This window comes from Gastrolobium bilobum, unplaced genomic scaffold (assembly GCF_033153095.1).
Source record: "Gastrolobium bilobum isolate Gb01-03AN ecotype WA unplaced genomic scaffold, APGP_CSIRO_Gbil_v1 utg81323, whole genome shotgun sequence".
Taxonomy (NCBI): Eukaryota; Viridiplantae; Streptophyta; class Magnoliopsida; order Fabales; family Fabaceae; genus Gastrolobium; species Gastrolobium bilobum.
Genome location: NW_026895711.1, coordinates 2,356 through 74,444, shown reverse-complemented (window position 1 = coordinate 74,444; position 72,089 = coordinate 2,356). Strand labels below are relative to the sequence as shown.

Sequence of the window (72,089 nt, the reverse complement as noted above, 5' to 3'; positions counted from 1 at the left end):
AACGGAGACCAGGTAATCTTAATCCCTATGTTCTATTAGGATATTTTATATATATGAAATTTTGTATGTGTAACCCTAATCCCTAGGTATTTTTAGATTATATTTTATGTGAAATTTGGTATATGTAATCCTAATTCTTAGAAGTCTTAGGTTAGTTTTATATGAATTTTGATAGGGTAATTATGATCCTAAATATATCATAGGGTTGTTTTATATGAAATATATTGTATGTAATCCTAAATAATTGTGTTGACCTGTATATATAATTACGTTTGTTATAAATTTGATTTTGTTGATAATTACTATCTACATATATATATATATATATATATATATATATATATATATATATTCGATTACAAAAGTTTTCTCAATTTGCTTTTTGCCGAACTCAGAACTGCATGTATACACTTCGGTGTAAATTTCTTTCCTTTTTCTCGATTTCTGTGCAATTCTTTAATTGAATTCAAATTGTAATTGTCGTTGCTTTTATATATGTATATATTGTTCACAAAACAAAAATCTTCTTTCTCGATTTTTGTGCGTCACTTTCAATTAAATTAGATGTTCTCTATCTGATTCGTTTCTTTCAATTTACTTATATTTGCAAATTAGTATGTTCTCGACTTTTGCTTATATGCATATGTTTGCAATTTTGTTTTTTTTTCGATTTACGTGATCAACCTATTTCAAATACACATTTTCAGTTATATGGATTTAGTTACATTGTTTTTTTTTTGAATTCTGTGCTTTACTCTATAAATTGAGGCACTAATATATATGTTATTTCTTTTATATATATATATATGTTTTGGTAAATTGAAAATTAATTGTTCGCTACAGAAAATAGATATTACATATATTTGAAATAAATTGGGAAAATTTGTTATATTTGTATTTAAAAAATAATTAATAGTGGGAGGATAGCTTTGGGGTGATTTCTCCCAAAGTGATGAACACAACTTTTGGGCTTTATGCCTCCGATGTGAAACTGATGTGAAAAAGATTGTATCCGTTCTTCCCAAAGTGGTGCCTGACAGGGTTTTTCGGGATACTGGTAGCAACTTTGGGAAGAGGTGTGCACACTATGAAGATGTGAATTGATTATGGCCAATGTGATTTGATTATTTGTGACTGACAGGGTTTCCCGAGTCACAGGGTAGACTGACAGGGTTTTCCGGGTCTACCATGATTCACTTCCTACTAAAGAAATTTAATAAAGATAATTTGATAACAATAGATTTAATTTTATATGATGAATATTGAATTATTATTTGAGTCCGTTGTTATTTGATTTCATCTTTTATATTAAGTTATATATATTTGTTTTTTATTAAGATTACCAGCTTTGCTGACTTTTATGTTTGTTTGACTGCAATGATCCTTCATGGGGGAGCAGACTTTCAGTGAAACAGGTTCTAAAGGATGAGGTTAGCAGTAGGCAGTGAAAATAACTACTCAGAGATTTTTGCTAATCCTAAATTTTATGTATAAGACATATCTCTGATTTTATTATATTATGAATGTAATAAAGAGCCTTGCACTTGTTACTGTACAGGTGCGACGGTGACATTTCCCCAAATTAGTTTTAGATTAGCTTCCGCAATAGATATAAGATCTTAATAAATAATTAATTGTTATTTTGTTTTAAATTTCTCTATTATAAGGAATATTTTATTGTTGTTAAAATTGTTAGAAATTTGGGGGTGTTACAAGTATATTTTGATATATTTGGGAAGAACGGATACAATTTTTTTCACATCAGTTTCACATCGGAGGCATAAAGCCCAAAAGTTGTGTTCATCAATTTGAGAGGTACCACCCCAAAAGCCAAAGCTATCCTCCCACTATTAATTTTTTTTTTAAATACAAACATAACAAAATTTCCCAATTTATTTCAAATATATGTAATATCTATTTTCTGCAATGAACAATTAATTTCCAATTTACCAAAACATATATATATATATATATATATATATATATATATATATATATATATATATAAGAAATAACATATATATTAGTGCCTCAAATTATAGAGTAAAGCACAAAATTCAAAAAGAACAATTGTAACTAAATTCATATAACTGAAAACATGTATTTGAAATAGGTTGATCACGTAAATCGAAAAAAAAACAAAATTGCAAATATATGCATATAAGCAAAAGTTGAGAACATACTAATTTGCAAATATAAGTAAATTGAAAAAAACGAATAAGATGGTGAACATCTAATTTAATTGAAAGTGACGCACAAAAATCGAGAAAGGAGATTTTTGTTTTGTGAACAATATATACATATATAAAAGCAACGACAATTACAATTTGAATTCAATTAAAGAATTGCACAGAAATAGAGGAAAAGGAAAGAAATTTGCAACGAAGTGTATACATGCAGTTCCGAGTTCGACAAAAGTAAATTGAAAAAACATTTGTAATCGAATATATATATATATATATATGGGGAAAATATTTCTACAGCCAGTTTAGATAAGATTGTCTACAGCTACCCCTTTTTAACTAAGTACGACCGGTCGTACATTAAAAGTGCATTTTCTCTCTCCACCACGTCAGCCGACAGTGTCTAAGGAGAGAGAAAAAAGAGCAACTTTATTGTTATAACTAAGTACGACCGGTCGTACTTAGTTAAAAAGGGTAGCTGTAGATAATCTTATCTAAAGTGGCTGTAGAAATACTTGTCCGTATATATATATATGTGTGTGTGTAGATAGTAATTATCAACAAAATCACATTTATAACAAACGTAATTATATATACAGGTCAACACAATTATTTAGGATTACATACAATATATTTCATATAAAACAACCCTATGATATATTTAGAATCATAATTACTGACGTGCCTTTGGCAAGTGTGGTTTTCCCATATTAAAATTGATAAGAATTGAGTCATTAAATATTTTTAGATAATAATTTATCCGAGTAATTATATGAATAAATATTGTGAATCAATCCAAAGTAAGAAGTGGGGATCATAAGGTGAGTGCGCTCTAGCTACAATATTTTTCTCATATTTTAAAAATCAAATCTCATCGTTATTGTTTTATTTCTCTTAAATAAAAATATAAAAACAAGTCTTTATTTTTATTTCATATTGTTACTCGAATTCAATTCACAATTTTTCAAACAACAAACCGAGTTTTCCAACTTAAGGGGACTGGTTATTGTAGTATTCACAATTCTATACCTCTCATCATTTGTGGAATATAGGTAGTATTTTTTGTCGCACATTGAAGATTGATAGGAACTCTATTAGGAAACGTGAATCTGGTGAAGGTGATATTACAGAGAGAGCAAAGTTTGCTAGAATTTGATCTTAAGAAAGGCTTTTTGTCCAAATTCCAGATTGCTGATCGTATCTTCCAAGTTGGATATGAGGGTCTCCACTTAGTTTGTTTTGCTTGTGGAAAGTATGGTCATAGAAGTGATCAATGTTCCCATAGTAATCTTCAACAAGATATTATGGCTTATTCTCCTGAAGTTTCTGACTCGGTGGTGCATAAGCAGCCGGAAAAAGATTCTGTTCCGGCGAAGGAGGAACCGTTTGGGAATTGGATGCTGGTGTAGCGTAATCGTCGATCAAGGAACATAGCACAATCAAAGGAGGAATTAATGAACATAGCACAATCAAAGGAGGAATCAAGGAGCATAGCACAATCAAAGGAGAAATCAAGGAGCATAGCACAATCAAAGGAGAAATCATTACCATCTTGTAGGAGACAAGTTGGCGTTGTTAATAATGCAGCGTTACGTAATAAGGCAGTTTCCAATTCTGATCCTAATCACAGACAGGTCATTCAATCAGGTTCAAGATTTCAAGCTATTGCTGAGTTGACTCAAAAGGATAATAATATCTTAATTATTTCTGATTCTCCAGTGATTGATTCAATCAGCATTGAATCTGGTCTGACACGAATTAATCATGGGGAATTAATTGCTCATAATGAAGAACCGTTGGTGAAAAAGGATATTCAAATGGAAACAGTTTCTCCATCTGCTAACCTATCCGCGGGCAAGTCGAGAAAAGAGGTCCAAAGTCAAGGAGTAAAATTCAAAGAGAACTAAAAGAAGAAAGCAACTGCATCATCTGCTAAAGTTCATCAGCTGGTCCAGAATGCTAATATTTGCAAAGGCAGATTAAATGCTTCAAAAGGTGCAGAATCTCAAAAGAATAATTTTAAACTTGATTCTCAGAAGAATATGTCGGAGGATTTCCAAGATAGACAAATTGTCTTGCACCCTTCTTTATCTAAATTCCAGAGGAAGACGTCTCATATGGTTAATGATCAGCAAGAGACTCTTCCTTCTTCTAGTGGCTTGGATAATGGAGGTAAACATGGAAGACCACCAGATGCTCTTACGTTAATGAGGAATTTTTATCAAACTCACAAGGATTCTATCCCTTTGGATAATTTGGACGTTTTGGGTGCGACTTCGGTCTATACCAATGCTCTTTCTTAGGGCCGATTTCTGTTCGGATAAATTTAAGATTGTTTTTATGAATATTTTGACCTGGAATTGTAGAGGGGCTGGGAAAAGGAGTTTTTCGCCTCTGATTCGGGATCTTTCTCATAGATACAGTATTAAAGTTATGGCTTTGTTAGAAACCAGATTGAGTGGTGTTATGACAGATAGAGCTATTCGGCGTCTTGGTTTTTCTGGTCACTTTCATCGTGATGCTGTTGGTTTTTCTGGCGGTATTTGGGTGCTTTGGAACACTGATGAAGTTTCAGTGGATGTTCTTTTTTTTCATCACCAACTTGTTCATACTAAAATTTGTTGGGTAAAAGAAAATAGAGAGGAGTCCATGACTTTTATTTATGCAAGTCTGAGAAGACAGAAACGTATTCAGCTATGGAAAATTATGTCTTCACTGTTTGATCAGTCCATGAGTAATGCGGCTTGGGGGATAGCAGGTGATTTTAACACTTATTTGTATGAGTATGAGAAGCTAGGTGGTAATGGGCATAACTAGAATAGCATGAGGGAATTTCGTGATTGTTTAGATGAATGTAGCTTGTCTAACATTGGCAATCAAGGTCCTATTTTCACTTGGCAAAGAAGAAATCTTCAGGAACGTCTTGATAGGGTTTGCGCTAATGATAATTGGAACTTGGTTTTCCCTAACCGTGTGGCTTTCAACTTGCCTTTCTTTGGCTCAGATCATCGACCAGTGTTATTATAGGAAGGTCAACCTGTTATTTATCCGAGAGGGGAACGTCCTTTCCGTTTTCTAGCGTTCTGGTTAACAGAGAGCACTTTTAATGAGGTGGTTAATGGATGTTGGTCAAACAATGTAAACTGGATGCATGCTATGGAGACATTTCAGATTAATGCTTCGGAATGGCATAGAAATGTTTATAGGATTGCTCTGAAAAGAATGAATGATTTGCATGAAAGGATTAGAGGTATTGATAGATGTCTTAGTTATCAATACAGTCATAGCCTTGAGATGTTGCAAAAGGATCTATGGAGGGAACTAGACAAGATTTATCTTCAAGAGGAAATCACTTGGTTTCAAAGATCGAAATTGAATTGGTTTGCTCTTGGAGATAGGAACTCATGTTTCTTTCATTCTGTGACAGTTGCCAAACGTAGGAGGAATCACATAGATACGTTGAAAAACTCGGAGGGAGTTTGGATTGGTGATCAGCAGGTTTTAATGGAAATGGTTGTTTCTTTCTTTGAAAATCTGTACACAAAAGATCCATTACCTAAACCGGCTTTTCCAGTTCGTGGCTTTTTTCTAGTTATTGAAGCGCATGCTTTAGACACGATGAGTATTATGCGAAATAGTAAGGAGATCAGAGATGTAGTCTTCTCTTTTGGTCCATACAAGTCGCCTGGGAAGGATGGGCTTAATGCTCTTTTCTTTCAATCTCAGTGGGTGAGTCAGTTATCTCTTTTGTGAAAGGTGTGTTCCTTCATCCGGATAATATCAAAGAGGTTAACCAAACTTTGATTTGTCTGATTCCTAAGATTGATGTGCCTGAATTACTTAAAGATTTCAGACCTATTAGCCTTTGTAATGTTATTTACAAGACTATAACTAAGATTGTGGCTAATAGGCTGGAATCTCATATGGCTCACTTGGTTATGCCTAATCAATGTGGTTTTATTAAGGGTAGACAAGGAGCGGATAATATCATTGTGGCTCAGGAAATCATCCATTCCATGAATAAAAAGAGAGGAGGTAAGGGTTGGATGACTGTCAAAGTTGATTTAGAAAAGGCTTATGACAAGATTTCTTGGGAGTTTCTGAAAGACACGCTTGTGGATGTTGGTTTTCCTGAGAATATTATTTCTTTGATCATGTGTTGTGTCTCGTCATGTACAATGAATTTGTTATGGAATGGATCAACTACGATAGAATTTTCTCCTAATCAAGGTCTTCGTCAGGGAGATCCTTTGTCTCCTTATCTTTTCATCCTTTGCATGGAAAGACTTGCTCATTTGATTAATGTAGCAGTTCAGGAGGATGTTTGGAAGCCAATCAGATTGAATAGAAGGGGACCACTGCTTTCCCATCTATTTTTTGTAGATGATCTTCTGCTCTTTACAGAAGCCACAGAAGGGCAAGCTGTTATTATTAATAAGATTCTTGATTGTTTTTGCAGGTGCTCTGGTGAGAAGGTTAGCAAGGAAAAAACAAAAGTCTTCTTCTTTAGAAACGTTAATCATACCCAAGTGCACAATCTAAGCCAGTTGATGGGCTACTCTCCTACAAATGACTTGGGTAAATACTTGGGTATTCCTCTTCGTCATAGCCGTGTTACAAAGAGTACGTTTGGCTATATCTTAAATCGGATGCAAGCTCGTTTAAATGCCTGGAATCAATGTACTCTTTCATTGGCAGGAAGATCAACTTTGGCTAGGTCAGTTCTTACTGCAATTCCTCAATATCCTATGCAAACTTGTATTATTCCTAGTGGTACGTGTGATCGTATTGAGAGTGTAACTAGGAATTTCATTTGGGGATCAACTTTTGAACGAAGAAAAGCTCACCTGGTTTCTTGGGAGACGATCTGTTTGCCGAAGAATGTAGGGGGGCTTGGTTTTCGTAAAATTAAAGAGAATAATATGGCTTTTACCATGAAGCTAGGTCACCGTATCATGACTGATCGTAATTCGTTATGGGTTCGGGTCCTTCGTAGCAAGTATAAGGTGGAGGAGAGGCTCATTCCAAGTATCTCGGCTTCAGCAAATAATTCTGGTTTATGGAAGGCTATTGTTAAGTATTGGCCTCAAACTCTAGAGAATTCTCGTATCATTTTAGGGGATGGGGTTCATACGTCTTTTTGGATGGATTCGTGGGTGCCAGGATGTCCTCAACTTGTTTCTCTGGTCGTCCAACCTATTCCTCCTATTATGACTCATTTGTCTACGTCTCAATTTGTAACTTGTTATGGTAATTGGGACTGGCCTTTATTCCAGCACCTTCTTCCTACTTCAGTATTAGACAAGATTCGTAGTGTGCTCTCTCCTACAGTGGATCCTTCTCCAGACCGTGTTATTTGGGCAGGTAGCCAAGATGGGGGTTTTTCAGTGAAATCAGCTTATAACTATCTCATGGGTACCTCGCATTATCATCAGGATAGGATTTGGAAGGTAATTTGGGCTTGGCCTGGTCCTGAACGTATTAGACAATTCTTATGGCTTCTCTACAGAGGTTCTCTTTTAACTAATGTTCGTATAGTGCATCGTCACATGGCTACAGATGCGGCGTGTCTGAGATGTCATTATAATCTTGAGGATAGTTTACATGCCATTAGAGATTGTCCTGGTGCCAGGGAATTATGGGAGAATTGGGTTCCTTCTGATAACTGTAGTGACTTTTTTCTCCATGGATCTTCACCTATGGATTCAGACAAATCTAGGATTAAAAGGCTTGTTTCAAACTGATCGAACTTGGCCTTTGTATTTTGGGGTGATAGCTTGGTGTTTGTGGGCGGAAAGAAATAAGGCGATCTTTGATCAAACTAGCACCTCGAAGTATGGTCTCATTAGGCGCATTACCTACACTTGTGGTAATATTCAATTGGCTAATGAAACCCTTATTAAGATTGGTCATTAGGAGCTTAGAAGAGAGGAACGTCTTATTCACTGGAATTTTCCCTCTGAGGGGTATGTTAAACTTAATGTGGATGGTTCCAGCATAGATAGTGGGCAAAGGACTGCATGTGGTGGAGTCATAAGGGATGCTGCTGGGAACTGGTTAACTGGTTTTACAAAATTCCTTCGGAGTGGTACTTCTACTTTAGCGGAAATTTGGGGGTTCTTGACAGGTATGGATCTGGCTTGGCATAAGGGATTTAGGAGAGTCTTTGTGGAGGGTGACTCCAAGGTGGCTTTGGAATTTATAAGAAAAGGGTGTGACGTAAGTCATCCTCTTTCTGCTTTAATCATCCGAGCTCGTAGCATGCTTCAAAGAGACTGGATTATTCAACTTAGTCATACTTATAGAGAAGACAATTTTGTTGCTGATTGGCTTGCTACTCATGCACCTCATCAGGATGGACAGATTGTGCTGGATGTCCCTCCAACGGCTTGTTTGGAATAGCTTCGTAATGACTTGAGAGGAGTTAGTCTCCCAAGATTGTGCCCAGTATAGGGCTTTTTTTTATGTTGCTTTAGTTTTCATTGTATTTCCAAAAAGAAGAGTGGAGGAGAAATGTTGAGAAGTGAATTGGTTTGGTTAGGCTAGACCTCTATTTATAGTTGAAGTTTTGGGCTCGGATATGAGTTTCGTGCATTTATTTCCTTATTCTTCATTGATGTATCTGGCTCAGATATTGGCTTTATACACTATTTCTTTCTCTCTCTTTTTCTTAATTTCTTATGGCTCAGAATATCTCTAACTCATTATTGATTCATTATGGACTAAATGCTAACTCATCATATTTAATCAAATTAAGATTGCTAACTCATCCTAATCCAATCACATTACTAATCAATCAATCAAACATTAATGGACAAATGATCAATCAATTAATAATTCAATCACAATTTATCTCACATTATAATTATTACTACTAATTTATAATTTATTACTATTATTAATTTATTATATTATAAATTAATATTATTTTCCTGGGATATTACAATAATGTAGGTTAACAAAATCTAGAACATGGTGTTACATTTTATGGTATCAGAGCAGTTTTTATGGACGAGCTTATTATGTAAGATATTGAGGAAGCTTTTGTTCGGTGATTCTCAGTGTTTGACTTAATTATGCATTGTTGAATACTAAGTATGGGTGACTAGGGGTGAAACTGGGCCGGGCCGGCCCACAGGGGCCTACGGCTCGGCCTACGTCAGGCCAGACCTGATCTAGTATATTTCGTAAAATAGGCCGAACTTGGGCTTTGAAAAAGCTTGTTTATTAAAAAGGCCGTAAGCCCACTTTCACAAGGCCTGGCCTATAAGCCTATATGTCGGCCTATATTGTACTATTTATTTTAAATAAAATAAAATAGAATAAGTATGGCTTAAAAAAAAAAACAAAAGATATAAATTTAATCAATTGTAATTATTTATATCTTAATTATATTCGATTATATTTTAATAGAAATCTAACTTTATTTCTTATATAGGAGGAACCAATATATCAACATGTTAAATTGTGTATATGAATATATTAAAAGGTTTTTTGAAAGAGATTATACTTACTACAAACATCATGATGTGTTGTTGGATTCATATAATTATTTTAATTTACATAGTATGGATTTGTTTGTTGGATCTGATGAAATATTTGTTATTTAGTTTGAGCATTTTGCTTTTGAAAATGACTTAAATGCAGCTTGTGTGAATTTTGTTGTGATTCATGATTCAGTTTGGACATTGAAATTATGATTTTTGGTTTAGCAACAGAATTTGAGTATTTTGTAAAGTTGATTCATGGTTCTGTTTGGAAGTTAAAAATTAACAGGCTAATGGGCTAGGCCAGGCTATTTGGTTTTTTATAAACGGGCCAACAGTTAGACTCGTAATAGGCTTAGGTCAGGCCAAATTGAAATTTTTTTGACGTAGACTTGAGCTTTTCGGGGCAAAGTTTGGCTCAGCCCAGCCCATTTTCAGCCCTATCGGTGACAACTATGAATCTCTCATTTGAAACACCTAGAAGCCTGTTGAGAAACATTTTTTCCCACCCTATACTCTTATTTACATCATACCTATGCTTAATTCTGTCATCCAAGTTGTAACAAAGGAATGCAGGAAAAACCAGAAACTCCTCAATCCCCTCTATAAAGTACTCCAGCTTCTTCTCCAAATAAATATGATTACAATGCAGTATCTCTGGCCGCTTTTTACTCATAGCAAGAATGTCTTCACATGAAAACCCATAACCCAAGAATAGATTGATCACCTTTGGCAAATTCTGACAGTTTTTCGTAGTAGCAGTAGACCCAATTGCCATTGCCAAGTCCTTCTTCCCATATTTGTAGCCAATCTTAAGCAGAAAAACAAGTTTATACACAATGTTGTTATGAAATGACTGGCCAGATATAAGGGTGCTTTAGTCAAGAACCTAAAAGATATGAGCTGAATCTAACCCACAGTGCTTGAGAAATTGTATTCTAGGACTTAGTTTCTTCTCTTTGCTAACCCCGTACTTTTCATTTGGGTTCATCTACCATTCATCCCAACTAGTTTGGGATAAATGTTATGTTGATGTTGATTTTAATTTGTTTATCATCAAGGCCAACAAAATACCTCATGAGCTATGTATGTCCCTCCACTAAGTTCAAGATTAGTGGAAGCTTATGCAGCAGCTTCCTTGTGCTATCTTCATTACCTCCACTAAGCTCTATTAGGAACTTGATTCTTGGAATAAGCTGATTAAGAATTGCAGGGTGTCTTACAATCAAATGAATACCATTAAACGATTTCAAGAAATCCATGATTCTTTCAATCTCATGAACAGATCTATGACATATTGCCTTGGGCAGATTAACAACAATCTTGTCACGCGAAACTCCGCGGCGAATCAACAAGCAATTGAATCTTGTGAAGAAAAACCCTCCAAAGAGTTTTGGTTTGGTGACACTGCACAGGATTTCTGGGAGCTTACGCAGGCACTATCCTAGTGATATTCTCATCTCCTCCAATGAGCCCTGTCAAGGTTTTAATTCTTGGGATGAGGTGATTGTCCAAATCATAATTGAGAATCACACGGGAATCAGATGAATACCACGTTTGGTACGCGAAGAATCCCGGGAAACTGAATTTTTCTAAATTTTAAATTTACGAATATTATCATAAATCGAGTATAAAAATCATATTTTTGAAAATTGAGATTCCCAGCTAAAAAAAATTTTCTCCTCTACCAAACGCCCCAATGGAATTCTAAGAAAGCTATGATTCCCTCAATTTCATGCATTGACCTAAGACACAGACACAGAGTGCATTTTCCAAAATCACCTTGTTAAGCACATAAGCAATCTTTTGAGTGTTCGTTTATACAGTTGGTTGTGCGGGAACTTGTATTTATATTAAAAAATATTCTTAAGACTATGTTAATTTAAATTTCAAAAAAAGTTTCTTCTTCATGTTAAGAATGAGTTCAGCAGTTAGTTTAAGAAGTTAATTAGCTTAAGTAATAAAGATGACTTTTGAAGTTTAAATGAAATTTTTTGCCTAATATTGAAAAACATGGTCTGAACTCTGAAGGAAGACGTGCATGTGTGTTTTTATCTCATTCTTTATTGGCCATGCGGTTAAATCCAGATTAAATCCCAAGACTCAAATATAATCTTCACAAGCATAGTGTTTGGAAACTCACTATTGCATGTTCTTGAGTCTTGAGTTACCAATAGTTTAATCTAAGAATTGGTTGAATGTGACTTGGAATCACATCCATTTTATACATCTAACGTTAACAACTTTCCAACTCTCGAATTAGTTTGGGACATGCTTAATAATTAGATGCAAGGATTTCCCATTTTTTATGAGAAACTATCCGAGCATTCTTCTTGGTTTGCTTTAATTTTTATGGCTCTTTGCATTTTGATTGCTTTCTTGTGCAACCATTCCAAACTTTTGTGTGTGTGTGTGTGTGTGTGTGTAAACCCTTTTAATAAATAATCTAAAAGCAACTCTTTAGGTGGAGTTTTATTTATCTTGAAGAAATCTCAAAGCATATACTTTGACCGGTGATAATATTATAATACCAAAAACTAAATTAATGATAAAGGAATCTTCACAAAATTGGAGAATTTCAATCGGACAATTCATTGCTTAACTCTGCAGCACTTAAGGAGCAAGGAAGCCTTGTTTAAGGCCAAAACAAACGATTAAAAAAATGCTGAGGAGCAAGTGAAGAAAGTGACCCACTTACAAAACTTTTAAATGGTTGACAGTTTTACAGAGAAAGAACTCGACTAGAAGTGGCAAAATGGAAGAAACAGGAATCAATTACAGTAAGAACCAATCACGAACAACCCAACCAAATTATCAGAATAACAGGTAGATGGGGAAAACAAGAAATCGTTAGGGTTTTAGAAAGAGTTCTTAATTCACGGAGAGAGATAGAACAGAACGGAAAGGAGCTAAAAACAACCTCAAATTTTTATTTTTTTTAAAAAAGTTGGCAACAAAACCTAAAATGGGAAGATGTCTTAGAGGAACAACTGAAACTCAACATGTAAAGGGGGGTAAAAAAGGCACAAAACTAGACTACCACCGTGAACGGCTTGAATAGACAAGGGAAATAACGTACATGCGGATTAAGGAAGTGTTAAATCAAACTACATGCAATTTAAGATATGATCTTCTGGCATTTCAAGTTCACTTTACACAGGTGACTTCTGAAATCAGTTAATATAAGCAAAGAACAAGAAATATTTTCCAAATCGCTTACGACAAGGTGAGTGTGAAAATTGTTGGAATTAACCCTTCACCTCAATTAAGTTTCCACCTTATTCCGCTACAAAATAAGTACCGCACCCTAAAGACAAAATCAGAGCTAAGATCAAGTGTACTCCCTCTGACACTCACAACCGATGCCGGTTACAAATGTTAAACATTTCACCTCTTCACATTTTTTAGTTTGAGACTTCGTGCTCTTTCCTCAGCTTATTACTGAAGCGCATACAATTTTATATGCCAAGAAGGTGCATTCATCCTGATTTACACGAGAAAGAGAGTGTGGGAGGGGGTTTTGACAACATGAAGTACAAATTCAAAAAGCATTCCCGTTTTAGAATTCGGCAAAGCAATTACAAATGTTCCAGATACAACTTTATTTCTGAGAGACTAGACTGAAGTACTGCAATGTAAACGACATGCAGGAAGCAGACCAGATCTTGACTGTGATAGTTGAAATAACATCACCAGACATCAGGACGCAACTCACCACTTGCTGGGGGCACCCATCTCCCAGAGTGATAGACACTTTCACCAACTTTCCAACCTGGCACATCCTTCATTACTTCTGCCTCATACTCAAGGTATTTATGCCACTCTTTAACGTATCTGGAAAAAGAAAAGAAAAAACAGACAAATGGAGATGTTAAATGGTTAGCACTTTTACAATGACATCAACAAGTTGCATGACGATACAAATTTGGTGAAAGCATCTCATATACCTCTCATCCTCTTCAGCTTGTAACACAGGCAGTATGGCCCGGCGGGCAGCATATTTTTCTTCCTTAAGTACCCTGTAGGAAATGAGCCATGTTGATACATCAGTTTTAATTTTTGAGTGGGACTGGGAACTGAAAACAAACCTACGTGGTCTGGTTTTTCCCTACCTATTAGTTTTTTCAAAGTAACAACCACCCATCCCCAAAACCAATCACTAAGGCAAGAAAGGAGAACAGTGACATCTCTGAGAATGTCATGGTGGGAAGTAAATAACCAAGAATATGCACTAATTTCAATTTCTTCTTATCTTTTTCCCACAAGCACAGAAGAGATGAACAAATTTACATTATCAAATTTTATCAAACTTAACTCGCAAATAGGCTGCTTTGTTTCTACTTTCTAGAAAAATTCAAAATTAATTCAACCTAGTTCATTATGGAAATAGGATTAATAAGAATAAACACTATTTTCCTGGTCAACTGATACAACCCATCGAAGGAAGGGGCATCGACTTTTCACTTGTTCCTGCATAATATGTTTTCACCTGTAAATATTTCTTGGGAAAGTATTTTATTTGAAAATTTTATTCAAGAAGCTACTATCTACTGAAAACATTTTCCATTATCAAGTTATTTTCTGTAATCACAAATGGAATATTGATCGTTTTCTGTTAACTGCTTTAATTAAGTAAAGTATCTTTGCATGAGTAGACTTTTTATAACCAGGTTATTATGAAAATACAAAGAGGAAATTAAGGAAACAACCAAGCCACGGTCATCAGCTAACAGAATATTCATTCAAATACAGTAAAGAAAATGCAAACTCTAAGGTAACCATTTTGAAATCGAAGATGTGGGTTCCCCAATAACAGTTTATCACCATAATTAAATTTGCAAATCACTGTAATAGTGAAAATTCTCCCCGCTTATGAATCACAGTCTTAATTCACAAATTTCACAAAATTAGTTGATAATGCTACATATTTAAGATCTAAAAATGCACATGGATGTGTTTGAATGAATAGATGTTGTTAAAGGATTATAGGTACAGGATGAAAAAGGAAAAGAGAGAAAGATAGGCAAACAATAATAACACTGAATAATGAATATATTATTGATTGGAATATTGGATGTAAAGTTATACAAGAACACTAAATCCTACTAGTCCTATTTACATTGATAATTAGATCAAGTATTAGTACTACAACTAGTACAAGCCCAAACCCACCAACAATAAACCTAATAATGCTAATTAAATATAGAAACAAATCAAGAATATAACAAGATCAGGAGCACTAAGATTGCTTCATCAATTAGATGACTAATTAAGAATGCTTCCTCAATTAGATGACTAATTGATTTCAGAAAAATATATTCTAGAATATTCTAAATATGCGCAACTCTTTATTAGCATAGCAGTAGCTTTGTTAGTAGCTTTCTGTTTCATACTTATTCTTAGTTTACACTGCTGTATTGTAGTCCTGAGTGCAGTAGATTATTGCATCCCTCTTTCTGTTAGTCAGTTGCTGATTGGTTAGCTTTCTGTTAGTTTGCTGGCTCGTCTCTGAGTCACTCTCAACACTATAAATAGAGCTTGTAATGCATTCTTCTGTAACTAAGATTTTCAGATCTGAATACAATGGGTTCAGTCCAGGTTCTATCTCATCTCATTTTCTCTCACTTTCTCAGAGTTTCTGTTACAATCCTATTCCAAGGAATGGGACTTGGAATCCCACATTGGTTATATGGATAACTAATATGGGGTTTATATGAACTTTGGGCTCTCCTGCTTCTTGAGCTAGCTTTTGGGATGAGATTCTACTGAGGTTCGTATCAATCGGTATCAGAGTCTTCCACTATATCTCTTAGTTGCAATCGAGCGGCGCGGGTGGTGACGCTGGCATTGCAGTGTTCGCCCAAGGCTAGTAAAAATACTAGCGCAAAGCCAGCCAGCATGGGCGCCGGGATTGCGAAGGGTGGTGGAATGTTAGGACCCATTTGTAAGGTATGGGACTTGGGGTCCCATATTGGTTATATGAGCAACTAATGTGGAGTTCATAAGGCCTTGTCACTCCCATCGTTTGAGCTAGCTTTCGGGTGGTGCATTACAAGGTTCTTATCAAATGGTATCAGAGCCATCTACTATGTCTCCCGGATGTAATCGAGCGGCGCGGGTGGTGACGCTGGCATTGCAGAGTTCGCCCAGGGCTAGTAAAAGACTAGCCCAAAAGCCAGCCCACGTGGTGGAATGTTACGATCCTACTCCAAGATATGGGACTTGGAGTCCCACATTGGTTATTTGGGTAATTAATATGGGATCTATATGGACTTTGGGCTCTCTTACCTCTTGAGCTAGTTTTTGGGGTGAAGTTCTCCCAGGGTTCGTATCAGTTTCTCACAGAATTTCATTACTCTTCAATACAAAATGCAATTCTTTTGAAGAAATAGACTATTTTGGTATATAAAATCTTCTAATTGAAGGAAAACTCAAGGAAATATGTGCATGGTTCACATAACAACTAGAACTTGCTGAAGTAAGCCCCATCCTCCACCTTCCCCAGAAAAAAATAGATAAATTAATCAGCAAAAGAAGACTTTAAAACAACTTATTTTTCTTAATAAAAGAAGAAATTTTATTAGAGAATGATAGAGATAGAAGTAGAAAAGGTTGGACGATAAGAAATCCTCAACAAAGACAACAAAAGAAAGAGCAAAAAACAGAGACAAAAAAAAAAGGAAACTGTAACCAAAAAAGAAGAAGAGGAAACTACAAAAAGCTAGTCAGTGTAGGAGAGCTGTTCAATCTCTTAGCATATCCAAATAACTGATACCCTTAAAAAGACCATGTGCAAAAATGCAAAGAGAAACCTGAACACAATTATATCCCCTAACAAATTCAGAGGTGAGGAAACACCCCTGAAGGAGCAGGCTTTCCTTTCCAACCACAAAATCCAATAAACAGAACATTGCCACAAGACTTTATTTTCCTTCTCCTTACCAACAAACTAGGACACACCCAATAATCACCAAAAATACCAAAAAGTTCATTCCAACAGTATCGCACAGCTGAGCAATGGAGAAATAAACAAAGGCACAGTTTCAGATTTAGATCTAAATACAACACACATATTAGAAGAGAGAGAGCTATGTGAGGCCACCTAACCTGTAAAAAGTCATTAGCATCAATCCCACTGAGTAAACAAAAACTTTGACCTTATAAGGAGCTTTAGAATTCCGAATTGGCAAAAAAGCACTTCTCATCCAATTATATTTTAAGTCCACCAGCTTTTGAATAGAAAAGGGTTTTCATTTTCAAATATTTTTTTTCCATTTAATCAAAACACGAAAACAATTCGTCATTTCTAGTCCATTCTTTTCATATTTTCTATATTCACAATGCAGGGGGGAAAAAATTGAATAAAATCGAAATCATCAACAAAACAGTGAAAAAAAAAAAAAAACATGATAGGTTGGTGATTTTCAGCACACAATGATTCGATTCAAGCACAGAGGCAATTGATTAAATAAATCGATTGAACCTTCGCTTCATGTTGCCTTGGCCGACCTGGTACATGCCCCAAGAGAAAGCGCCAAAGGCAGTGAGGAAAATGGCGAGGGCGCTTGGACCGGTGTTAGGGATGCGGCGAGCGAACCGGACCGGAGCGAACCCACCAGGAGGTGGACCGTCCTGGAGAACCGGCATGTCCTTCACGCTCGCCATCCCTGCCTTCTTCCTTATCATTGCCTCCGTCATCTTTCCTCGATTTCCTTAATGCTGAATGCTGAATGCTGAATGATTCTTATGCTATATGCGTATGTGATGTGCCTTCAACAACTGTGTGTCTCAGCTCAATATCGTGTGGGTTTCGAATCCGGGTCGGGGTCAAATGTTTGGAAAAAGTTCAAAAAGGGTCGGGTCGGGTCGAATATTCATGGAAAAGTTTAAAAGAAAAAACCCCAATTGTTTTAATTTTAATCACTTATCCCCTGTTCCTAGAGCCTGTTTGAATTCTATCTTTTTTTAAGTTATATGTTATTTTTGTTAAAGTTAAAGAAAAAGTTAAAAGTTATTTGATGATTACATAAAAATTTTAGCTTAAAAATTATTTAGAAGTATATATTTTAAGAAAAATTTCACTATGTGTATAGCTCTTCATTTCAAAAAAGAATAAACACATAATTCAAGAAAAGCTAATAAAAGCTTAAAAAAAAGCTACTTCTAGAAGCTTTTGGTTTTTGTTTTTGACTAATGCTCAACGCTTGCGTCGTCACTTTTCTGATAATAGTTTGTGTTCTCGGTGTATCTATGGTCACAATGATTGTATTCATGTGGTTAGAGATTGTTGGAAGGTTCGGGAAATATGGTGTCATCTGATTCCTCATCATAAGTGGAAATCCTTCTTTGCGCAAGATTTGGGTGAGTGGCTACATTTTAATCTCTCAACTGATTACATGGAGCAGGTGTCTGGGAATTGATCAACTCTTTTTGGTATTATGTGCTGGTTAATTTGGAAAGCAAGAAATGAATGGATTTTTAAGCATTTGGAGACTGATCCTTCTAGCATTATTCGTTCAGCTTTTCTTTTGAGAGATAATTACTTCCAAGCTCAATTGCTGCTGAATCAAGGCGGTCTTCGGTTGCAATCACGTAGGATTCAAAATTTCATTAATTGGAAGTTTCCTTTGGAAGGGTGGATAAAGATTAATACAGATGGTTCTTGTGCTCAAGGTGGACTACATTCTCGATGTGGAGGGGTTATAAGAGATTGTAGAGGTGATTGGTTAGTTGGTTTCTCAAAGAATTTGGGGCATAGTTCATCGGTTGCTGCTGAGATTTGGGGTTCTTATTTGGGTCTTCAAATAGCTTGGGAATGTGGTTATAGAAAGGTGTGGCTTGAAGGTGACTCTACAATTGCAATTAATTTATTTTTCAATCAAAATACTGAGATGCATCCTTTACATTGACTGATTTTACGTATCAAGGAATTATTGGGGAGAAGCTGGCAGGTTTATGTCTCTCATACTTATAGAGAAGCGAATGGTGTAGCTGATTGGTTAGCTACGCATGCTTTTTCTGCAAACTGGGATATTCAGTTTTTTAACACACCTCCTGTAGGTTGCAAAGATAGATTTCTTCAAGATTATAGGGGAGTAGCTTTCCCTCGTTTTGTTTTAGCCTAGTTTATTTTCTCTATGTATTACCAAAAAAAAAAAAAGCATCCAAACATACACTTAATGTTAGAAACTTAATTACTATATTTATTTTACAGAATAATATTTCTGCCATTACTGCAGATAAGTTATCTGCATTTACTCTCAAAACGATATCGTTTTGGGATTGAAAAATTAAATAATTATAATTATAAGGACTATAATAATCCTGAAATAAATTAAAATTACAAAAATACCATGATTTCTTCCCAAAATGACATCGTATTAGACTTACTGTAAATAACTTATCTACAATAACTCCAGAAAAAGCGAACCCTTTATTTTATCCTTTTTTGAAATAAGAAAATAGATTGCTGATAAAAAAAGAAGAAGAAAAAAATAAGATAAAATATGTTCAAAATATACAACACTTACTCATAAATTAAAAAAAAATAGAAGGAAAAAAAATGAAATATCTAAAAAAAAAAAAAAGAAAATAGATTGAAAAAAATGTCAAATATATTGAAAACTTACAGAAATGATAAAAAAATATTAAAAGTAAAAAAATTTGAAAGTAATCTTAATCAAAAGAATAAAATAGACTAAAGAAAAAATTAAAAGCAAAAAAAAAGACAAAAAAGAAATTAAAAAACAAATAATGTTGTAAGTTTTGACATATTTGGTGCCTTTTTTTTGTCTTCAGTCTATTTTCTTCTTTTTGACTTAGATATATTTGGTCTATTTTTTCCTTCTATTTTTAGTTTTTTCATCACTATTAAAATAAATAAGGAAAATGAAATCAGTTTAGTAAGTTTCTAACATATTTCTTCTTATTTTTTCATCTATTTTTTTTTCACAGTGTGTTTTCTTCTTTTTGATTTAGACATATTTGATCTTATTTTTACTTATTCTTTTTTTGTCGGTTTATTTTCTTATTTTTTATTTAGACTATTTTCATATTTTTACTTGTAGTATTTTCTGTTACTATTATAAGTTTTCAACAAATATGGTCTTACTTTTTTTAATTTTTTTCTTCATTCTATTTTCTTCTTTTTAATTTAAACATATTTGGTCCTTTTTTCTTATATTTTTATTTTTTATTTAACTTTTAGTACTTTCTGTAAGTGTAGTAAGTTTCTAACATAGGATTTATCGTTTCTCCTATTACATAAGATAAAAATATCTCTAGTAACCCTAAGGTGTGTTTGGTTGAGGTTTTCTTTTGGGATAGATGGGGAAGTGTGGGTAGGAATCCCAAAATGCTATGTTTGGTACAAGTGTATGAAAAAAAAGTCTAGGAAAGAAGTTTGCATAGGAAACCATATTTCAGTTGATTTTGTGCTCAAATTCACTGTTTAAGAATACCTCTTAAGATGTGGTATTTATGGAAAACTAGGGAAGTAGAAAACTGAGAGTGAAAATTGTGACCAAGGTGACCCTCCATTTTGTATTAGAAAACTAATTGTGAAGTTGTAGATTTATGTAAATAGGGACATTTTCGTAATTGCCACTTATTTCTCCATCTATATTTTACCTCAAACCAAACATAAACTTTATAAATCTTACCTAATTTGCCCGGTTAAATTTTTTCCAACCAAACAACTCTTTTTACATTTTCCTACCAAACTCACTTTCCAACCATTTCCCTATCAATTACATTTCCCTAGTATTCAAAAAAAAATTCCTCAACCAAACGCCCCCTAAAACTGTGTCATTTTGAGGGTTTGAGAAATTAATGAAGGGTGTTTTGATAAAATCTAGGGAAAACTTCATTTTCTCTCATTGTAATTTATCATTTGTCCCCGTGTGATTTTAAACTTATCATTTAGACCCATTGTGCTTAAATAATTTATCATTTAACCCCTCATGGTTTCAAACTTTCACTTAGATACCATGTGGTTAGAAATTTTTTTACTAAGACCCCTTGTGGTTACAAAAATAAAAAATATAAAAAATAAATATTTAAAATAAATGTTCTCTCTTTTTTATTTTATATCCTCATCTAATGCATTTAGGGTTTAAAAATTAAAAATTAAAAAATTCACTTTTTTTTTCAAGAAAATAATTTCAAATCAAATATTATTTTATTTTATCTATTTTTTACCGATGTCATTATAAAATTATCTAAAGAAAGTAAATATCTTATTTTGATAATACATATTTAATTTATCTTAAAAAATATTTTTTTAATTTCAAATATATTTAAAACAATTAAATAATTTATAAATTAATTTCAGAATAAATAACTTGAAATATTTTTTAAACCATAAATGCATTACATGAGGATATAAAATAATAAAGAGAGAAAATTTATTTAAAATATTTATTTTTTAAACCACAAAGTGTCTAAGTGAATATTTTTGTAATCACAAGGTATCTAAGTGAAAATTTTGGTAACCACAAGGGGTCTAAGTAAAATTTTGAAATTATAGGGGGTTAAATGACAAAATATCTTAGCACAGTGGGTCTAACTGATAAGTTTAAAACCACAGGGGTCAAATGATAAATCACAAAATCACAATGGGTGGAAATGAAGTTTTCCCTAAAATTTATATGATAAAGAAACAAACAAAATTCCTAAAATATCCTTTATTAATTATCCCAACTCTCACTTCTATTGTAGGATAAATACTTTTCCCTTTAACATATGTAACTTCCCGCCACTTGCAGGATCAATGATTGTCCTCACAAACTAGGGGTGTTCATCAACCGATCCAAATCGCAGTGACCGAATTGAAAAACAGATAACTGAATTAGCTTAAAACCGAAAAACAAAAAATCAAAAAAAAAACCAGCATATTTTAATTGGATTGGATCGATTTTCGGTTTGGTTGGTGAAAATTGATTCATTATATTATGTATTTATTATTTTTGAAAGATGGTGGCTTGGAATCTTGTTATATTTTAGACTTGGATCTTGGATGTTATTGATAGCAAACTATGTTGTTTTAGTTTTTTATTGTTTGAAAGACTTGAAATGTCCAATAGTATGTAACTTTTTATGACTTTATTTTGATATAACTAGTGATTTGTATGGCTGACATTTTAGACTTTTTGAAAATCGAAAACCAATCCAATCTAAAACGAATAAAATTGGATTGGATCAGATCGAATTTTAAAAAAAAATCCAAACTGAAGGGATTGGATCAAATGATTTTTGCTTCAAAAATGATGCAATCCAGACCGCAACCACCGCTATCACAAACAACACGAGACTTTTCAATGTGTTTTGTCCTCACTCACACACTTCTTGTTAAACTTCCTAGGAGGTCACTCATCTCAGAATTGCTCAAAGTCAAGCATGCTTCACTATGGAGTTCTTAAGTTATGAGCTACCAAAAAATATAAGCATCTTTTTAATATATGTAGTACATATTAATTTCTTAAGTTTCTAAGGATGATTTGGATGGAAAAAATCATAGGGGATAAGTGATTTTTCAAATAAATAATTAAATAAGATATATGGGGTAAGTGATTCAAAGCAAAAACATTAAGGTCGTGTTTGGTACTCGGATTTTTTGTAAAAGTCTGGGAAACTGAGTTTAGGTAAATTGTAATCTTATTTTTGATAGCCAAAAATTGAAAATTATTCCAATTATTTTTTTCTTAGATTTCATTCTGCAGTGTAAATGGAGGTACAGATACCAGCTCAATGATGCTTCCCAGCAAGTATACTGATCGCACAAGTAAAATAATGATAAGAAAAGTTCGTCTCCACAGGGATTGTGATCGTATATCAAATAATCGTCCTTTCAAGAATGGAGGAGTTCAAAAAGTTTGTGAAAAATATTGACGATTTGTGTAAAAGTGAGAACTGAAAATAAAGACTTGTTTTTGGCTTTCTGTTATAAGAAATAGAATAATAAAAATGAGAATTGATTTGTGAAAATATGAGAGGAGGCATTGTAGCTAGAGTGCACTCACCATATGATCCACACTTCTTACTTTGGATTGATTTAAAAATACTTATTTATATAAATGCTCAGATAATTATCATATAGAATTAATTAGTTAAATTCCAATCCCTTGGCAATTTAACCCTTTAACCTCAATTGGAATCCTAATCCCTCAGTAACCCCTCATGAAAATTAAGCAATGAACACGATAATTAAAGCATCTGCAATTAACATACGTCTATTCCTAGTACGCATATGAATTGTTATTTTACTCCCTTTCAAGATTAAAATCCCCAATATTCCTATCTAGGATTCGAATCCTCAAACTATTATCAACTATTAGATTGATCAAGTCTAACAAAGAGAATAGAAATTACGCACAGAGTAAGATAAAGAAATTTACATAAACGAATAGAATTAAACCAATCCGTCATAACAAGGGTTCACTTAAGGTTTGTGACCCTAACTACAATAAAAAGAAAACTAGCCAACCTTTATCATGGCTGAAAATTCAATATTCAATGTTACTTGGAATGTAAGAACGGAAGAATAAAGATGAAGATGAATTTCTCTTTGGAACTCTCCTTCTGAAGCAATCCTTGTTTCCTTTCTCTCTGCCATCAAAAGGTGTCCTCCTTTTGTCAGAAAACATTGTTTTTATAGTCTCTCTCTTCATCTTCCAAAATTACCCTTTTGAAAACACGGGGATGTGGTTTTCGCAATCTGGCGCTCTTAGCATCAATTTCACGCTAAGAGCGTGGCTGCCTCTGAATTCTGACGCCACTAGCGTGGGTTCCATGCTATGAGCGTGGGTGCAAGAAAAGTTTCACGCAACTAGCGTGAGTTCCACGCTATGAGCGTGGGAATCTCTGTTTCTTCACGCCATCAGCGTCACATCCACGCTATGAGCGTGGACATTAACTTTGGTCAATTCTTATTTGACTCCAATTTGTTCGCTTTTCCTACAAAATTAGCCTAAAATTAGTTGTACTATCCTTCATTTGGAATTTTAGCAAAGCAACAATAAATATTGCCTTTTTACTCAGGATTAACCACTAATCTTTCTCTTTTTGGCTTGAATTTACCCATATGCTGGAGGCATATCAAACAATTTCCATATTTGAACGTTGTTGTCCTCAGCAATGTAATCGACTAAAGTTAAAAGCAAAGATCAATTCTGTGAAGAAACACATGAACATGAACATCTTAAGAATTCAGACTGCTATGCATGTATAACTTCCTGGTAAAAACTTCACAACAATGCCCTTCAGTTGTATCAAGAACTCAGATCCTAACTTGACTATTCCTCACTAGATAAATACATTCTCATCACTCAGTGTCTGAGGTTTCCACACTCATTCCATCAGTGTAGCAGTAATTCCATGATATTGAACATATTCTCAAGTTCCTTAAAGTGAGGAACTCATTTGCCATGCGTAGACTGATCAAAAGTTCTTTGATAGGTTATAACTTGGCCTGGTTTGGGGGTAAGAATCTTTTGGTTAAAGGCTGATTAATTTCGAGAGACTGAAATCCTAAGATTTTTTTTTAAACATTACTTCTTTTTCAGCCTTTCAATTCTGCCATTTGACATTTTGGGATTCTTTTCCCTTTTTCACTACCTTTTCTTTCTTTTCTCTTCTGAGCAACATTTTAAATTTTTCAGACCATTCTTCTTTTTCATTTACTTAACTTTTTCTTCTGAGAAGTACCTTGATTCTATTTCTTGGAATCAGCATTTCAATCTCTCTCAAGGTGTGTCAATGGAAGATGGTTAAGTAACTTCCATAAGGTTTTTGAACAAATTGGTCTCAGGCTCAAAGGGGTTTAACAATGGAAATTATTTCTAGGTAGGCTATTTAGCTCTAAGCTAACAAGAATAAATGTGACCTTATCATATCAGTAATGCATGCAAGCCAGAGAAACAGTTCAAGTTCTAGAAAACTACTACAGTGAGGCCGCTCTGAAAGAAATTTTTTTGTTTAGGCTCAATCCTCACAGCTATAATTCCAGCTAGAATCTAATTTCTAGAATTCACATAAAGCATTATCTAAGAATAATTCACCAAAGAACAGTTATACAAAGAGCAGGCATCATTCTCAGATTATATAAAACAAATGAATGCTTTACAGATATCAGGCTTCTTATGATTCAATCCACAGTATTATTGAGAGAGCTTCGCCAAATCTGAGAAAGCTTGTTCAGTAATTCAATATTTTTTTATTTTTTTTTTAAGATAAAGAAATTTATATAATTCAACAGCAATTTTTTTTTTAAAAAATGAAGGTTAAAAATATCTCCCCTTTTTTCCAGAAAAATTTCTGTTTAGACATCCTTTCTGTTGTGTAGTTCCGCAGTTAGCAGGTCTCGCATATAGCAGCATGCAACCAATTCCCAGATTTAGGATATTATTGTCCCCATCAACAAACTATACTAGTCGAAGAAGCTAATTCTGCCAGGTGGAACACACACACACGTTAAACAGTAAAACAGATTAAACATCAAAGAGTGCTGCATAAAGGGAAATAATCCAACCATAATATCCACCAAACTACTCAAAACAGCAAAAGAAAATGCTAATGTATATGTAATGATGAAATGAGTGATATGTGAAATAATGCATAATCATCAAGAGTCATCAATATCAACATCAGCATCATCATCAACATCAGCTGGAACTGCATGCGGTGTAGCCTCCGCTGGAGGTGGGGAAGGTGGAAACTGTGGCCTGAAACTCGCAGTATCAATCCCGCGATCACTACATAGTCTTTCCATCATGCTTATGATATATTGTTGCTCGATCCTCATCTGCTATGTCCGGTGGTCCAAAGTCTGGAGAAGAAGGGAATCTGCAGAAGGCGCAGCTACTGGCTCATCCTCAGGCTCTGGAGCTGGTGGTGGTACTGAAGGTGCTCCATCTGCGGCACGAGATGCCTTCCAAAGAGCATGGCGGCTGGACTCAGTCTTCATAAGTGTAAAGTGTGGCTGAGTTATCTCCAGCTTGATCTTTACATCACGGGGCTCGTCATCATGAATCTCCACCCCAGCCTGTAGACATAGCTGCCCAATCAAAGAACTGTGTGCAAGGTGAATTTCTTCCTTCTTTTGAATGATGATATGCACTATCCTTTCAGATAGAATAACGCCAATGTTGAGATTTTCTTCTCCCATAAAGGTATATAACAATATCGCTCGCTCAACATTTACATCACTCAAATTAGTGGATGTGTTGGCAGTAGAATTAATGAATGTATGCCAGAACATAGCTTCTGGATTAAGATCCAGTCTATCCAACTTTTCTGGCACATCTGGCTGCCCACTCTTTGGCTTCTATGTAGAATAAGGATGAGTAATGGCACTACGGATTTTCTTAGATATTTCAGGCATGTCTTCCCAATAAAGGCCTCTTCCTTCAGATGGCTGCATCCTGTTAAATGTTTGCACAAAATGGCAACTTTTGCTACGATCATATGTAGTCTGCAGGAATCTCTCTATTTCTGCAACTGAGAAAGAGACTTCCTGGCCTCTAACCCAACTCTTCCGAGTTTTGTTTACCGTCTCCATATCAGCATTTGCACAAAATTCTTTCAGTATTGTGCTGGAGCTCAGCTCAGGGAATCTCACCAACTTCTGCCAGTTCCTCCTCTCTGCTGTTTGTCTAACTGGACAATCCTTATCCAGGAAGAAACTGATTGGCCTTTCTGATATGATTTTCTTTGGAGTAAACCACTTGTAGTACCGGTCTTGAGAAGCAGGTGTTAAGAACCTAGTACTATCAAATTCAAATGTAGAAGAAGCTCTGGGCCTCTTTGTGCCAGCTGCACTGCTCTCTCCTTTTTTTCCTCCTGGGCCACTTCCTTTTGAGGTCTTTTTACCCTGTTTTCCCTGCACTCAGAAATATTCCCAACACAATAGAATCCATGTATGTGTAGTTTGGAAATGTATCAGTTAGCAACATGTCATAAAAATCAACATCCAGAATTCTCAGATAATGAATCAATTGCAATTCAGGAACAGAATCAATCAATCTGGAATATGAGCATCAAACAACAGCAAACAGAATCCATTTATATCAAGAAAGGCTAAATAGCATATCAGAAAACCAAAAACCCAATTCCCAGATTTAATCAACACTTCATTCAACCAAATCATCTCATAACATTTCATGCCAGTAAGTTACTCAATCAGTCCATATCCAAACTTTCAAAGTTTGGATATGGACAAATATCATGTGAAATCAGAATTGTAATCACATGAAACAAACAAAATTTTCATCAATTATCATATGAGTGTAACAATTTGGAATCAAGTTATTTTAGTGATTAACACTTCATAAACCATATGTTTCCCAGAAAATCCTAGAACATAACATGATTTAATCCCATACAACCTTGAAAACATGAATTTCCCTACTTGCTCCATATAATCTCAGTGAAATGGCAAACACTTGGCATGCATTGTTACATTTGGGATTTTTGAAACAATTAATTCAAATTTCCACAAGAATTTTCAACACAGACATCAAGAAAATCAACATGCTATCACATTGGAGTATTGAGATCAGACTTATCCTACATTTGCAATCATCATCGAATAAGGAGAAATAGAGAATATCGATGGTTACCTTGTCTCCTGCCATTTGATGAATTGAGGAATTGCAAGAAAATAAATCTAGAACTCCTAGCTCCGAACAATCTTTCTGAAAATCCCGAATTACCTACCCAAAATCAGAACCCTAGCTTGTGGCAGCCACAAATACACAATGGTGAATGATGGTTTGTTGTGGTGGAGTGGAATGATGTGGTGGTGTTTCACGGTGGAAGCTGGGTGGTTTTTGGTGTGATGAAGAGGAAGAAGAAACCGTTTAAGATTCAGGTGAAGCCAAAGGGATAGAAATTGTGTCCCTATTCACATGCTCTCCATGATAAAATTTCAATCTACTCCCATTGACCTTAAAAGGTCTTTCAACATTGAGAGAAGAGATTTCAACCGTACCATATGGAAATACATTTTTCACAATAAAAGGACTAGACCAACGAGATTTGAGCTTACCTCGAAACAACCTCAGTCGAGAGTTGTATAGTAATACCTGTTGTCCCGGCACAAATTCCTTGGGTTGAATCTTTCTGTCGTACCACTTCTTTGTTTTATCTTTGTAGATTCTGGCACTCTCATAGGCAGAATTTTTGAACTCATCAAGCTCACTCAATTGAGCCTGTCTTTTCTCGAAAGCTTTTGTTGAATCAAAATTTAAAAATTTGATAGCCCAGAAAGCTCTATGCTCCAACTCCACAGGTAGATGGCAAGATTTTCCAAATACCAACTGATAAAGTGACGTACCAATAGGAGTTTTGAAAGCAGTCTTATATGCCCACAAAGCATCATCCAACCGCTTGGACCAATCCTTCAAAGAGTTCCCAACAGTTTTCTCGAGAATCCTCTTCAACTCTCTGTTAGAAACTTCCACTTGACCACTTGTTTGAGGATGATAAGGTGTAGCAACCTTATGTTTAACACCATACTTAGCCAGTAGGTTATCAAACTGCTTGTTACAAAAATGAGTACCTCCATAACTTATTATTGCCCTCGGTACACCAAACCTTGTGAAAATATTCTTTCTCAAGAAATTTACAACCACCTTAGCATCATTGGTGGGAAGAGCAACATCCTCAACCCACTTGGAGACATAATCAACAGCAATAAGGATGTATTGGTTGGAGAATGATGAAGAAAATGGTCCCATAAAATCTATCCCCCATACATCAAATAGTTCTACCTCTAATATGCTATTCAGAGGCATTTCATCCTTGCGGGAAATGTTTCCAGCTCTTTGACATTTATCACATCTTTCAACATAATCTCTTGCATCTTTGAATATCGTAGGCCAATAATAACCACTCTGTAGAACTTTTTGAGCGGTTCTATTGCCTTCAAATTGTCCTCTATAGTCTGATGCATGGCAGTGCCACAGGATCTCATGAACTTCAAATTCTGGCACACACCTTCTTATAATTCCATCAGCACACTGGAAATACAGATAAGGATCATCCCAATGAAATCTCCTTGCATCTCTAAGGAACTTCTTCTATTGTTGCCTAGTGAGGTTGGGAGGCAACTCTTTTATCACCTTGTAATTGGCAATATCTACGAACCAAGGAGGTACAAATATACCATTACTCTTTCATCAGGAAAATGGTCATTTATTTCTCTTTCAGGACCATCTTGCAATTCTTTCTCCTGGATTCGTGACAAATGATTTGCCACCTTGTTCTCCACTCTAGCTTTATCTCGGATCTCCAAGTCAAACTCTTGAAATAAGAGCATCCACCTTAGCAAACGAGGCTTGGCATCCTGCTTATTCATCAAGTACTTGATAGCAGAGTGGTCAGTAAACACAATCACCTTGGAACCCAACAGATAAGATCTAAATTTGTCTAAAGCATATACTACTGCTAGCATTTCCTTTTCAATTGTGGCATAATTTACTTGTGCCTCATTTAAAATTTTGCTAGCATAGTATATAACATGTAACAATTTATTCTTTCGTTGGCCAAGGACTGCACCTATAGCATAGGCACTAGCATCACACATGAGCTCAAAAGGTAAACTCCAATCAGGAGCTACAAGCATGGGAGTTGTAGTGAGCTTTTCTTTCAAAAGATTAAAAGCTTTAAGGCATGCATCATCAAATTGAAATTCAGAATCCTTTTCTAAAAGTTGGCTCAAAGGTTTAGCTATTTTAGAAAAGTCTCTTATATATCTCCTGTAAAACCCAGCATGTCCTAAGAAACTTCTAATACTAGTCACATTATTATGAGGAGGTAGTTTTTCAATTAACATCAATTTTGCTCCATCTACCTGAATCCCTTTTTCAAATATTTTATGACCTAAGACAATTCCCTCTCTTACCATAAAATGACATTTTTCCCAGTTAAGTACAAGGTTTGTTTCTTGGCATCTTTTTAAAACATGAGTTAAGTTTAACAAACATAAATCAAAACAAGAGCCAAAAATGGAAATGTCGTCCATAAATACCTCAAGGTTTTTCTCCACCATGTCAGAAAAGATGGAAAGCATGCACCTCTGGAATGTGGCAGGTACATTACATAGACCGAACGGCATCCGTCTATAAGCAAAGACTCCAAAAGTGAAGGTGAAGGCTGTTTTCTCTTGGTCTTAAGACTCCAAAAGCAAAGACTCCTAAGAAACTTCTAATACTAGTCACATTATTATGAGGAGGTAGTTTTTCAATTAACATCAATTTTGCTCCATCTACCTGAATCCCTTTTTCAAATATTTTATGACCTAAGACAATTCCCTCTCTTACCATAAAATGACATTTTTCCCAGTTAAGTACAAGGTTTGTTTCTTGGCATCTTTTTAAAACATGAGTTAAGTTTAACAAACATAAATCAAAACAAGAGCCAAAAATGGAAATGTCGTCCATAAATACCTCAAGGTTTTTCTCCACCATGTCAGAAAAGATGGAAAGCATGCACCTCTGGAATGTGGCAGGTACATTACATAGACCGAACGGCATCCGTCTATAAGCAAAGACTCCAAAAGTGAAGGTGAAGGCTGTTTTCTCTTGGTCTTCTGGTGCCACTGGGATTTGGTTGTACCCAGAATATCCATCCAGGAAACAGTAATAAGTTTGACCCGCCAATCTTTTCAACATCTGATCAACAAAAGGAAGTGAGAAGTGATCATTCCTTGTGGCAACATTTAACCTCCGATAATCCACACACATTTTCCAACCAGTAATGGTTCTAGTTGGAATAAGTTTTTTTTTCTCATTGTGGACTACAGTGATACCTCCCTTTTTCGGAACAATTTGCACCGGGCTCACCCAAGCAATATCCGAAATCGGCTAAATCATACCAGCATCAAGAAGTTTCACAACTTCTTTCCTCACAACTTCCTTCATTGTTGGATTGAGCCTCCTTTGAGGCTGTCTTACTGGTCTAATCTCATCCTCCATGAGGATTTTGTGAGTACAGAATGAGGGATTAATACCCTTCAAATCAGAAATTGACCATCCTATAGCAGTCTGATGGTTCTTCAACACTGTAATCAATCTTGTTTCTTGCTCAGAAGATAATCCCTTGTTAATGATGACAGGGTAAGTCTTCTATTCACCCAAGAAGATATATTCAAGAGTTTCTGGAAGTTCCTTCAACTCCACCTTTGGGGCACCATCTTCCTTGTCAGAATCTTTCGTTTCAACAACTTCAAATACCTCATTTTTTTCTTCCTTAAAAGGAACCAATTCATGCACTTCAAGTTCTTCCTCAGACTGTTGACTAGAAGAATTTTCTTCTTCCACCACTTGCTCTAGAATATCAAGTCGAAAACAATCGCATTTATCAGAAGATTGTTTCATGGAGTCAAAGACGTTAATGGTGATGGTCTCATCATTCATCCTCAACTCAAGCTTGCCATTTTCAACATCAATCATGGCTCGAGCAATAGCCAAGAAAGGTCTACCCAATAACAAAGGCATTTCAGTACCATCTTCCATATCTAACACCACAAAATCTGCTAGGAAGATGAACTTGTCCACTTTAACAAGAACATCTTCAATAATACCACTCGGTCTCCTCAAAGATCTATCAGCAAGTTGAAGCGAAACCATAGTGGGTTTTAATTCAGTAATTCCCAGAGATTTGCAAACAGATAACAACATCAGATTAATACGTGCCCCAAGATCACACAATGCTCTGCCAACATCAGTATTACCAATAGCAATGCGAATATTGAAGCTCCCTGGATCACTGAGTTTGGGTGAAAACTTCTTCTGTATGATGGCACTACACTCCTCAGTGAGTGTTACTGTCTGGCATTCCTGCAGCTTATGTTTTCTTGATAACTAGTCCTTCATGAACTTGGCATAATTGGGCATGTTAGCCAAAGCTTCAGCAAAATGTATGTTTACCTGCAACTTCTTGAAGATATCAAGAAATCTTGCATATTGCTGCTTTTGAGCATCTTTCTTGAATCGTTCTGGATAAGGTGCCATGGCTCTCACATATTCCGGATTCAGCTCAAATTTCTTCTTTTCAGCAATAATGGGTAGCTCCTCTTCTTTACCTTTCTGAACAGGTTTCTCAACATCAGATGGAATCACCACCTCTTTTTCTGGCTCCTCAACCGCCTTAAGCTTCTCATCAGCTTCCACATTTGTGTTTGGCTTTTTTGGAGCTGCTACAACTTTACCACTTCTAGTTGTGATAGCCATACAATCCTCCTTGGGATTAGTAACTGTATTGCTAGGGAAGGTACCTGGAGTTCTGTCAGCCATTTGTTTAGCCAACTGGCCAATTTGATTCTCCAAATTTCTGATAGAAGCCTGTGTATTCTTGGTATTTGCCCGAGTCTCTTCCATAAAAGCATTAGAATCTTGGGCCATTTGTCCCATTAGCTTCTCCAAATCAGAAGGTTCCTTAGGTGGAATTAGTGGAGGCTGCAAATAATTATTAGACTTGAAATCAAGTCCAGTTCCCTGTACCCTCCTCTGAAAATTATTGCCTCCAGAAGGAAAATTTTCATTCCTAGGGATATTTTGTGGCTGAGGTCTCTGATCATACCAAACGCCATTAACATGCACTTGTTAAGGAGGATCAGAAGATAGCAAAGTAGGACATTCATTAGATTCATGATTGTCCTTGCAGTACTCACAAACAACTGCAACAGCTTTAGTCTGAACACTAGAAAGTTGCATCTTGTCAAGCCTCTCTGTCAGAGTTGCCATTTGTTGAGACAACAATTTGTTTTCAGCTAGCATTGCATAATTACCTTCCAGCTGAAGGATACCTCTCTTAGGCTTTGTTGACAACACTTCATTTTCATTGGCAGCCATCCTCTCAATCAACTCAAGAGTCTCGTTTTCTCCCAGAGTTTTAATAGTGCCACCAGTTGCACCATTCAACACCATCCGAATCTCAGGTTTGCAACCATTGAAGAAGATTCTAACCTGATTACCAGCAGTCAAGTTATACTGAGGACACCTCCTCATTAAATCCTTGAACCGGTTCCATGTTGCACACATTGATTCACCCTCAGATTGAGTGAAATTGGTGATATCATTCACCATCTGGTTGTACCTCTCCATCGAGAAGAACTCAGCAAAGAACTTTTGTGATAAATCATCCCAGGTTGGAATGCTTGCTGCAGGCTGCCTTTCCAACCAACTAAGAGCCTTCCCCTTAAGAGCAAAAGGGAACAATCTCAACCGGATTGCATCATGAGACACCTGAGGGTGTTTGGTGGAGTCACAGATCATCATGAATCTGTCAATAAATCGGTGAGGATCTTCACTCTCCTCTCCTCCAAACTGAGCTCTCTCCACCAATTGAATATGGGAAGACTTGAGCTCCCAATTGTTGGCAACATTTGGCTGAACAATACTCGCGTTGGGCCTGTTGAACGAGGGAATCAAGATAGTATCCATGAGTGGATTATCTTCTTCATTGTTCCCTGCCATGGTGTGTGTTTCTTCAGACAGAATCCCTAACTCGTTGAATGTAAGCTTCTTCCGAGCAAGTTTTCTGTATCTCTTTTCAGTCTTTGTAATCTCCAAATCAAGTGAAAATTCTGGCTTTTTACCTCGCATACAACGCAGAAAAGAGACTAGTAGCACTGTTCAAATATCACAAAAAAATCAAAAATAAAAATAAAATTCAATCTTAAAGATCAAAATTAATTAATATAAGAAATGCCAATCCCCGGCAACGGCACAAAAAAACTTGATGCTTCCCGGCAAGTATACCGATCGCACAAGTAATATAATGATAAGAAAAGTTCGTCTCCACAAGGATTGTGATCGTACATCAAATAATCGTCCTTTCAAGAATGGAGGAGTTCAAATAGTTTGTGACAAATATTGTCGATTTGTGTAAAAGTGAGAACTGAAAATAAAGACTTGTTTTTGGCTTTCTGTTATAAGAAATAGAACAATAAAAATGAGAATTGATTTGTGAAAATATGAGAGGAGGCATTGTAGCTAGAGTGCACTCACCATATGATCCCCACTTCTTTCTTTGGATTGATTTAAAAATACTTATTTATATAAATGCTCAGATAATTATCATCTAGAATTAATTAGTTAAATTCAAATCCCTTGACAATTTAACCCTTTAACCTCAATTGGAGTCCTAATCCCTCAGCTTCTAGTGCTTCATCCTCTCCATTCGGGTAACTGCAATCTAATCTTATTCCTTCTTCAACCGTTTCACACGAAGGGTCTCTCTTTTCCTTCTCTCAACCGTCCGGGCATCACTCTACAAACACCATCTTCTAGTGCTTCATCCTCTCCCTTCGGGTAACTGCAATCTAGGGCTTGCTTCTCCATTCTTGGGTTCTGCTTATCAGGTTACTTTTGTTGCCCATTTTTTTGTTTTGTGGTAAATCTTTGATTTCATTCTTCCTCCTCTCACCGATTGCATTCTTTTCTGTATGAGTCTAGGTATTTACTCGATTTCTTTTTCGTTTGTCTTTCTTGATTTTTTTTTTGGTTGGCCTTTTAATCGGTTGCACGTCCCCCATTTCCATTTCTTTTTATCGATTTGTCTCTGCCATTCTGCAAAAAAAATTTCTTCCTTTCGTTTTCTATGACTGTTCTCTGCCTTTCATGATTTAATTTTTTTTGAAATTATTACGGCTACTCATAACATGCCTCTGGTTCATGAACACTGACTGCTGTATGAAATTTGTTTTTTGCTTTGGGACCAATTGCTCTATGTGACATTCGGTATGTGTAAAATAGTGGATGCACTTATGCATAAAGGTTGTCCACCGAATGAGTCATTTCTATTTACACACAGCGGACTCAATTCCCATTCCCATTTCGTGATTTTTTTGGCATCTGATTTATCTGATTTTGATATCCCACTCGTGTAAATTTTCTTTAATTTCGGTACAATATTTGGCTGCAGCTTTGTATTTCTGATATGTCTACTAAATGCATTTAAATCCAATTGTGGGATTTTACTCAACCAATTATCTATGCTATGAATCGATTACTGAATTCTGTCACAATTTTGTTCCTGTATCTATTCTAAATACACTATGTGGCTGTGTGCAAATAACCTTACAAAATTTTCATATGCATTTCCTTACATGCTCATATTTTTGCTGTATCCATTGCCCCTTCACTTTTCTGCCCAATTTGGTTTAGCTATATAATACTTTTGTGTGACTATATATGCCCATTGAACTCATTGGATTTTTTGTTTCCTCCTCACGACCGTATAATCTTTTGGCTGGATTCATTATGGGTTATTCTCATTTCAATGTTGTTATCATTTTGTATCTTGAACAATTCTTGTTTACATTGTGTAATCTGTTACTAATGCCTTATTTTTATGGAACCAATATCATCTTATTGATACTATGCATATGTGTAATTCATCATGCATATGCACATGTTCATTGATTCTTGCATAACAGCCTTTGTTTCATTGCTATATATTTCTCTGTTAGTAATCTCACTGTCATGTTTGGTGCATGCATACATACAAATATTTCACTTAAGATGGTTCTGTACTAAGCTCTTATTTCTTTTTTTTTCTCACTTTGATATATATTTCTTTCTTGGAATCTAACTTTGTGAAATTTTATTTTGTAGTATTTACATTTGTCCTTGTTGCTATCTTAATTCCATGGCTTCTTCATCTAACCCTAATCGCAAGAGGACAAGATGTGCTCAATCAAACTCTGGTCTTCATGGCAAGTACTTCTCCACAGCTGCTCAGTATGCCACATTCAAGAAACATTATGCCTCCCGACACATCATTGATCCGAAATACTTGGATATACAATTCCTGAGTGATGAGGGCTTTGAAATTTGCGATCTACTGGCTCACGTTCGAGTCCTATAGTTAGCCCTCCTGAGTCAAAAATATTCAGAAGATATGGTTAGGGCTTTCTGCTGCACTGTAAACTTTGCAAATGACACCCTGAAGGCCGACATTAAGGGCAAGTCCATTTCTGTACCACCTAGTGAATGGCCTTGTATATTTGGTTATGCCTATGACGGACACAAGTGTACTGCTATGAATTTCCTGAATATGACAAATCTACCTTTGTGCAGTCAATTGTGGAACCAGGAATCATAGTTGCTCAATCCAAGTTTAGCGTCTCTTTATTGACTATGAACAACAGGATTCTGAATAACGTGGTTACTCACATGCTATCACCACGTGCCTCTAATTATTCTCACGTGCTTGATACTGATCTCTTTCTTATGTGGGTTATACGTCATGGCATTAGCTTCAATTGGCTTTACTACATCTACTCTCAGATGATCAAGTCTAAGACTTCTTATAGTGCACTTCCCTATGCCACTGCGATTATTGAGATTCTGCATTTTCAGCAAATTTTTGATGATGATGAGGTTCTGTCAGATAACTTGCACAACTTTGGAGATCATTTGCTGGCACAGATGCAAATTAAAAAAATCAATGGTGTATGGCGTAAAGTGACTGCTCCTCCTGGAGCCGGAGCAGCCCCTACTGATATTGCTGAGGACCATCCTCCACATGGTCCTCCGGCTGCTGATCCTCATGCTGACTCTTCTTCCTCCGCAGATCACACTTTGGCTTCCATTCTCACTTCCTTTAATCGATTAAACACCAATGTGGAATCAGGCTTTGCTTCTGTGAATTCTCAATTCTCTATAGTTCACTCCAGGCATGCTAATATGGAGTTAAGTCTGAAGCGCATTGAGGATTATCTTCACATTCCTCCTTTTCCATCTCAACCACCACTGCTTCCACCTGGCTCTGATGACTTTTAGTCCCTGATCTTTATTTTTTATGCTTTTGAACTTATATTATGCTTATATTTTGCTATGCTACTTTGGATATTTTGCATCTCTAGGACTCTAACTTTAAGGACTATTATGAACTTTTATGGATTATTATGCTTTCCTTCTAGTTTCTTGCATGGATTATTTTAAGTTTTCTACATATACACTCATGCTTTTTGATGTTGTCAAAGGGGGAGAAAGATACATAAATTGAGAAAACCATAGGCATATATTAAGGTAAAGAGGGGGAAAATGAAATTCAAATATAAAAGGGAGATTACATGAAACCTAGATTTTCACATTTTATATCAATCATATATTAAGTGGGAGTTTCCATACTACATTTGTCTAAATACATGCTATACTAATCCTTTTCTCAATTTGAGTTTGTCATCATCAAAAAGGGGGAGATTGTGGAACCAATGCACTCTACGGAAAGAATATAAAGGTTCAACGATTTTGATGATAACAAACAAGCATGGAAAGAAAGCTTCAAGGTGCAACCATAAAAAAGAAGTCTAAACAAGATCAAGACTCAAGCTTCAAGAGAAGTCTCTAAGTCCAAGCAATCTCCAAGTAACATATTATAGGACTTAGGATTATTTGAAAGGGTAATTGATCCCTTACGTGAACGAAGCTCAAAGTATTTTTCAAATACATTCCTAGCATGAAAATATAGGTTTCAATATTTATAAAATGTTTAAACAATATTTGAAACTAATTTGAATCAAGAGAAAACCATTTTAAGGTGAAATCCAACCTTTCAACAGGTTAGTAATCGATTACCAAAACAATGGTAATCGATTACCCTTTATGGTAATCGATTACCCACACAATGGTAATCCATTACCTACTGGGCAGAAGACAAAATAACGACTATAAAACGGCTAGTTTGCGAAAATGAGTGTGTAAACAGCCATGGGGCCCTCTATAAATAGAGAATATTGTTCCCCTTGATGGGACACACTTCTTGATCATTATTACTCATTTATTATCATTCTATTTGCATTATTCTTGTCTTCTTGATCATAAATTCTCTTTGAGCTTTATTCTTGCGAGAGTGTCATCAATCATTGTTCTTCAACTTGTGTTATTTGTACTTAGAGAGTACTTAGCCATTGTTAAACACCTTCCTTTGATTTCTTGAATAGTTAGGGGAGTGAACCCTATACACTTGAGAGGTCACCAAATTCCTAAGAAAATTTGGAGTGAAAAATTGTAAGGCATCAAGAGCCCGAAGTCTTGAAAGGTTGTAGTGGTTTGTCAAGCACCCTCAAGCTTGATAGTTAGTGAAAAGAATTGATCGAGCAGCTTCAGTCTGGATGTAGGTCACGGTGGTGGTGACCGAACCAGGATACATCTAGTTTGCAATTTCTCTAACCTTAACTCTTTATTTAAGTATTGAAATTGCTTTTTAGATTGTCTTTATATATTCGTTTTGCTTAATTTGTTGATCACTACAATTGCTCTCACACTTAGATTTCTCCTTATCAAATCACTTTATTGAAGAAATAGTCTTTAAAATATCAAAGGAGACACTTTGCGAAAAGATTTTGTAAAACTCAATTCACCCCCTCTTGAGTATTGAAGCCACTTGTCCAACACTTTGTTGAGAAAGAGTTTTCGCGTTTTTGCGATTAGGTTTTCGAGAAGACGAACCAAATTCAAACCGTCAAACAGAAGGTGACCAGTTATCATTTACAAATACTTTTCTACAGGGAGCGGCACACTTGTCAGTAAGCCACGCTTCCCTGGTTCCAAACGACCTTGACCTAGGTAACGACCTAGAGGGGGGACTGGATGAGCCAGATCATTCGGATAATCTGATAAAATTCACAAATTTGTGATTATCAGATATATCCCAAGCTCGAAGTAAAAAATGAAACAAGATGAAGAAGTAAAACACGACGAAGAGCATACCTGGGATTTATACTTCAGATGAATCAACTACGAGCAGGACGTGTCAACACCGAAAACGCAAAGGAAACAAACGAGTGTTGAAGAAAGCAGGATCTCTTACGGTCACACTGAGTGTTTTCCCTCCAAACTGAATAGCTCAGTACAAATATGAAAAGCTTTACCAAACGGATACCCAAAATGTTACAAACATGTTGAGTAAAACGGATTAAAAGGGACACTTGGGGGGAAGGTAAAACGTTTGCATTTCAAAACAGCCCACGCTTGCCATTAAGCACCCACGTAGTTAGGGTCGCATTAAATGCTTCTGACAGTTAACATCTAATCAACCGTTTTTAAGAGGATAAAGTCATGATGACTCTTCGCCGTAATTATCGCGGAATCACATGAACGCGCCCAAAAAATCTATCGCGCACAAACACATATATATACCTCACAGCTTTGCCACATGTCAAAACTGCAAGCTAGGGGCAACTGATCTGCATAAAATATAGTAGGCCCATTAGAGGCCCAAAGACTTACAACGAAGCCCAATTTCATGAGGGCCCAGAACTAGGCGCGATGACCACCATCACGCATGACGCGACACGATGCCTCCATCGCGTATGAAACCGACCTTTGGCATAAACTTCTGAAGTAAGGAAGCTATCTTAAGAACTAAAACGAACCCACCGCGCCTTTGTACTAATAAACAGAGGACAACACCAGCTTGCCGCTACTCTATCAAGATAACCTGGCATTAACAGATAAAGCTATTAAGGCTCTAGCCAAACCTGTAGCCCATAAACGGTCAATCAGAGGCCATACCGCCTTCAGAAGGTGGCAACATAACTACTATATAAACAAAGGGTACATGCCCAGGTATGATCATCTAATTCATTAAGAATACACACACACCTGCAACTGATACTGACTTAAGCATCGAAGTGTTATTGCAGGTACCCCCCATCCAGACTCAAGGATCGCGCTAACAAAGGACCAAAGTCCATATTCTATCATCAGCAACCTCAAGCCCAAGAAGCATAGCATCCTCACCACATCAACCGTGTGTGATTAGGCCCGATATACATGGGTCGGCCCATATTGTATTTGGTCTGATCAATAATGCGCTCTAATTTTTTTGTGAGTTGATACAATAACATTTGTTTATATTTTGAATAGGAATGCAGTCCTGCCTATTTATGCTTCCTGGGTAATAATTTTTCTTTTGAGTTTCAAGATTTTGATTTTTAAATTTATCAAAAGATTTATTTTCACAATAACTTTACTTATTTTTTACACAAGTATATATACACATATTTATATATACATATTTTATATTAATATAATTTTATTATTTAATTGAAAATAATTTTGTTTTTTTTATATATCCTTAAATTTTAATTTGAACACGTACTTTTAATATGATATGCAATGTAACGAATATTTTTATTTTTAAACATTATTCAAATATGAGAAGCTCACTTTTTACATAGGTAAAGTTGATTTTGTTCAACGATATAATGCAGCCAAAATCAATGTATTATCACAATCGATTTTGAAATTAATTTTTAAATACCTATTCAAACCTCATTATATAATTAAAAATATATAAAATATGATAATGATACTTTTTATAAATCAATAATATTTATCTCTTAAAAAATTAAGTTAAATATAAGAATAAAATATTTCCTAATTATAAAAGGGAATTAAGATTTTCTTTAAAATTGGTGTGGATCCGTTCTTTTGGTTCTCAAATCAGTTCCGCTAGAGTGGTTCGGTTTATAAACCACTTTAGACAAAATTGTTTGGTTCATAAACCAGTTAAGAAAAATAAGAATCTTTTAGTGCAATTCAATTCAGTTCTTAAAATAGCTTAGTTCTTTTGGATTTTTTTGCACACACCGCCTTTACTATGGAAATTTCACAAGGGTAATGTGATATGTGCCCGTGCCAATGTGCTAGTTCATGAGATATGACCCTAAATGCAGCTAAAGTGTTAGTCTTATAAATCTACTGAGATGTTGTGGTGATTAGGGCTGAAAATGGGCTGGGCTGGGCCAAATTTTGCCCCGAAAAACCCAAGCCTACGTCAAAAAAATTTTAATTTGGCCTGACCCAAGCCTATTACGAGTCTAACTGTTGGCCCGTTTATAAAAAAACAAATAGCCTGGCCTAGCCCATTATCCTGTTAATTTTTAACTTCCAAACAGAACCATGAATCAACTCTACAAAATACTCAAATTTTGTTGCTAAACCAAAAATCATAATTTCAATGTCCAAATTGAATCATGAATCACAACAAAATTCACACAATCTGCATTTAAGTCATTTTCAAAAGCAAAATGCTCAAACTAAATAACAAATATTCCATCAGATCCAACAAACAAATCCATACTATGTAAATTAAAATAATTATATGAATCCAACAACACATCATGATGTTTGTAGTAAGTATAATCTCTTTCAAAAAACCTTTTAATATATTCATATACACAATTTAACATGTTGATATATTGGTTCCTCCTATATAAGAAATAAAGTTAGATTTCTATTAAAATATAATCGAATATAATTAAGATATAAATAATTACAATTGATTAAATTTATATCTTTTGTTTTTTTTCAAGCTATACTTATTCTATTTTATTTTATTTAAAATAAATAGTACAATATAGGCCGGCATATAGGCTTATAGGCCAGGCCTTGTGAAAGTGGGCTTACGGCCTTTTTAATACACAAGCTTTTTCAAAGCCCAAGTTCGGCCTATTTTACGAAATATACTAGATCAGGTCTGGCCTGACGTAGGCCGAGCCGTAGGCCCCTGTGGGCCGGCCCAGCCCAGTTTCACCCCTAGTGGTGATTAGACAGTAGGTCACATTACTTACTAGAACAAAATATATAGCCATATGTTTGAATTTAAATTATGCTAATTATTTGGAAATTTTCTTAAACTAAATTAAATAAGTAAATCAATCACAAAATATGAACAAGTTGACATAAGCATTTAAACTTAATTTCTAATGGGAAAAAAATGTTCTTGTTATGGGCCGATCACCACTTGCCCAATATATTTGGGTTGGTCTATCAAGGCCCATAAAGGGATCATATCCTTACTTCCTCACCATAAATACATAGACTTCAAAGTAGAAGATCATTCACCCCTACACAGTTCACTAGACTAACGTAGTGGACCATGTCCTCATGCACGTAGTGAATTATAAGGCAAAAATAGTTATGGCTTTTCTCTCTCTCATTGATAGAATATTTGTTCACGTACATATATATGCTCCTCTTCTAGGGGTGTTCGCGGTCTGGATTGGATCGGTTTTGGAAGCAAAAATCATCCGATCCAATCTCTTCGATTTGATCATGTCATCATCCATTCGGTTTAGATTTTTTTTCAAATCCGATCCGATCCAATCCAATTTTTTTCGGTTTGGATTGGATCGGTTTTCGGTTTTTTTAAAATCTTAAAATTTGTTTTATGGTTATTGTGCAAATAACATTTTTTGTATAATAGACTTTGTAAAAAAAATTTAAACAGAAAAGTAAATGATAATATAGTTTTTTTTTTTGGCAATGAGATATGAAGCTTTACACAAATAAATTTTTGTTGATGAGATATGACTAGTTTTTTTCTTGGGTTTAGTTGATGGGTTAATAGGTCTTGGGTTTAAAAAATTTTGGGCTATGATGGGAGGAAAGACCCAAGTAGGTAGAGAGGAATTAATATATTGGATCGGTTTTCATCAACCCATCCGAAAACCGATCCAATCCAATTAAAATTTACGATTTTTATTCGGTTTTTGATTTTTCGGTTTTCGATTTATTCGGTTATCGGTTTTTCAGTTCGGTTATCGCGGTTTGAATCGGTTAATGAACACCCCTATCCTCTTCTATACCAAAAGGGAAAGTAAATTATTATATTCATGAGCTATTACTATGCCAAAATATAAAGCCGAGTGCCTATTCATATCCCCTATTTGAGTCTCATCTGACATAACACTTACGATGTTTCTCTTGGAGTTTGGTCCATAATTCTACTACTTTAAGCACCCACTCATTGATATACATCATCCATTATGAGATACTGACTACGAACCTATTTTCAACTCCATAACTCCTAAGTTTTAAAAACACATGTGACACCCAACGAATGTAGCTCAGTTGGCAACACAGTAGAGTAGAGAGAAAATCTGTGTTCAATTCTCGATAAATACATTTTTGGAGATGAGCGAGTGACTAATCCTGAGTTATGGGATATCGGGAAATAAGAGAAAATTATGTTCGGTATACAAAAAAAAAAAAAAAAAAAAAGCACACGTGACAAAGAAACAAAAGGCGAAAATGCAAAATGCAAAAAAAAAATAAGTTAGGTAAGATTCAATCTCAATTGGCTTGCATGCAATTTCGTGTACAATAAGATAGCATATGGTGCGAATATGATATTATAATGATAGATTTATAGTTTATCTTAGCCATCATTGGCTGATAGCTACGGCACCCGTTAAAGTACGGAGTGACGGGGTTGGGTTTTAAATCATAAAACCCTAAACCCTAGAAGCCGCTTCTTCTACTTCTAGACTCTTCTCTTCCGTTTCAAAAATCCCACCCTTTCTTCCATTTTGTTCTGCTCCATTTTCTTTCCACTTTCTCTCTCTTCAACTAACATCATGTACCGCTTTGCTTGTAGCCTTGCCTCCAAAGCTAGGTCAGTCCCCAATGCCTTTGTTCTTTTTGTTTGTTCCCTTGATTTCTATGTTATGTGAAAGTGGAATTGTTCATCTGGGCCACACAGAAAATCTTGGAAAATGTATCAAAATTGATTTTTTTTTTTTTTAATTTTATAATCATTATTATTATATTGGGTGTTGTGTATTAGATCCCTACTTGTTGGTTGCTTATTTGTGGGTCATTTGTGCTTGATTATTTCATTATCTGGAATATCACACATGATTAGGATCAGTGAAATTGTTCTGACTGTGAATTGATGTTTCTTTAATTGCAGCATTGCTAGGAGTAGTAGCCAACAGGTGAAATATCAATTCTATGAATGGCTCTTTTTTTTCTATTGAAATTTTTTTGGAGATTAGAAAGGGTAGACCCTTATTCTCTGTTATTTCTGGTTTCTTTTTTTGTTGCATGCTGTAGATTGGAAGTAGGTTGAGTTGGAGCAGAAACTATGCTGCGAAAGACATTAAATTTGGAGTGGAGGCTCGGGCTCTGATGCTTAAGGGTGTTGAAGAGCTTGCTGATGCTGTTAAAGTAACCATGGGGCCTAAGGTAAATTGAGCGGGTTGTTTATTTCCTTGTTGTGATTGCTATTATTTTTACATTATTGCTGGTAGTGTTGGATGGGGGAAGTTGTCGTTGGTAAGGGGAATGAGTTGGAAGAAATGACACTTTATATGTATGATTGCTGATCCCAGACGTTTATTAAGTCAATTCCCCCTTTTATAGCAGAAAAAAATCACTATTTGACATAAGAATGAAAGATACTTAATGGGTGTTTGTTTTGAGTTTGAATAGTTCCGTTATTCAATAGGCATTGTTTGTGATTGTTGATGTCTGTTTCAGGGGCGTAATGTGGTGATTGAGCAAAGTTTTGGTTCCCCTAAGGTAACCAAAGATGGAGTAACTGTTGCAAAGAGCATTGAATTCAAGGATAAAGTTAAGAATATTGGTGCCAGTCTTGTAAAGCAGGTTGCAAATGCTACCAATGATGTGGCTGGTGATGGTAAGCTGATATATCCAAAGAAGATTATACTTTATGGTCAAATCTTTGCCATTGGCTACTTTGTTATTCACATAATGCTAGACTGCGTGGTTCTGTAATTGTTGAAAAGTTAGTTTGGCTTTATATATGTTAGAAGACCACATACTGACATTCAGCATGTTGGTATTATGCCATTATTTTGGGTTAGCTATGTTACTGTGACAGAATAATGAGGGAGCATTTAAAATGTTATACAGGAACCACATGTGCTACAGTCCTTACACGAGCAATATTCACTGAAGGCTGCAAGTCAGTTGCAGCTGGAATGAATGCAATGGACCTGAGGCGTGGTATAACTATGGCTGTTGATGCTGTGGTGACAAACTTGAAAAGCAGAGCACGGATGATTAGCACATCAGAAGAAATAGCGCAGGTTTGTCGGTCAAACTTTGTTAGAGCCTCTCTTGCCTTATTGCAGGAGATGCTAGTAAGGACTCTCTTGAGTTTAACTTTCTATTTTTAAATTTACATTGATAGGTTGGGACAATATCTTCGAATGGGGAGAGAGAAATCGGTGAGTTAATTGCAAAAGCAATGGAGAAAGTTGGCAAAGAGGGAGTAATAACAATCGCGGTAAGTTTCCATCTGATGATCTTCTTAATACAATGTCCCCAGAAGCTTCCTCTGAAGTGTTCTTATCTTTCCCCTCCTCCTTTTCTCACTTGATTCTAAATTCCATCTTGGCCATCCATTATTGAGTCATTTTATTTCCTTTCCTTACATTATCCCTGATTCCGAGGATAGTCAGTGGTTTGAATATTATGCCTTGTATTTCTGTCATTACGAGACCTAATTATTGAACTGTTTCAGGATGGCAAAACTTTGTATAATGAGTTGGAAGTTGTTGAAGGAATGAAGCTTGACAGGGGCTACATATCTCCTTATTTCATAACAAACCAGAAGAACCAAAAATGTGTATGTTCTCTCTTCATCACTCAAATTCACAACATTAGATTATGTTTAATAGGATTTTATGAAGTGCCTTGGTCATGAACCTTTCTCCTGCTTTTATAATATATCATATTAAACCACTACCATGCCATTTCTTATGCCAATAGGAACTTGAGGATCCTCTCATTCTAATCCATGAGAAGAAAATCTCAAGTATAAATGCTGTGGTTAAAGTCTTGGAGTTGGCTTTGAAGGTGAGCGGTGTCATACACTTTCTTTTCCTTTTGGCTTTTAAAATATTGATATTGGCTGACACTTACCGATCACCAGAGACAAAGACCTTTATTGATTGTTGCTGAGGATGTGGAAAGTGATGCGCTTGCAACTCTGATTCTAAATAAGCTTCGTGCTGGAATTAAGGTTTGTTTTGCCCATCTGTAGCTTTAATAGTTAGGTGTTAGGTTCCTAAAAGATTGAGTTCTTTGTTTTGCTGAGTTGATGTCATATATGTTGCTTGGCTGTAGGTATGCGCCATTAAAGCCCCTGGTTTTGGTGAAAACAGGAAATCTGGTCTTCAAGATCTTGCAGTTCTTACAGGAGGAGCAGTAAGTTTGCTGTTCTTGAGGTTATACTGCTACATTAAATCTTATCCTCTGAACATATTGATGATACATTTTCTTTTTCCAAATAGCTTATCACTGAAGAGCTTGGCTTGAATCTTGAAAAAGTGGATCTGGATATGCTTGGTACTTGCAAAAAGGTAAAAAAAATTCTTAGTTTGTAAAGCATTTGAATCCACATTAGAATTCTGGACCAACTATCTTGTTAAAGCTTTGAATAAATTTTCATTGAATTTCCTCCATTCTGAGCCTGGTAATATATATGGTTAATGTAGACAACTAACTAAGGTTCTTATTGTTTTAGATAACAATTTCTAAGGATGACACTGTCATTCTTGACGGAGCAGGTGACAAGCAAGCGATCGAGGAAAGATGCGAGCAGGTTTAGATTTGTTTTTACCATGGTTCATATATTCTATTTCCACCCAATGACTTGACAGGTTTAATGATGCATCGGACTTGTTTCTTGTGATGAATTTTGATAAACAGATTAGGTCAGCAATTGAAAATAGCACTTCAGATTATGACAAGGAAAAGTTACAGGAAAGATTAGCCAAGCTTTCTGGGGGTGTTGCAGTGCTTAAGGTATGCCTACTCAAGTTCATCTTGGTTGTTAGTGGTTTTCTTTTTCCCTGGTGAACATCCTATCGAGGCTTTGTAACGGCAAAAAGTAACATTTGAAACTTCCCTACTGCAGATTGGAGGAGCTAGCGAGGCTGAAGTTAGTGAGAAGAAGGATAGAGTGACAGATGCACTAAATGCAACTAAGGCGGCTGTAGAGGAGGGCATAGTACCGGGTGAATTATCAACACTGGCAGTTTTATGGTTAGTATTACAACCTCCAGTCAGATCTGACTTTAATTTGTTATCACAGGTGGTGGTGTTGCTCTTCTATATGCATCAAAAGAGTTGGATAAACTTCAAACTGCCAACTTTGATCAAAAGATTGGTGTCCAGATTATCCAAAACGCTTTAAAGGTCAGTATTTTCTGAAATGTTGCTGATTTCCTGTTTAGCTCCTTCATAGCATTTTGGTTCTGTCAGGGGTACCACTTATATCTTGTTTGAGGAAAACCTCCACCAGATTGTTTTTCTTTCCTCTCACTTATTACCAATTACTTTCGGTGTTCAATCTGCAATATAGGTCCGGATAATCCTTTAAACTCTAGTATAGTTAAGCTCAAAATGCTAATTTAGTTGATCAGTCTTTTATTACCTATTCACAAAAATAATGCAGACGCCTGTGCTCACAATTGCATCAAATGCGGGAGTTGAGGGTGCTGTTGTTGTTGGCAAACTATGGGAACAGGATAATCATGATCTTGGGTATGATGCAGCCAAAGGTCAGTGGTCCTTGTTTTCTTTTTCCCTGGTTGTGTTTACTTTTTATGTCAGAAGAAGTTCGAATTTGCTGTTATTTACTGATTCTGCTGACATATTTGTTTGTTTTCCTGCTTCATAATTAGGTGAATATGTTGATATGGTTAAAGCTGGAATCATAGACCCATTGAAGGTGATTAGGACAGCCTTGGTTGACGCAGCCAGGTAGGATGTTAAGAAATTTTCTGTAGATATGGATATATGTTGTTTTTGTTATGTAGCTTGCTTATCTCCGTTTTTGTGCAGTGTATCATCTTTGATGACAACAACTGAAGCTATTGTGGTTGAACTTCCAAAGGATGATAGAGATGCTCCAGCTATGGCTGGTGGAATGGGTGGCATGGATTATTAACCAGCTTCCATTTGATTGGATCTGGAACGAAGAACAGTTGTGCTGAACCCATTTATAGCTATTTTAAATTATTTGTTGTGAGAAGGCATCAATGTAATCAATAGTGAGAGATTAAGGTTTAGAGGTAAACAAATGTGAATTGCAATAATTCCAATGCTAGTTGGAACAATTTTTACCTTCAAATTAAGGCATTGTTCCCGTTGAAATTTTCATATTTCAACGGAGGTTTGTTCCATTCACTTTTGGTGCATCAAGTTTGTTTTGTAATAATGCATTACGGTTTTGGTAAAATATGAAACTGTCATGAGATTACATATATAACCAACAGTACTAAAAGTATAATCTCCTCGAACTTTTACTCAGCTTTAAAGTTTAATATACAAAATTCATTTAAATTATCCATCCCTTGTGATACGGACATTGCTATTTGTCATTTAAAGTGAGTCATTTCAGTGGTGTAATTTACAATTTATTTTACCTACAGTCATGCAGTTTGTTACATGATGAAACAATGGAGATTTTATGCCATAACTTACAACTTCCTTTTCCACTGCCTGTTTCCAATATTTCTTTTTCCACTGCCATAAAACTAATTTTTATCATTTAGATTAACACCATTTAAGGAGAAGGGGAAAGATGATGCAACTATAGTATCGAGAATGAGACATGAAGCAACCTAAAAAAATATGTTTTGTAAGTAATTTAAGGTGCTTGGAGAAAATGAAGAAGCCAATTTAAGCGCGGTTACATAAACAATTGGAACCTTAGAAATAAATTGGAACCTTCAGAACCCTTAAAATCATTAACAGCCTTTTTCTGCAATTGGTCAAACCCTTACATTCAACTGTTACACAAACAAAAAAAGCATTACCGTTAACTATGACTACTGACTAGTACAGCCAAATGTCTTAACTCATGACTGCTAATTGTAACTAGTACAGAATCTATGTTGTACACTAAAGATACACAATAATTTTCTCGCTTTTTCAAGCCTGATCAACACCAAAGAAGAGAGCCATTCGATCTCAGACAAGTACCATAGTCTAAAATGACACAGTAAGTCATTGGGAATTTGTAATTTCAAATATTATCGAACAATGACAGCTATAGAAGCAGAGATTCAAGGCCCTGGCACATCAAACAAAATAACTACCTTGCAAAAATATTAAGGATATACACTCAGCCATTTTAACATTAATCTTACTCTTCGGTCAGCCTCATTTGCCTCTCCGGCGATTTCTTGTTGCCGCACAATTTGAACAGTACCATTTTCCTTTCGGTTGTTCTTTCAGACCAACACAACCAAAATGAAACCACTCTATTTTGCACTGTAAATTCGAAGAGATTACCAAAATATGTAAGGAAGGTAGGTAAATTGGACATAAATATAAGAACAGAAAAGGCAAATACATACACTGGGGTTATCGCAAGCAACCATCTCTCCATAGCTAACTTGGTTGCAAAAGCAGTATGTGGGCTCGTTGGGATCAACTGGTAAATCTAAATCCATGCCAGCCGGGTTTGCAGATGTGGTTTGTGCTTCTGCTGCTGCTGCCGCCGCCGCCGTTGCCGTGACCAATGTTGTTTGGCGTGTTCTGAAGTAATTGTAAATTCAAACAATATTCAATAGATTGCAATTGTTTCTTTCAATTCTTGCTCTCTAATGTTTGATATTGTACGAGACATGAAACATAAATGTAACCAGCATGGGAAAACAAGAGAAAGAAAAACTGGAAAGCTGGAATTACAAATAAATCCAACCTCACTTCATAACATATTCAATCTGTCAATGATAATGTTGTTGCAAGACTAAAATGCAATCTGCTACTGTTATCAAGGTAGTCATAGGGAATTATAGAATGAAATTTTGATATTTTATTAAGATCAGATGTAAGAGTTCCAAATTTTATCATTATGGTACATATTCTTGAAAATAAGATTTGGCTTTCAAAATTTCCACTTCCAGGGTCTCTTACCAGAATAAGTAGCACTTGAGGATACAGGGTTTCATATCCTCAAAGTATTGGAACTAGTTGAGGTTTCACTAAGTATAGAGATCAGTAAGACTGATACGACTGTAAGATATCCAGACAACAATGTACAAGTACAAGAAAGCATCATGCGAGTATGTCAAATTTCAAACTATGTAAGGTTGTTGTATTGTAATGACATAGTCAGCTTGGATATAGAATAACTTCAACCACTAATGATGTGCATATTTCTTAACCTCCATAGTAACCAGAAGAAGCATTAACTGAAGATAAAGTGGGAATGCAAACGTGGGAGAATAATGCTCTTTTCTTTCTCCAACTCATTGACAGCTGTCTATTCATTCACCAGTCTGACATACTGAAATGCCTTCTCAGTCTAAAGATACTAAGAAAAAATTTCCTAAACTTTTCAATTTTTCTATCATCCAATGTTTAGTTCACCTTGGTTTCCTTATTTTCAGCTATCTGGTGTCTATTTGTAGATAAGCCCCTTATTTCAATCAATATCTTACATACCAGAATACCATAGAGGCAGGAATCAGTATTTAGGGAATAGACAGTTGAAAAGCATGAAGGATAAGCATCAAACAAGTGATAAGCTATCAGAAATGAATAAAAAATAGTGCTAGTAGAATCACATACTTTTTTCGCCCTCCTCTACCACTTTCATTACCCCTTCCAGATTTTGTATTACCATCAGGACCGGGGGCAGGCATTCCGGCTGTTGCAGCGGTTTCTCTTTCTGTCATAAACCATAAAAAATTAGGCTTTATTCATACAAATAAGGGGATGCAGTTGTTGTCAATTACAAATTTACAATATACTGCAACCTTTTCAGAAGACTATGAACAACAATCATAAATTATGAGTGGTACAAAAAAGAGAAAATGCAGTACCACGCCGAAGCTCCTCATCAAACTTTTTCAGATACTGATCAAGTTGTTGTATGTGTGTATCAACCTGCAACAAAATCATGAATATATTTACAAACTCCTTGAACAACAAGCCAAGAAAACTGTTCGCATTAATTTTACCGAAAATTCACGCCAATATATTCTGTTCCTCAACCAAATTTATCTTACCAAACAACATTACTATGTACATATAGCTCCTTTATCCAGCTTCCAAAATGCAAGACAAATGAGACGGAAGAAAATGAAAATAACATTAAGATCATATGTAAACCATGTTTGAACTACTATTTCATAGACAAGGGAACACCTTGGTGTAAAGAAAATCATTGAAAACACAATATTTATGGTGTCAGGATCATTTAACACCAATGTAAGTTACACTCTCAATCTTAACTATTGATCCAATTTATATCTAACAGTTATAATTTATTAGATACGTAAGCCATTAAATGCAAACAGATTAAGTCTAATACCTTTTATTCTTACGCTGATGTAAGTTATACTCTCAATCTTAGTTGTTGGTCCTATTCATATCAAACAATTCTAATTTATTAGATATATGAGCCGTTAGATCCAAATGGATCAATGACTAAGATTGGGTGTAAGTTGATCCTCCTCCATATATATATATATATATATATATATATATATATATATATATAGGACAGGATCCTTTGACACCGGTGTCAAATTTTGAAATTTGACACCAAATCCTATCCGTTGATTTTCACCAATCAATGGTTATTATTTATTGGGAATCAAACTTATTAATTACTATTAATTCTCAATAAATGATAACCATTGATTGGCGGAAATCAAATGTTAGGATTTGGTGTCAAAATTTGACACCGGTGTCAAAATTTGACACCGGTGTCAAATGATCCTATCCCTATATATATATATATATATATATATATATATATATATTGAAGAAGCAAGATAAAATTAGCAGAGTTGTCAAAGGAGGTATTACCATAAAACCACAATACCATAATCCAGGCAGATTTATCTAAGCGAAGCATTAACAGAGGTCTTAAAAAATGCATATAACAAAAAATGTGGACTACCAAATCATATGCCTGGACAGCCAAGGCAACTTTTTCATCAGCAATTCTGATGCTATGCTTTTGCTCATCAAGCGCTTCATCAGAGAATCTAATAACTGAAGTATTAGGTGTGATGTTTCCAGATCTAACTCCTCGCCTAATATCTTCAATTTCTTGTTCACAGCGCTGTTCATTTTGCCTTTGATTATCTGTTCATACACATCGCAATGCTTTATGTCACTTGGAAACCTCAAACAAAACTCGAGGTCTGATACAGTAGAAAAGAGATATGCACAACTGAAAGCTTTTTCTTTATCAACACAAGAATGGGCATTGCAGATACCGATAACAAACTGAACAAGGGTGCACCATGCCTTAAATTTAATATCTAATCACTCATTATATTTATAGGTAGCAAAATAAGTAACATATATCATATAAATGAAAATAACATTGATAGGACATGACCAAGCAAATTAACCAAAAACAAGGTCATCAAAATATCTGCTATAAACTATGGCAGTAAATTCTGATTACGAACTTAACATGATGTACCCAAATTACCATCAGACATTAAAATACCCAGTCTAACAAATGTACCTAATGGTGGAAAATGCAAAAATTCATTTTATTATAAAATTTCAGTTTATTATGATATAAAGACACACTTCTGATTCTGAGTTTCTAAATATTGAGGATTAGTACACTATATCAATTATCAAATGACTAATACAAACTGGTATCTTGCTTACTTTCACGAAAATACAGCATGAAATGTTAAATTTGATCTCAACAGTAGGTTTTGGAAACCTGGTGGATTCTAACCAAAAAATTCTGAAACTCGACAGCCTTGGAAGAAATCAAGGACAATACAATTCCATAGGAAGCTCAATATAGTTACCAGTTATCAGTTATTACAACCATTATCATACTACTGAATCACACTAGATACAAATTCTAAGAGGAAAGTATATCAGTTAACCACCATAAAGAATGACACACAGAGCCACTAAAATTGACTAGACCCACTAAAACCCATATAGAATTCTTAAAAATTTTATTGGTATTTTTTTTTTCTTATTATGATATTTGATCAAAGAACCAAAAAAAAAATAAAAAAAATCATGCTTTCATTCATATACGAAGCCAAAATAAAAATATAAAATTACAATTACCCTGTAAACTCTTATCTAGGTCACGCAACAAGGCATACTTCTTCTGAAGAATAACAGGTAGTGAATCCAAATCTGCAGAAAAAGAAGAAGAAGCAAAGTCGTTAATTAATGCGAAACAGAAAACACAATTACATAATTGAACCCTAAAATTCCTAAATTTGTGTAAAATGAAAGAGAAATCGACAAAAAAAGGACGGGGAGGAGGGAATAGATTACTGGCTTGAAATTCTTCAAGAAATGACATTAGGGTTTTGGGGAAGAACTCTCGCTCTTGAGTTCCTTTGAAAGCGGTGATAATGGGAGAAATCAATAACAGTTTGAGATTACAAAACACAAGATTGTTTCCGTGACTACTTTTTCATCATCAACCACAAACAAAGTGTGAAACTAAGCAATGAATAGAAGAAAAGGAAAAGTTTAAAAATTCCCTATTTTTGAATCACTTATCTCCATAATTTTTTTCAATTACCCTATGGTTTTTTCATTCAATCCCATCATTAACACCACACTTACCTGTTCTATTTTACCGTTTTTAGAAAGAAAAAAATAGAAGAAAAGATGAGGCTGAATATGTTTAAAACTTGCAACTTATAAAAAATGTCTAAAAGTAAAAAAGAAATAAAAATATAACAAAAAAATTAAGTATGTCTAAATTAAAAAAAGAAAATAGAATGAGGAAAAAAAATAAGACCACGTATATTCAAAACTTACAATAATAATAAAAAAGACTAAAAGTAAAAATAATAAAAATAGTCTAAAACAAAAAGAAGAAAATAGACCATGATAAAAAAAATAAAAAATAAGTAAAACCAAATATGTTTAAAGCAAAAAGAAGAAAATAGATTGAGATAAAAAAAAAAAACCAAATATGTTGGAAATTTATAAAACTGACTTCTTTTTCTCCCATGTCTTTTTTGCCCTATTTTTTTTTTATCTATTTCTTTTAACAATGATAGGAAAGACTAAAAAGAAAAATATAAAAATAGAAAAAAAAATCAAATATATCAAAATAAAAAAAATAGATTGAGGGCAAAAAAGAAAAAAATGAAGAAAAAATAAAATCAAATATATTGAAAACTTATAAGACTTATTTCTTTTTCATCATTTCTTTTATGTCTTATTTTTTCTTCTATATTTTTTTGTCTTAAGTCTATTTTCTTCTTTTTAATTTAGATTTTTTTTACTTTTATTATTTTTTGTATTGTTGTAAGTTTCTAACATATTTGATCTTATTTTATTTTTTGGTTTTCAATCTATTTTCTTCTTTTTGATTTAGATATATTTGATCTGTTTTCCTCCTATTTTTTTTTTTACTTGTAGTTTTTTTCTTTTAATTTTGTCTTTTATATCATCTGTCTACTTTCTTATTCTAAAAAGGATAAAATGAGACAAATTAATTATATTTGTAACGATGTTAAGGATGAGTTTGGATAAAAAAGACATAGGGGGTAAGTGATTAAAAAATAGTATAAGCGGGTAAGTAGGAGCGTTAACAGGCCGAGCCGAGCTTTTGTCTTAAAAGGCTAATCCTGTGTTTACATGTATCAATCTGACCAAGCCTGTTACCTATTATAAATATAACTATCGTTATGTGACCTTACTTATTTACAAAAAATAAAAGTCTGGTTTAACCTGTTTAAAAAAATTAAGACAACAAAAATTTATCCAAACAGAATATACAATCAACAACACTAGTAATTTCATAAATATTCATAATTCATTGTATATCCAAACAACATAATATAGAACAAAATCATTCAAAAAGTCTATTTAACCAATAAAATGGGTTGAAATGGATTGAAGAGAAAGATATGGCTATTACAGGTAGTATAAAAATATAAAATAATAATAATAAAAATATACTAGACCAGCTTCAGAGGCTTTAAGGTCGAGCTTTTGAATTGGAGCCTGAGGTCTTTTTATTAAACAAACTTTTATACAAGTTTAAGCTGGGTGCCAATAATCAATTTTAGACATATAAGCTCAGACCTTCACGAGCTGAGTCAAAGACCCATGGTTCATTTAGCACCCCTAGAGGTAAGTGATTTAAAGCAAAACCATAAGAAAAAAATAAATAATCTAATTGCGTAGTAAGATCGTATGCAGAGGCGGATCTAGGTTCATTAGAAGGGGGGCAAGTGCCCACCCTTAAAATATGATGCAAAAATATAAAAATATTTTTCTCTTAAAATTCAAATTTTTCCAATTGAATTTAGGGGTAGGATATTGTACTAACCAATTAGGGTTACTACCAATATTACCACCAATCAATTTCACCGTTAGATCGATTATGTTGATCCAACGGTTATATTTATTTATTTCTTTTTATGGTTATGATCCTCATATTTAATACTTTATATTTATTTTCACCTTTGTATGATTATGATTTCTCATATTTAATGCTTTTACATTAAGAGTAAATACCCAAATTGGTCCCTGACAAAAAACTTGGTACCCAAATTAGTCCCTAACAAAAATTAATTCATTGGATAGTCCCCAACAAAGACAAACAACATCCACGTTAGTTCTTCTGTTAGTCCAAAATTGACGGTGTCACTGACGGTGCTGAGGTGTAACGTTAAGGGAGATGCTGAGGGCCACGTGTCAGGATGAACAGCGTCGTCTGGAGTGTAAAGATTCACGTTGCTCAGGGGCATTTCAATAAACCCAAAAAAGCCCCTCACCTAACCGTTGTTCACTTTACCATTTCCCTCACTTGAAAGTTCGACGCTCCATTGCTGAGAAGGAAGAAGACCGTTCTGCAAACATTTGCCTGCGTTTCGAATTCAAAGTTGTTGAACAATCGGAGGGAAGCGGTGGTAGAAGGGGTTTGGTTTGGTTACTGGCTCTAGGTTTCGTTCAAAAAAGGTAAGAGAGTGGAAGTATTTTGGAACTCTTTTATATTGTTCTTTGGTATTTGTAGTCTATGGTCCCCATGGTGTTTGTGTTGTTTAATGTGTTTTTTTTTTTGCATCTCAGTGGACAATGTGGTCCATGTTTCCCTTTAGGGTTTAGATTAAAGAAATAGAAATCGGGTGGTGTGGTCCCCTGTGGTCCCTGTATGACAAAGTGGTCCATGGTTGACCCATTAACAAGCAAAAACCCCATGGAATTCGTTTAAAAAAAAAACTCAAAAATAACTTTGGTATTTGTTTATTGCTTTGTACTATTTAAGTGGTCCACATGTCTTGCCTTTGGATGATTAATGAGGAATACATTTTTTTTTTGGTTTGTGCAGATGTCTGAATATATAGTGATTGTTTATCATCATGGTGGTATTTTAATAAGAGATGAAGATGGAGTTTGACCTACATAAATGGGAGAGTGGACTCATTGCCCGAGATGGATATTGATTACTGCAATATCCGCGACCTTGAAACTCTGTTTAAGCAGTTTGGGTATGCAAAATGCAAAAAGATGATGTGGCTAAAGCCCGGTGAACCCAATTTGGAACAAGGCCTCAAACCACTTAGAACCGATTCTGATGTACGTGCCATGTGTGAGGCTGCTTTAGGTAATGACAATGAGATACATGTCTACTTTGAAGACTGAATTTCAATTCTTGAGTTTGGTTCACCTCAACCAAACAGTGCAGAGGAGGATGTGGTTAATTCCACATATAATGAGGACCATGTCCAGGGTGATGATGGGGTGAATTCACATGAGGATCATGCAAAAGGCAATGATGGCTTGAATTCACATGATGATGGGGTCAATTCATATCATCAGATTGACATGGTGCAAGGGTCAATTCGGACCATGAAGAAGAAAGTGCAGAGGATGGTGGTAATGGGTCCAAAGATGACAATGCAGATGATGAGGTTGCTTCCTCACAGTTAGATTCATATAAGAGTGCAGAGGATGAGGCATACAAGCCTCCCCCCAGGTGTTGAGGATCATTCCGAAGATGGGGATGAACACATTGTACCTTTGGTAAGGAAAAAAAGGCCTGCAAAACAGACCCCAAGGAAGAAGGCAGTCAAAAAGGATGCCACCATTGAAGACTCTGAATCTGAAGAAGTTGATGAAGAGGAAGACATAATGTCATTTGAAGAAGAAGGATATACCTATCTGTCTGAGGAATTGAGGACTCCTCGTTCAAGTGATGATGATGATGACAATGTTAGACCTGTATTGCCAAAGTTTAATGAACAAGCTTCTTTTGGGCATGTCTATTTAGAACTTGGCATGAAGTTTCTTAATTTGGACCAATTTAAAAGTGCAGTAAAAGACTATAATATTAGTCTTGGGAGAAACTTCATCTAGGTAAAGAATGACAAGGTCAGAGTAAGGGCCAAATGTAGTATTGAAGACTGTGAATGGATGGTGTATTGTGCTTGGAACACCAAGCTGAGGACATTCCAAATAAAAACTTTTAACGACACTCATACATCCTGCAGAGTCTTCCAGAATAAAAGGGCTACTCGAGATTGGGTGGCCAGGAAATTAGAGAAGAGGATATTGACACAACTCAAGATGTCAAGGTCAGAGGCATTTGAGGACATGAAGGAGGAATACAATGTGCACTTGAATTTGAAAAAAGTCAGCAAGGCTATGAAAAAAGCCAAAGGAACCATTGAAGGTTGTGAGAAAGAACAATACCGAAAACTAAGGGAATATCTTGCTGAGCTGTTGAGAAGCAACCCTGGATCCAGTTGCAAATTGCAAGTCACCCCCCAACTTATTCCACAAGCATTTCCAATACTTGACCGAATGTACATCTGCCTTGATGCTTGTAAGAAGGGGTTTAAAGCTGGTTGCAAGCCATTAATTGAGTTAGATGGTTGCTTTTTTAAGGGCTAATATGGGGGTCAGTTATTGAGTGCTGTGGGTGAGGATGCAAACAAGCAATTTTATGTGATTGCGTATGCCGTGGTTGATAGTGAGACAAAGGATAATAAAGTGGTTCTTGACCTTATTGCAGGAAGACTTAGGGGATCATGGAGTTTATGGCTGGAACTTCATATCAGATCAACAAAAGGTAACAAAAGGTAACCCAACATGAAGAAATAGTCATGACTCAAGGACGCCCCAACCCAGAGACAAGCAGCCATCATGCAACATTTGAAGCTGAACCAAGTTCAAGAGCATCAAGAGGCAGCAACCCACCTCTATGCAATCCTGCTGAGGTTGTGACCAATGAGACAACAACTACAACAAGTACTGGCACCAGGGAAAGATTCATGACCTTTATGTCTACACCAGGGTTCAGGCCACCAAGACCATCCCCTCATGAATGATTGGAATAGTCTTTAATCACTGACAATAGGCCTTTTTTTGGGATGGCTCTGATATAGGAATTGATTGGATGCTTTGTAATTAGGCCACTTTTTTGGAAATAGTTTGGTTATGGCCCTGTTGAAATGTGCTAGTTGGCTTTTTTTGTATGCCTCTGGTTATGGCCATATTAAGTAGGAACATTTTGTTTTTTTGGGGAAGTATATTGTGTTACTCTTAATGGAATTATGTCAGTTGGATTTTTTGGAATTAAAACTACGATGTGATGAAATTAATGGAAAATGTCTTGTTACTATCTGTTTGCTGTCATTGCTCAGTTTTGGATGTGGATTTTTAAATTGGGAAACAAACCATTTGTCATTAGTCCTTGTACTGATACACTTTCATGTTACTTTCTTGTTTCAGTCAATACCTGGATGTGGATTTTTTGGATGTGGATTTTTTAAATTGGAAAATGTCTTGTTACTTTCTTGTTTCTGTCAATACTGATTACCATAATTTTCTTTGCTGTGTCACTTTAGGGTCATTTGTTGCATAACTGAACTTAGGCTCCATCAGTACATAATATCCCTCATAGGTCCTCAACATTTTTTATCGAGGACCCTTATAGTCCTTGATTACTTCAACATTGAGCCATATTAGTCCTTCACAAATTTATCAGAGTCCTTTTTAGTCCCTGTTAACCATAAGGTTACACCAATGCCACAAAAAGTGACAGTAGACCTATTGACAATATTTCCCCTTCTGCATAATTCCCTCCACCACATTCCCCTTCTGTAGAAATTCCTATACATTGTGCCAAAAAACAAAAGTTCAAGTACATAAGCCATATTATTTACATTGCAAGAACAATATCTCATTACATTACAACAGTGGTCCTTCCATTACAAATCTTTACAGTCAACAAAAAATGGATATTTCCTTCAATTAGGCAATTCTCAGCAGAACCACATTTTTTAATTTACTCCAGCCAACTAGCAACATAAATACATATTACAAACAAGATAAATACATATTACAACAATGGATCCAGCAAACACCCTAGCACACATACACACATGCATAATTTCCTTCTCAACCCTTTCAAACTCTGCCTACATCTTCATTGATAGGTCTTCAATAATCTTTATATTGTGGTCATTAATCTTCTTTTTATGCTCGTTCACCTCCAGTAGCATTTCATCATTGAGCTTCATGTCCAAAAAATTCAACTTGAATTCCATTTCAGCTACATTCAGCTCCAGTTTGTTAATTCTTCAATCTTCCAGCTCCATGGTTTCAGATGTAGCATCATCCACCCATATAAAAAAGTTGCAGTGTGGCTTCTTTTCCTAACACCAAATTAAACCACATGGTTAATAACATTCATATTAGACAAAGAACTCATGGAAAAAATACCTCACCTTGAAATTGGGGCACCCAAAAAATGCTCTATTTGGGTTTCTAATGGTCTTGGAGGTGTAAACAATACTATGCCTCCCACATTTACACAATGGAGCAGCTTTCCTTCTTTCACTTCCGGACCCAAATGAACTACAAGGGCTTGAGCTCCCTCTTCCAAAAGAAATATTCATCGCTTACAGACTATGAAGAACCCTACAGCATACAGGATAAATCCCAATCACTCAACCCTAAATCATTTATCCCCAGATTCAAACGTTCATTCTTCGATTCAATCCCCTTCTTTCTGAGTTAAGAAGAACCCTAAAGCATACGATGACGTTTCTTGGATGATACCCAAATTGATTCTGAGAAACGTGGATCCCCTCTCACCAGACGTCGTCGTTCATGGTCCAACGTGGCCCTCAGCATCTCCCTTAACGTTACACCTCAGCACCGTCAGTGACACCGTCAATTTTGGACTAACAAAAGGACTAACGTATGTGCTGTTTATCTTTGTTGGGGACTATCCAACGAATTAATTTTTGTTAGGGACTAATTTGGGTACCGAGTTTTTTGTCAGGGACCAATTTGAGTATTTACTCTTACATTAAATATGGGGTTCATAACCATACAAAGATAGAAATAAATAAAAATGTTATAATCGATCTAACGGTGAAATTGATTGGTAGTAACATTGGTAGTAACTCTAGTTGGTTGTTACGATATCCCACCCCTTTAATTTTCCTCCTTCTATTTTATTTTTCGTGTGAGTTTTTTTCTCTCTCCTCCACCTTCATTATCCAAACCTAACAACAGAGAACTCTATTCCATACCCATCGTTTGCATCTACATACTATTCATCTCCTCTTAAACCTCCTCAATTTCTGTTATTGAAAGTTGGAACATTTGCTTCTTCCTCCATAGTCGGTCCAGTTGAGTCGCAATCCGCCCAGATCCGGATCTAAACCAGACCCAGCCAGTCGGCAGCTTCTCGTAAGTCACGTTCCAGACCAGACCCAGATCTATATGTACTTGAACTTATATATTAAGTGCCACCCTTCATTAAATTTCTGGATCCGCCACTGATCGTATGCAACTACCATGTTGTAAGTTCTCACAAGGTACATGTGCAATTTACAACAGCTTACCACGTGACACTAAAAGTGAGTATAATTCAATTTGAACTAATTTTTTTCGCTGAATCGAACCAAACATGTTTAAACCAATTTGTTTCAAAGAACCAATTTATTTTTTGGACATGAAATAGAAAATAGAACTTGACCGAATTATTTTACTTTATCCAAACAAATTTTATTTTTTTTAAATTAGTTCACGGTTAAAATTTAATTTATGATTTATAGTTGGTTTCGAATCAGCTCAGCACCAATTTAGGTATACAAATTATAATGGTCATAACTGATCAAACAAGGATTTAGAGTAGTTGTAGCTATTAACAATATCTTTATTCAATAAATAAAATAAAATAAAATAAGATTCACAGCATCCTTAAATAGGAAATAAAGAGGAAAATAACAGAAATTACAAAATTGTTCATACAAAAATAATAAATATAAAATAAATAGGAAAAAAAATTAAAAACTCGATGAAAATGATTCCAAGCCCAAAAAACGATGGGACTTATCACGAAGCGTATCCATGACGATGCCATGTGGAAAGTTGAGTTGTGCATGCACCACGTGCGCAACCAATTGTGTGTGCAATTCACGAGTGTTTGTCACGTGGTAATTACACATTAGATTCATATGCAATCGATTGTATTAGTTCTGTAAAATATTTGAAAATGACATTAATATCATAATTTATTATTTAAATTGCAATATTTTCTGTTTGACATTAATGTGCAGCCAGCTGTACCTCATGACTTTTTTTACATTTTCCATATATTCAATTCTTTGCCCAATACTGATATAGCTTGGTACTTCATAGTTGTTGAGGTCATTTGCGGCAACACTTGAAACAAATTCATTGAAGGGAGTTGTTGAACAAAATTGAATGCAATGTATTCAAAATAAATTGATTAACAAATAAGTTATCAACCTCAACACTGCACTTCTTCTTGAATAAATCTGAAATAGAGTTGATTGATAGAAACCTTGTAACAATAGTTTCATCTTCTTCATTAGTCAAATTAACTATTATTATTGGATTTTTTTTTTTTTAAAATTAGAACCTCCAATTTCTAAGAATAATGCAGAATTTTTCCAAATTCAATTCTTATCAACTTTCACCAAACCTAATCTTCATCGTTTCACAAATACACTCCTTTCAAGTTCTCTGACTAACTCAAAAGGACAAACCTTAACTCAATTATGATGTACCTAATTAACATCAAGCATTATATTCAAATTCTTCACAAGTATGTTAACCATGATATACTTAGGAACACGGGCAAAGTAAACAGCAAGAAAACTTGTATCTAGATTCTAATGGAACATATGAAAGAAGCAAATAATAATGATTGAGCTTAAATAAAATAAAAAAGGACCTGGGTTACAAATTTCATTTCTCTTCACATGATCCCACATGAGTCACATATATTTTTATGTGTGTATGAGATAATTATATCTCATACAACATGAGATAGATTAAACATTTTTTGAAATGGTATTAACTTTATTTTATATTTTTTCTTACCGAAGTTTAAAAAAACAAAGGTGATAGAGTTATTGGTTATTACTTGATATATCTTATTCTTTCCACAACATATAATAGTTATGATCATAATTTTTTGAACATAAGAAGAGTGTAGTAAAATAATAATTAATACAATCTTTTGCAAATTTGATATAGAAATACGTTTAAAAAGGAAAATTCATGAGCTAACTAGTACGAACAACAAAACTAAGCTTATGTTTACAAAAAAAAAACTAAGCTTATCCACCAATCTATATAAAAGAAGATGTAAAAATATGTTTATCATGTTGCATGAGATAAAATTATCTTATGTAACATAAAAAAATGGGCAAGATCTACTTTTTTCATTCTCTCTTCTCTTTAGTAGGTTCTATTCACTTTTTTGTGTGTTGCATGAGATAAATTATCTCATGCAAAATGAAAAACATATTTATCAGAAAAGATAATTATTTATCTCATGCAAAATGAAAAACATATTTATCAGAAAAGATAATTATTGAAAAAAATTTGAATGATGCAAATAAACTCTAGCAATTTTTTCCTTAAAAGAAAAAAAAATTTGAATGATGCAAATAAACTCTAGCAATTTTTTCCTTAAAAGAAAACTTTTCTAATTGTTTTTGCTTGGAAAACCTTTAAGGGGCGTTTGGTACAGAAGATTTTTTTTTTATTTGAGAAATAATTATTACTGGAATATAGGGGGGAATATCTCAAATTTTCTCGAGAAAATGAAGTTAATTTTACTGAGTTTGTGTTTGGTTCGTTATGAAATATTAGTGGGAATGTGAGGTTATTTTACCAAAATAACCTCACTTTTACCTTTTCATTCAAAACATAGGGTCATTTTGGTCTTCCTTTTTCCGCTTTGATTTTCTCTTCTCCGGGCAGCTAAGAATTCCTTATTTTATTTGGAACTCTGATTTCGCTTTCCGTACCACAATTAACAAAGAAGACCATTTTTCCGGAATGAAATGTAGCCCAGGAAATTTTCTGGAAGTCGGGTACCAAACGTGGTGACCATATTTGTCCGTCTCAGCTTTCCCATGATTTCTCAGAAAAGTCGCGTACCAAACGCGGCCTAAAGGAAGTGTTATGAACCATTCATACAAGAACAATTTAGTGGACTAACCACTAAGACCCTTAATAAGTGAGATAATTACGATCTTGTTATATGAATCTCGCTTCCCTAAGAACATGCATCAGGTGAGGATATTTACCTCACACATAGTAGGACCGACGAGGGCCAAACAATTATTGCTTTCTGACACTCGTCATTGGAAAATTTTATCCACTTATCTGTATCTCTTTTTTTTGGGAAAAAATGTAAATATATATTAACCCAAGAGATATACAAAATAGACGGAGCATACCCCGCAGAAATCAAAGTAAGACATATGCACACAGAGCAAGAGCCAAGGCTAGTCCACTAGGCGCATGTGCCTAATACAAATGAGTCAGGTGTGAGTGCCTATAGACAAGAAATTTAACCTTGTTAAATACATCCTCAACCAAAAAAGGAGAATGGTCAAAAATCAAGGCTAGTCCACTTATCTGTATCTCTCTTCTGCCAATAAAGAGGCACATGTTGCACACCCATTCTCATATTGTTACTACAACATAGAGCCATTATGCCTAACACTTTTTCTAATTCTCAGTCTTGGCCTGAGACCCACTCATGGTTATTCTCCTATTGAGTTTAGGTTCATGCCTCTACTTCTTAATTGACATATTCACTTCTACCCTATCGAGAAAACTGACTTATTTCCACCATACAAATAGTTCAGAAATACATAAAAATACTTCCAAAATAAGTAGACTTATCTAACATTCTCCAAAGAATCAAGCTAATGGAATAAGGTAAAAATGTTTATCCTTTTAAATGATATAACTTATATCATTTCACTCTCACAAAAAGGTGGGACCCACTCCTTTATTTTTTTGTCAACTCTCTCTTCCTTTATCTATCTCTTTCTTTATCTTAAAATGACACAACTTTACATCCTTTAAAATGATACACACTTTTCCCATGGAATAATACACTATTATGCTTGATTTAACCATAACAAATATTTTTTTATTTCGAATTTGATCTAGACCTAGTCCATGTGGGATACTAGTCCATAAGCCCAAATGGCCTAACTCCCAAGACTTCAAGATTAAGAAAACATAGTACATTGGCAATCTTCCATGCACTTTGATGTACAACATCACAGGTCAATCCATTGTGGCTACACAACATCAACGCTATAGGACTCTACAGCCTCCCTAATAGTTAATGGCCAAGGGATAGGCACATGCTTCAAGTTGCACCTACACGATGTAGCCCATCAATAGACATCCTGCATACGAGATGACATGCAAGAGTAGCTACTACACACTGATAAGATTGAATATTGTTATACTAAGATAACATAAACAGAACACTCAACTATTATATAAATAGAGGCTTGAAACTTAAGTATGATTATCTTTCCCATCTAGACTTAAACATACCACTCATCTAGTGACTTAAGTGTCGGAGTGCCTTGCAAGTACCTCCCCTAATTTTCCTAATCAATAACAAGATCCAGCTCAATTAAAAGTTTTGGAAGAGTTGCACGTCGAGTCCGACATATCTCAAATTAGATTAGTTGAATTTCTAATAAATAAAAAAAATTAATATTTTCTTATGGGATAAATTATTCTACTCACCTTTATTTTATATTTTCGAAATTTCAAGAACTTTCTTAAAAATATGTAAAACAAAAGTTGCCATGGCCGTGGACATATTCAACGGTTACTAATCCCAATAGAAGACGCGTGGGGAGGTGTTTGGATTGCGCTCCACCTATTTTTTTTTTTCAATCAGCAAGGAAAGCTGGAAAGGTCTAAATGGGCCTACCCATTCTTGTCTTGGCCTTGTTTGTCCATATTCATAATTTTATTTAATTAATGTCCCAAACTCTCTTAATTCAAACCATTCCCGCTATTTCATATACTTTTCCCCATCTAATTTTGCTCTAACTTTTTTCCTCATGCATATTGCATTGAATAATTTAAAAGTGGTTTATTCTGAGTTGTAAGATGTGACAAAATCAAATATCAACTAGTAAATCATGCATATGGTAGATTGTCATAATCAGCTAACTTAAAACTTTATGTATTGAGGAGTGTCTCACACACAAAACACACACACACACAATAAGATTTCTTATTTTTATATTGGTATAAGAATAATCTGCCTTTTTAAAAATAAAAAATCTTATACTCATTCTTGATTATTGATTCACTTACATATATGTAATCTATGAAGCACCGACTCCGACATGGCGTTTTCGATATGTTCTCAATACGTTCTCGATACGACCGTTAATTCGTCGATACAATACAATACATTTCCGATATGTTTCTGATACGCGTATCTGATACGTTGGAAAACGTAAATAGATTTGTTTAGCATACTTCTTGGTTGGTTTTTTGTATACTAATATAGTATGTATAGAATAATATTATGGAGAAGAGGGGGAAGCTTCAAGATCAATGACTAATAAGCTGCACCGAAAATGTGAAAATTTATTACAAATTAAGCATAAGTCAAAAAGAGAAGACAAAAAAGAATAAAATAATTGAAATGTAAAAGTATGTGAAGTGTGAGCAGCATATTGTGCACAAGGACTCAAGGAGCATCATGACATCACAAATGTGGACACCAACAAAATTGTTTCTATGAATCCAACGGGTTTAAACACAAGTAGCAATATATATATACTTATAATACAGCTGCTTCAGATACCCATCTCAAACTTCTGATTTTGAAGCTGAGATTTAGAAACATTTTCTTTTAATAACTGGTACAAGTTGGAACATTTCAGCAGGGTACTGGCTTCTGAGAGTTCACTCTTAACCAGAATAAGGTGAGAACTTTGTGTTTGGTTCATGCATTAACTTGCCTTTCTTACATTGAGTTCATAACATTTGCACCATGTTGTTCATTAAAGCTTATTGAATATTTCTTGTGTGAGCATCATTTGTAAGTGGGGTTTGATCTCCTTTCTGTAGTCTGTAAGATGAGATCACAATTGGGGGTTTCCAGCTTTAAGCATACTTCACTATCTTAGAACTTAAATTTGAGGTTTCTAGTAACATTTGGCTAATGTGTGTTGCTAGACATTTTGATACTTGGAATATATTTAGCACATAGTAAAATATGTCAAAGAAAACAAGAGGGAAAGAAAGAAAACCATTTACATTTGATAATGGTTAATCAAGTTCTTTGTTTAAATTGTAGAATGAGTGCACCTGAGTTAACAGCTGAAGCAACAGAAGTGCATATTCATCTAAGTGACAGACAGAGTTTTCCTCAGGAAGAAGTAACTGCTAATTCATCAGAGTTAAACAAGGTTGATTATGAAGTTGAAAGAAAGAAATCAATGCAAGCCCGCTATTATTTTGGCATTATATTCTTGATAATGAATCTTGTTGCTTGGTTTTTCCGTGACTATGGACAAAGTGTTCTACCTTGGGTTCATTGTAAGTCAAGTTTCTATCCAATTCCAATCTCAGGCCACTAGTACTTTTGTCTGCAGATTATAAATTTCAGTTATCACAATATAATCTAGCTTCATTTTTCTTTTTTAAATTTTTGGTTAGAATTTGTGATAGGTAACTTTACTCCGGAAGTAAACTTGGCCTCATGCTCATTTTCATTTTATATTATGTTTAAGGGAAATATAAGAATCATGTTGCAGGAATAACACTTTCCTGCAACGAGGATCCGGTTACGTATCTTGAAGATACGGTTCCGTATCTTTATTTTTGTCTGACTTTTTTTGTTAAGCATGAGACCCACACTTGATTTGTGTGTGCAGGAAAATGCTCTTGTCATGTGACATGACAAAAAGCGAACCTATGTTTAAATATTAACTATTAAACAAAACAAACTAATTCTTTTGGTGGTATCTGATCATGTACCAATCATACAATATTTATTTAATTTTGTACCCAAAAAGCATTTTCAACTTACAATAAAAAATGAAATAAAATATTTAGAGACGCTGAACAGTTTTACATTTTGTGGGAGTGACAGGAATACTTGCATGAAATAAGACATTCATTTAGTGGAAGAATATTCAGTAAATTTCTGAAAAAGAAAAATGAGAAAAATTCACAGGTCAGTAAATTGATGGAAATGGTGCCTAATATATAGAAATGATGCATCATAAATTGATGGAAATTCAAAGAAGCATAATCTGAAACATTTTCTGGGAAAGTAGACCAGTTTTGAAAACTGAGGCCATCAAGATTCAAGGGTCTAGACCATTAAAAACATATCCCCTGGTCTGTGTATATGCTGAAAGTTCAAAATGGCCTTGAAGGCCGATGCATGCAAGAGGGAAAAACAAAATTTTTCTTTGCGAAATATACATGCACATCAAGATCATGCTTTAGGAAAGCATGATGTTACCTTGTTCGTGAAATCACCAGATGATCAAGGAAGGTCTGAAGGGTTCAGATCCTCTAACGTTGATCCACACCACCCACTCGTCTAGGTGCAAGAACTCCTTCTTGTGAAGCCACCAGATGATCACCACAAAGAGGCTTGCTAGGCGCTCTATGTATGAAGATGGAGGCTAGGTGAAAGTGTTTGAAAGAGTGAAGCTCTCAATGTGAAAGCTTCACAAGTGGCGCAGGAGAGAAGAGAGAATAGGCTAGGCTTTTCAGAAAAAACCCTTGGAGGAACAACTAATCACTTAGGCGCATAAGAGGAGAGTATTTAAAATAAAATACCAATCAGATTTTTCTCCCAAAAATCTAATCATTAGGCGCCAGATTGGAGAGAGAGAAGTGGAGCTGTTTAATTTCAAAAATTGCTAACAGGCTCCTGGAATATTCTCTTGAGAATTGTTCAAAACCTATTCAATATTCTGATCAGAAATCTTCATAAGATCAGCTATATGGTGCGCCCCATATAGCCCAAAAAGGTGACCGGATACATCTGAGTAGTTGCATTCAAATTTGAATCAACTCACTCAGATTTTCTCCCAACTGACTGAATCTTCTGGAGCTGATTTTGATGAGCAAATCTTGCTCACCAACAGCCCAAATCAGCGCCATATATAGCCTTGGATTATGTCCAAAATCTACTTGGATCTTGTCCAAAAGATTCTCTCATGATACTAGTGATTTGTTCCAACAAGATCTCATCTTATCCTTTTGTTATGAAACAACCTTTCATAGGCAATTCAAATTCAAATTCAAATATTTGAATTCAAACATTCAAATATTCAAATTAAAATGTTCAAACATTCAAATTCAAAATTCAAATTCAAAATTCAAATTTCAAAATTCGAATTCAAAATTCAAATTTCAAATTCAAAATTCGAATTTCGAAATTCAAATTCAAAATTCAAAATTTCAAAATTCAAATTTCGAATTCCAAAATTCAAAATTTAAATGTTTGATAATTAATTCAACTAATTAAATTAATTAGTAATGTCTTGGACTATCCAAGCCCATTACAATGATCCATGCGCCCTCCACCCCTTTAGGTGGAGTTCCAAACAACTTCTTGGGCTAATAACTATTATTAGGCCCAATACCTTTAATGCTAGAGCATCTAGACAATTAGGTGTTTGTGTGTGACCCATTAGGTTCAACTTAGCCACTGACATAAATGGGCTTGGGCCCAATAAGCCCACAACCCATTGAATGACAACACAGAGCACTAGCAATGCTTTGTTGCCCCAAAACTAGTTAGATTAATGATTTGATCATCCTATTAAACATATTTGGTTGCCGTATGTTTGTCCCTTCGTCTCGGTTACCTTCCCATAAAACCTAGGGTAAGGAAACGCATCAACCCTTGCGGTTTAGGGTTAGCTTTTTATGAAATAGGGAGTCTTCAATTTACTGACTCTAAAGGCAGATCATTTATGATCTCTTTTACTATGCATAGATTCCCGAGTCACTGTAAATGTCATCCTGATTTCTCCGGTTTAAGGATAACCTAATCTCTCACAGAGATTTGACGAATTCCTTCAGCTTATTACCCTAGCCATGTGCCCTATCAGGACAAGCCCAAGAGCATACCTATGAGTCTCCATGTTTCAGGCAGACGAGGTATACAATCAAGGCATGCCTTCTAGAACACAGTCTAAGTGATAACTTCTGGTCTGAGGAAAGACATACCCAAATATATAGAGATTACTCTAACGATACTATCTGTGAGATTTCCTCATAGAGTCTCTTTGAGGGTCCGTTCAGTGCGAGCTATACCCTTATAGGTCCACCCACGACTTTAGCTAAGACATCTCCATATCTGTAGCACATGAGGTCTATACCTTGTATCCATATACAAGTAGATAAGTCGTGCTAGTCTTACCCGAGATTACTGACCCCATTCTCAGTATCTCTAGACTAGGAACATAAAATTAGGAATAAACATCCGGTATTCTTGAATCCTCATGATTGTGATCTCATCACAGATACTCAAGAGATACCTATTTTATTCCACGGGGTTTATCAAGTTATTCATAATATATTAACATTAATATCGAGACATAATTATGAAACAAGATAAAGAGTGCTCTTATTTATTTGCGACAATATTAAAAAGGTCTACATCTATGTCCTTATTTAATCATAAGATTGTCTCTAGGACACCCAAATACTAACATATGCTTCATTTGTGACTAAACCTATCTGCTATCCATGGTAAATTTCTTAGAGAGGCCAACTTCTTGCCTTAGCAAGGCCCCGTGTGGGATTGGAGTCAGATCGAATCATGGCGTTTGGACTGGTAGGGGTAAGCGCTCAATCCAGCAAAATCTAGATCCTCATTAAAATGATTAAGCTTGCATGTCTGTAATGGATACTTTAAAGTTGATCAGTAGGATCACATCAAATGATTTGATATCTCTCTGTAAATCTTACAAATTTTTTTTAACCAAAGCTTATACAGTCTGTTCTGTCTGGATGACAGACATATCTAGTTTAAGGACTAGTGTGTTTATGTTGAATCGATTACTCTCTCTAAAGTATCTATGAATAAGATAACTTGAGATGGCAAATCACTGTACGCAATTGATAACAGCGTTAGCCAATGGGGTGATGTGTATGCACAATGACAGCTTATAAAGAGAGATTAGGTCATACCTGTAGGCTTTATCTCCTATTTATAGAGTTTACCTGTAAGTATAAGAATTCTAGGCCTTTAATAATCTCTGGGCCGATGTTCCATCATATTGTTGTCATGTGGTTGCCCTTTATTTGGCCTTTAGATATATAGGCCTCATATAGGTTCATAACACAGTCAAATTTCTTTATGATGAAGATTTTTATGGGTAAGAATACTCCACTAAACATTTTTTCATGAACTTAGGTGCATGACCAAGCAAATGGAGATGATTTAAATACCTTTAGAGTTCTAATTTCCACCATAATTGCTATAGGTAACGTCAAAGGAAAGTCTCCATAATATAGCTGCAAATTATGAGAGTTAAGGTTGACCCTTGAGTACACATGTTATTTGTGTTGTGGTATGTCGTGTTAACCCACCTAATAAGACATTTTGAGATTGATTGATTATTCGTATTGTGTTAACTCGCAAAATTAAAGGATTGTGTTCGTGTCAAAGGTCTTGACATGAATCTTTATTCGTATCATGTTTGGGTTAAGTGCATTCATGTTGAATCTCAACCCGACATGAACACGACTCTTCTTACACAAATTGCCACCTCTAATGAGAGTAACTGCTTTTGTATATAACTTGTGTTATTATGCTTGCTTGAAACCTGATTCTCTTTATTGCTTAATTTGTTTTTTTTTTAAGGTTTTTATTTAATTAAGCATGAGAAGCTAGAATTTATCATTTTGACAAACATCATGCCATAAAGTTAGGACTGTAAGGGAATTTCTAGTGAATGATATTATGGCCATTTGTTATCCATTCTTGTTACTGATCCTTTTCTATTTTCAACAGATATCCAAGTTTGTGGAAAAGAAGGAGATGATTGTTTTCATTCATTGGGAGTTCTTCGTGTGAGTTTAGGATGCTGTGTATCTTTCACTAATCATACAGTTTCTGCTTCATGAGATCAAGGAGTCATTTTATACTGCCACTAGATCTCTAAGATATAACCCTGAAAATAAAGCAATTCTCATTCATTAGCTTAATAATATTCTAATTTCTGACAATTATGTATCTTCTGCCACATTTTTCTATTTTTACTTATAACTTTCTGAACAGGATTCTTGATAAATATGCATTCTTGAAACAGATTAATTCAAACAAAAAAAAAATATGGTTTACGTATAACACCATGAATCTTATGATTTGAACTAAACACGTACCTCATTCTTCCAAATCTATCTTATTGCAACTCTCAGCAGCTGATCCTCTATATTAATTTGAAGTTGTGAAAGTATAGAATTCAGGTGTTCCATTTGATATCAAAGAAAAAATGGTTCCCTATTCACTTTATAATCTTTAGAATTATTGACAAGTCATAAGAACTATCTTCCTTAACGATTAATTCAGATATTTTTCTTAGTTATGTTTATCACTACAGTTAAAACAAGGAAATTATTTGAAGGTAGAAATTCATGGCATTCTAGATGGTGGGGACTGAAGTTTGTTTTATTGTTTGTATCAATGGCACTCCCATTCTTCTTCCCTTCAGTGATTGTTCAAATATATGGTAGGTTTCTATTTTTTTCATAATTTTGACAATTGCACAGTTGTAAAAAATAGAAAGATTGATGAAACAAATCCTTTTTTGCACAATGCACTAGGATCTTAGTTATAGTTGGTCATCTGTAGTTTGAGATATGGATTTAAATAACTACTTGGGTTAGAAAAAAGGAGAAGTTCTTGTACATTCATTTATTTGGAAAAACAGTCAATCTTCCAACAATCTGAACAAGAACTTGTCCTCTTCTAGCATTCAAATAGTTCTGTGAGTAGTACACTTATTTTTCATTCATTGAAAACAAAAATCCATTGTTTCTTTCCCTTTTCTTATGTATCATTGAATAAGAACCATACCACACCTATGATCTTGCAGGTGAGATTGCTCGCATTGGTGCAGGGTAAGCTTCAGATCCTTCACTTCTTCCTTTTTTTTTTATATTTGTCAATATTTCTACACATGGTATCAACTATCAAGTCTTGAACTGTGTACTTACATATGTAGTGTAAACATAGTATTTGAAACTTCCTCTCAACTTGGTTAGCTTGTTCAAGTACCATTTGAAAAGCATATTGTTAATCTTAGGACATGAAAGCTATAGATAATATTTCCAGGCTTTATTCAAGTTTG

At 35.0% G+C, this 72,089-nt stretch overlaps 3 protein-coding genes across 5 annotated transcripts; 1 reads left to right on the top strand and 2 right to left on the bottom strand.

Annotated features, from left to right (window-relative positions):
- Window positions 1-13,015: 13,015 nt before the first annotated feature.
- On the bottom strand, window positions 13,016-17,440 carry LOC133293813 (NADH dehydrogenase [ubiquinone] 1 alpha subcomplex subunit 13-B). The gene is made up of 3 exons (XM_061492417.1): window positions 17,154-17,440; window positions 13,618-13,689; window positions 13,016-13,504 (listed from the first exon to the last, which is right to left on the bottom strand). Exons 1-3 carry the CDS (start codon window positions 17,366-17,368, stop codon window positions 13,360-13,362), a joined length of 432 nt encoding a protein of 143 aa, XP_061348401.1. The 5' UTR covers window positions 17,369-17,440; the 3' UTR covers window positions 13,016-13,359.
- A 25,486-nt stretch (window positions 17,441-42,926) lies between these two features.
- Window positions 42,927-47,678, top strand: LOC133293727 (chaperonin CPN60-2, mitochondrial). 2 transcript variants are annotated; one of them, XM_061492331.1, is made up of 18 exons: window positions 42,927-43,081; window positions 43,379-43,403; window positions 43,522-43,653; window positions 43,948-44,107; window positions 44,344-44,519; window positions 44,624-44,719; window positions 44,957-45,061; window positions 45,205-45,291; window positions 45,368-45,457; window positions 45,562-45,642; window positions 45,729-45,797; window positions 45,962-46,039; window positions 46,147-46,242; window positions 46,355-46,454; window positions 46,532-46,635; window positions 46,895-47,000; window positions 47,124-47,202; window positions 47,284-47,678. In XM_061492331.1, exons 1-18 carry the CDS (start codon window positions 43,044-43,046, stop codon window positions 47,387-47,389), a joined length of 1,728 nt encoding a protein of 575 aa, XP_061348315.1. In that variant the 5' UTR covers window positions 42,927-43,043; the 3' UTR covers window positions 47,390-47,678. The 2 variants fall into 2 exon arrangements, with proteins under 2 accessions (XP_061348315.1, XP_061348319.1); XM_061492335.1 differs by lacking the exon at window positions 43,379-43,403 and having other exon boundaries at window positions 43,044-43,100.
- A 491-nt stretch (window positions 47,679-48,169) lies between these two features.
- On the bottom strand, window positions 48,170-53,002 carry LOC133293831 (PHD finger protein ING1). 2 transcript variants are annotated; one of them, XM_061492444.1, is made up of 8 exons: window positions 52,732-53,002; window positions 52,516-52,587; window positions 51,362-51,549; window positions 50,277-50,340; window positions 50,023-50,122; window positions 48,804-48,984; window positions 48,594-48,717; window positions 48,170-48,517 (listed from the first exon to the last, which is right to left on the bottom strand). In XM_061492444.1, the coding sequence occupies exons 1-7, from the start codon at window positions 52,757-52,759 to the stop codon at window positions 48,607-48,609; spliced, it is 744 nt and encodes a 247-aa protein (XP_061348428.1). In that variant the 5' UTR covers window positions 52,760-53,002; the 3' UTR covers window positions 48,170-48,517; window positions 48,594-48,606. The 2 variants fall into 2 exon arrangements, with proteins under 2 accessions (XP_061348428.1, XP_061348419.1); XM_061492435.1 differs by having other exon boundaries at window positions 48,170-48,717; window positions 52,732-53,001.
- Between the last annotated feature and the right edge of the window lie 19,087 nt (window positions 53,003-72,089).

Excerpts from the sequence above, each read along its gene's own strand:
- LOC133293813 (XM_061492417.1), bottom strand. The coding sequence starts at position 17,368 with ATGACGGAGGCAATGATAAGGAAGAAGGCAGGGATGGCGAGCGTGAAG. Across the intron at positions 13,690-17,153 it reads CAAGGCAACATGAAGCGAAG|GGTACTTAAGGAAGAAAAAT; the intron begins GTTCAATCGATT and ends CATTTCCTACAG. Across the intron at positions 13,505-13,617 it reads CAAGCTGAAGAGGATGAGAG|ATACGTTAAAGAGTGGCATA; the intron begins GTATATGAGATG and ends TTCTTTTTCCAG.
- LOC133293727 (XM_061492331.1), top strand. The coding sequence starts at position 43,044 with ATGTACCGCTTTGCTTGTAGCCTTGCCTCCAAAGCTAG. Across the intron at positions 46,040-46,146 it reads TCGAGGAAAGATGCGAGCAG|ATTAGGTCAGCAATTGAAAA; the intron begins GTTTAGATTTGT and ends TTTGATAAACAG. Across the intron at positions 47,001-47,123 it reads TGGGTATGATGCAGCCAAAG|GTGAATATGTTGATATGGTT; the intron begins GTCAGTGGTCCT and ends CTTCATAATTAG.
- LOC133293831 (XM_061492444.1), bottom strand. The coding sequence starts at position 52,759 with ATGTCATTTCTTGAAGAATTTCAAGCCA. Across the intron at positions 50,341-51,361 it reads CTGTCCAGGCATATGATTTG|GTTGATACACACATACAACA; the intron begins GTAGTCCACATT and ends ATTTTGTTGCAG. Across the intron at positions 50,123-50,276 it reads TGATGAGGAGCTTCGGCGTG|AAAGAGAAACCGCTGCAACA; the intron begins GTACTGCATTTT and ends GGTTTATGACAG.